Raw genomic sequence first — 72089 nt, 5'->3', positions numbered from 1 at the left:
TCAAATTAGTCAGTCCTTTTAAACGTGCTAACTCGGGTTCAAAACACAGCTGCAAGAGCAGGTGAGTAAAAAACATTTCAATTTCTCCTTAAATTAAATAGAGCACAGCTGTTTAAAATCTTAGCAACAGGGCACTAAGGTCCTGGCTAGGAGAGCTGTTTTTAAATATCTTTTCCTTTAGGGAACAACTGCCTAGATTAGGATTAAGGGAAATCTGGAGAAAGCTTTGCCCTTGTCCTGCTCCCCAAGTGGTTACTTTATAAATATGTGGCTACATGTCATAAAATTAATTAATTAATTCACAAATAAATAAATAAATGAATGTGTGGCTACGGTCAGTTCACAACTTTCTTAACAACTGGCTCATCAGCTCTATGACCAAACTTGTAAAATTCGTATTCGTTGCCTCTCTGAATTTGCTCATACCATGGAGCTTATGGCAAAGTATAATTGACACGCTACTCCCCCTTGGAATTTTGATTGTTATAGCTATAATATTGTATTTCCTTACAAAACCCACTTCTCAGTCAAACCAACCAATTGTTCCTTCTATTATTCAACAAAATGCAGAACTAAATACTCAGCTTGAGCTTATAGAGGAAAGACAGCGGGAGATCATAGCTTTTATGAGAAACATTAAAAGTGAGTTAAGAACATTATCAGAATCTTTGTCTCACCCTGCTCTGGACACTAACCCTCCTAACCAACCCACTATTCCCCCTGTCAATTCGGCCTCAGAACCCCCTACTCCTAACCAACCCACCCCTCCCCCTGCCCATGCCCCCTGCCCAACCTGCTCAGCCCCAGTTTCACACCCTGCCCATGTTTCCTATCCCACACCCTCCACTCTAAATTCATACCCCACCCATGCTGATCACCCTACCACCTTCACCCTAAGTTCACACCCCACCCATACTGACCACCCTAATGCCTCCACCCTAAGTTCAAACCCTACTCATTCCTCCAACCCTAACACCTCTGCATCTTTTCCCCAGCTACTCACCCTTCTTCCTTTGCCTCTCCTTCCCACCCCACCCAATTCAATTCCCATATCCTTCCTACCTATGATCCTTCTGGCACTATGGGACAACAAACCCTCTCCCTCAATGTGCCCAACCCTTCTCTTTCTCATACTTATCCCACTGAGAATGGATTAAGAAGCCTAGAAACAGAAACAGGAGTACCAAATAATTCAGATTGGTTATTTCCTTTAAGGGAAGTACCCACTTTTAATAAAAATGGAAATTTGGTATCTGTAAGACACCACACACCTTTTAACCCTGAAGATTTAAATAAATGTAAGGAAGATCTTCCATCATTTGAGGGAGAACCAATATTCATTATAAAAAAATTAGAGAACATATTCAGAACTTTTGACCCCACTTGGATGGATGTTGAAAATTTATGAGAAATATTTCTAACAAAGAGAGAGAAAAATAATATCATCTCTCTGGCTAATCAGAAGCGAGGTAAAAGAGGACATTATTGGCCAACTGAAGATCCACATTGGAACCCAAATGTTGAACCAGATTATACAAAACTAAACCAGGCCAGAGAAGCATTATTGACAGCTATGAGAGTATGCTTGGATAGACCTGACAAATGGTCAAAATTTGAAAGAACCCAACAAGAAATTGATGAGACCCCCTCCCAGTTTATGGACAGACTTATTGACATAGGAAATACATATATGGACCTTGATTTATCCAGAGAAATGGACATTAGGCATATATGTAGGCAATTCATTGAGAATTGTTGTTCATTGGTAAAAGACTACTCTAAAACTAGCTGTCCTAATTGGGACTCTATGAACCTCAAAGAATTGAGGAAAGTAGCAACCTATGTTAAAAGGGTAGTGTAAAAAGACCTAAGGAACACAATATGTTAGTGGAAGACTCAAAGAAAGAAATGAAAATGTTAAAGAGACAATTGAAAAATAAGAGAGAAACCATAGTCCCTTTGCAGGAATCCACAGATAAATCAGTAATCTGCCACTTCTGTGTGAAGAAGGGCCACAGAATGATAGAATATAGAACTTTTCTCAAGATTATTTGAAGGAACACGCAGTTTAATAACAACTTTAGAAATAAAAACTGTAGAAATGATGATAATGATCATAGAAACCAGAATTTGAGAAATTTTAGAAATTATAATATTGACTATAGAAACAAAAATTTTAGAAACCAAAATTATAGAAATAGGAATTGGGAAAATAATGACAGCTCTCCAAATGAAGAAAATGATAATACCCAACAACAATATATAAGAAATGGTGCTCATCCAAAAAATACTCGAGGTGCTAATGCCCCTCAGAGGGGTGCCCTTCAGGGGGGTGCCCAAGGAACATCCCAAACACAATGAAGGTGTCCGGGGGGGGGGGGCTGGGGCACAGGAATCAGAGGATACAACCTTTGATTTTCTGGACCCTGATGTCCTATTACCCATTGTCCCTATCCACTGCCCTCCCCATACTAATGAGCATCATGTTACCTTAAAGGTGGGTAACATCTATTATGATTATCTTTTAGACACTGGAGCTACCAGGTCTGTATTGAAGAATGTACCTGATTTAAATTGTTATTCCGTTGACTCACAAAGTGTAGTGGGAGTATCAGGAATGCCCCAAAGAGTTAAAAAAAAGATTCCCCCTAGAATGGTGTCTATAGGACCCCTAGAGGAATAACATTCCTTCCTTTTGATTCCTGACTCCCCTTTAAATTTGCTGGGGAGGGACCTTCTATGCAAACTCAGAGCCACAATAACTTGCTCCCCAGATGGTTCCTTATCATTGGAAATATCAGAGGAATCGTTAAATTTTTTCCCTGTACTTCTCTCAGACAGCCAGGAGGCAAAAGAGCTACATACTTTATGGTAATAGACTTGTGCTCAGCTTTCTTTTTCATTCCCATACATTAGGAAGGGCTGCAACAAAGATCAAGATTTAATTATTTGAGAATATGACCTTCAAAAGACATGTGCAAAGGGGGCAGACCTCTGGGTGGTCCTGGTTTAAGCTAGAGCCACCATTGGCACAGGGGAGACATCGACAGTGATTGGTAGATGGGAGAACTGAGGGGAGGGAACTTAGATTTTTGGCTTAAAGATAGCGGGGTCTGAGGACTGAGGGAGGTGGATGCTCTGGAGGAGGTCTGAGAGGAGAGAGGTCCTGGAGGGAGAGCTCCTGGAGAGGTCTTGAAGGAGGCTGTGGAAGGAGAACTCAGGAGGAGTCAGGAGGAGGATTCTCTGGAAACATTTCTTGAAAGGAGGCTCTCTTGAAGGTGGAGCCTGAGGTTGGCATGAGAAGCCTTACCTAGAGAGATCTTGGGTGAGTGATAAAACCAACTGACTCATTTATCTCTTAGGACTGAGGTCTAGGCCTTATTGGCTTGAGGCCCTTCATTCTTATTCCTTTCTTACTTTCTCTCTTTTTCTATTGATTAATCAGTGTATTATAAATTAAATTTCTCTATAAAACCCAGTTGGCTTGGGCATATTCATAAATTGGGAATATATTCCCTGGCGACCATCTTATATTTATATAAAACCAAGACACAGTAGAAAACATATTTCAGCAGTCATAATTGTTATATATTTCCCTTGCTCCCAAACATTTTAGTTACCACATTTTATGGCTCCCACTCTCTTATCTATAGCTATTTAACGCTCAAAACTATTTTAAATCTAACAAGTTCTCATGTATGGGAATGAAAAAGAAAGCTGAGCACAAGTCTATTACCATAAAGTATGTAGCTGTGCTAGGAATAGAGGAAATAATATGTAGGCATTGCTTTCACCTGGAAGGGCTCACATATACATGGAGTCATCTGCCCCAGGGTTATGTGGAAAGCCCGAGTTTATTTGCACAAATTTTGAGCCAAGACACAGATAATATAACATTTTAAAATAGCAAATTAATCAAATACGTAGATGATCTACTCTTGGCTTCAACAATACATGAACATAAATATGTACATATATGTAAGATTTGCAAGGTACTTTACAAACATTATTTAATTTTATCCTCAGATAAAATGCAAATATGGAAATTGAGACAGACAAATCAAATAACTTGCTATTATCCATCTAAGATTGGATTTGAATTCAGGTCTTTTTGACTAAGTCTAGCAATATGCTACCTAGTTCCCTAAGATTATTCTGGAAGTGGCATGAAGGATGACTTGGAGGAGAAAGGGGAACCTTCCTTGACTTCCCTTCTTTTCCTTGTTCAGGATACGGAAGATACATTTTGTGTCCTACTTTGGGTTCAATTTCTGCTTTTACTGGAATCTGTTATCTTCTATCATAAACATGTTATCATAAAAAAGATAGGAACTATGTAATTACTGTACTAAATGAGTCAAAGTCCCTGCCTTAAGGATAAAGAGTAAAAACAAACCCTGACATAGACAAAACAAAACAAAAAAATGACAGAGGGAACTTTGTTCTGGGGTAGTCTCTGCTCTTCTTGGGATTTGCTTCAGGGAACAAAGTGAGTTAAGAAGCTGTTGAATTTGTTATTTTTAATTCTGGTTGGCTCTACATAAAGGAACTAGTTTACTGCCTTTTACATATAAAGGCATTCTCAGAAAAGCTCAAAGTACTTTTCAGATTTTTATCTAATTAATCCTCATGATAACCCTGTAAAGGAATTAAGACAAAAGGTTTCATTATCCAAGTATATGAGTTTTTAGAAGCCACATAATAGTCACTTTGTTTGCCTGTGGTTCCTTACCTGTCTTGACTTAATTCATAAGATTACAATATTCCTTGAAATACTTTGAGTATAAAAGGTTAAACCTCAGATCTTGGCTTACTTGTAATCATCAGTCATTCTCAGATACAAATGCAATTTTTCCCTAAGAGATTTATAGAGAAGATAAAATATTAACATACAAAATGGAAGGTATAAAAATCTTTCAAAGGGCATGGTTAGGGTGAATTGCTAGATAACTATTAAATGAATAGATATTCACTAATCAACAACTATTGATTGAATGTCTACAACATAGAGGCTTCTTAAAGGTTAGTCAGTGGTCAGCTCCATGTTTGTATTGGCTCAGCAAATACTGCCATCAAGTTAAATTCAATTTAACAGATATTTATTAAATACCTGCCAGGTAAAAGACATTGCTGTAAATATTATGTGTGCAAAGCAAACTAATAACTAGAGAAACATGGAAAAGTCAGGCTAGAGGTCACTGCAGAGAAAACAGGCAAGAAAACAGAGGAAGAGGAAAGATTCTCTTCCGTGATGACTCCAACATAGTGCCAGACCAAATATTAATCAGGAAATCCAAGGAGAAAACACCCTGAGTCATTTTTCTATCCCAGGGACTAGGAACAGAAATCAGATAGCAGTTCTGTTTCTCTTACCTTAGAGCTGGATTTCAAATCTAGCTTGGATTTGAGAAGACCACTGGAACTAGTTTGGGGGGTGACTCAAGGGAAACGAATTATAATGTCATGGGCATTGTACCCTCCCCCCAAACTCAGGGAAATTCCTTTGCTCCCTTACATCCTCTGACTCCCAACACAAAACATTCTTATTTGATTGTCCCATTGATCCAAATCATGAGAACCACCCCCATGCCTTCAGGGGAAACTCCTCCCCACCCCCTTGCCCCAGAGTCATGTCTTCATTAAATATAAAAACCCCAGAGCTGAGGCATTTGCAGAGCAACCTCATCCTATCTTGCTTGCCAAAAATGCAACATTACTAATAAATTTCTCTTTACTTTTAAGTTAAGTTTGGAGTCTTACATTCTTGTAAAAGGTATCCTTCCCAAACCCCAGAGGTATGCAGCTGCACCCCACAAAAATAATAGATCTATCAAGGGCCAGGTCTGCCTATACAAATTGCAAGAATAGGAGCAAACCAACAGTTTGCTCCTAGAGCTGTGCTGTGGATGCAGTTTGGACTTAGGAAGGGATCTTCAGTTAGAAGAAAAATCTTCTATTCAGGAAATCAGGCTCAAATCTAACCAAGCAAGTAGTAGCTGGGTGACAGTGACCCAAGAATAAGTCACATATTCAGCCCCTGTTCTGATCTAAAGCCTTCAACTGAGTGAACAGGGAAAGAAGTTCAGACCAAACAGGAGCTTCTACCTTGCTGATAGAGGTTGGGGCCAGCAGCTGCCTACTGGAGCTCTAACAGGGGGAAAGTCTACAGTTGTATCACACACACACACACACACACACACACCAGCTGTTATTGTTGTTCTTCCCTTCATTTTCAAAGAGGATCAATGTATCATGAACGACATCTTGACTTTCTTGTAAAATCAGGCAGAGGTACACAAAGTCCTCAGCCTCACTGTTTCTTCCAAAGTCATCAAAGACCAGCAGCAAGACAAAATTCAATGAAGGTGGCCTGGGATACAATCAATGATGTTGACATCTTCAATGTCTCTCCATCGCACCTATTTCAGCCATTAGAACAAGTTGTTTTCATCCACCTGTTCTTTCTGAGCAAGTCTTTACTGCTTGGACGGAGATATCCACCTTACTCACTAAGGGGTTCAAGGCATGTAAAATGGTTTTACCAGGGTATGACTGCTGCACATGCTAAAGCTCCTTGGAGTCATAGGTGAGAATCGGGTGAGAGGTGGACCCCAAATGCAGCCCTGAAAAAGCCTCATCATGCTCTCACACCAGAGGTACCAATCCTCCATGAATACCTCACACACCAATAACTACTTGAATAGAACAGAGCCAAATAGGATATTCCTAAGATGATTTTACCTGTTTTTTTTTTGTTTTGTTTTTAGTTCTTAGATAGTGGCATAGAGAGGACATGAGAGTCTATGTATAGACATGGGTATGTATGTTTGGTATTTATATAATTGTATAATTGGGGTGTATGGGGTGCTCAAGGAGGGGTAGTATCTCTGGTATGGAGGGCTTGTCGTGCCCTCCTAGGGCAGCTCTCCAGCCTCTGACCCCCACCTGACCCCCAGCTCTCACTTGTGGCTCCCAGTAGCTGCTAGCATGTGGCAGTGGCCACACCCCGGGCAACAGCTTCAACAGGCCAGCCAAACCTTGTGAGGGTAGCCATCGGGTCGTCTTGGACCCCTGGTGAACCAGGGCTTTGCTCACCCAGCATGTGAAGACTGCTTCGGCCGAACAGACTGAAGAAACCAATAAGAAGGTTCAACGGCCGAGAGGGCGACACAGCAAAGCACTGTGGAGTGCTTAGGGCGTGTTGGAGCACAAAAGACAACACGGCCCCCAATGCAGCTGAGGAAGTCTCCAGGTGTAACGATTTTTCGTGCCACTGGACCCAGGCTTCCAACGCCTAGAGAGTGGGACTGTCTCTGTGCATCGACTTTTCCATTTAAATCTCCTTCACGCACAAGTGTTTTTGTGCACACTCATCTACATCACAGAAGAAAGGGCACAAAGACAATCGTCATCCTCGGTTCCTGAGAGACTACCACTATTTGTATAATTGTGGTAGGTGTGTTTGAGCAAGTGTGTGATCTCTGTATGTATATTTTTGAGAGAAAGAGGAAGAGAGAGAGAAAAAGCAAGAGAGAGAGAGGGCGGGGGGGGGGGTATCCTTTTTCTTTTCTCTAATTGTTAGAAATCCTCAAGGATTTGTTCCTGGCCTTTTCTTTTTTTTTTCTATACCTTCTCTCTTGGCAACCTCATTTGCTCTTATAGCTTCAGTGCTCTGAAAAGGACTCCCAGCTCTACAATCCTTTGTGCCAGTCTCATATCTCCAACTCTTTATTGGACACTTCTCCTTGAATGTCTTGACAGCATCTGAAACTTAAATGGACTAAAACTGAATTCATCATCTTCCTAACCACTCTTCTTTCTGACTTCTCTATCCCTGTTCCTGACAACATGATCCTTCTATCAATTACCTTAGAAGACTAAGAGTCAAAAGTCATCTTTAATTCCTTTTTATCCTCAGGTTACATATACAAATCAGTTTGGATATGTCTTAAATCTACCAAGGAGTTTGTGGAACATATTGTATCAAGGATATGAATCTTTATCATTAGGGCAGGGGTTCCTGTCATGCTTTGATTAAATTCCCTGACCATTCCTTCCTACCTCCATTACCTCTTTCACTCATTGAGAAATAACCCAGTGAAATTTGTATGACTTGGTCCAGTTGACTCTCAAGATTAAAGTCAGAAAGGCAAATGAAAAGGAGCAAAGGCTTTTCCAAACCTCAAAGACCTGAGAACGGTGATGCCCAAGTGACAGTCACATTACCTCAGTCATAGAGGATGGTGGAAATAAACTAAATTCATTTGTTCCAAGTTAGCCAAGAGGGGTGATACCAAGATGGTAGCTTAGTAGCAGCAAAAGCATGAAACCTTTCTGAATATCCTTCCAAAACAATCTTTAGAAGGCAATTCAAAAGGATAGGAGTCAAAGCAGGATGACTGAGGGTGCTCTCCCCCTGAACACAATAGGAAAGATAGGCAGAGAGAGTAGATTTCCATGACATAAGAGGGAACTAGAAGTAAAACCACATGTATAAAAGTGCAGGCTGACCACCATCCCCACACATACACACCCCACCAAACCACTCAGAACCAGGGCATAAGAAACTCTGTGATTGTAGATAGAGTTATGAGTTATACCAATAAAAGAGCACCTCAGACCCACTCCTCAAAGTCCCTGGCCTTTGCAATTGTAAAAATATACTTGAATCCAGGACTTCAATCCCCAGAAGTCCTTGCTCCACTTCCCCAAAATGCTTTGTAATCTCACTGAATTCTCACCTGGGCCAAGAGCAAAATCATTATTTAAAGGGTCTCTGCCCACGGCAGGGTTCTCTTCCTGTCTCCTCTGGCAAACAGACGTATCTCATGATGTGAGTGAAATTTGGGTGGATCTCATGGCCCACCTAGCATGTGCTTCTCTTGCTTGTATTTTCTTTAACCCTTGACCTTTAATAAACCTCATAAAAATAATACTCCTTGCAGAGAGAAACTAATTTCTACCTCTTCAGTATCCCCAAATTTTTAATCTTTACACAATGAGGTCTGGAGGTCCATAGTACTAGGCCTCAAGCCTCCATGGCAGAGTGAAGAGAGCCCCAGGGTGAAGCTCTGAAAGCCAGCAGCTAAGTCAGAAATGGCCAGCAACTTTCAGGTTTCCCAGTCCACTGGCCAGAAAATGAGTAAACAGTAGCAAAAAAAACCCTCTTTACCCTTGAAAATTTCTATGGGGGAAAAAAGAACAAAGAACAGAAGCAAAGCAGATGGTGATACAAGCAAACACATGCAAAATCAACCCCCCCCCCCCAATGGAAATTGGTTGCAAGCTCTGGAAGAACTTAAAAAGGAATTTAAAAATCAAATAAAACAGACTGAAGAAAAACGAGGGAAAATGGAAATACTGCAAAAAGAAAATAATAGCTAAAAAGCAAAATTGGTCAACTGGAAAAAGAGGCAAAAAAATCCAATGAAGAAAAGAATGGCACGAAAAGTAGAATGAACCAAAAGGAAAAGGAGAGGATCAAAAGGCCAAGTTAGCAAAGAATAGGAAACAGAGACTTAGTTGAATAGAACAAATATTCCCAGTGCCATCTAAAAAATCTTACATGTATTAGGTTGAGATGTTGGGTATATATAAATAATGGAAAGTTTCAAATGGCCTGGAAGAATTCAGGCCTGGTGAGGATAAGAAAGCTAAAACACTGTCAACTGAGGCATTAGTGCAAGCATTCCACTGGATCAAGAAAAGCAGTAATTAGCATTAACTTTCATTAGTAGAGAAAAACATAGCAATAGCATAGCAAAGAGAACCCAAGACGCTTGATGAGAATTGGAAGCATATTAAAAGAAAGATGGATACCACTGTACAAGCAAACTATTATAATTGAAAGCTTTTGTATGAATTTGAAAGAGAAATCTTACCAGTCTATTTAAAACAATGAGTTCCAAAACAATGTTTTGCTTCTCAGATAAGACCAAAAAGGACATGAGGCTCTCTTTAAATATTCAAAAGGGTGACAGTTGGTCAACAAACATTTATTGAGTGATTATTATGTGCCAGATCCTGCATACCAATAAAAGCAGGAAAAAAAGGTCCCTACCCTTAAGGAGCTTATGTTATGAAAGGAATCTGAAAATGAGGGAGAAGGATACCTACACAGAGGAGTGACAGAGAAAACCCAGACTACACCATGGAGAGGAATAAAGACACAGCTAGCCTGGGAACCCTCCTTAAAAGAAGATTCTAGAAGGAGCCATCTAGTTGGAGAGAGAAACTGTAGGAGTGAAAGCACTCTCAAATACATAAATTCTAGGGCTGGAATAAGCATCCAGAATCAACTGGGACATGGTAGAAAAAGCCCAAAGTACAACCTGGAAATTTGCTGGGCCCAAACTAGGAGCAATGGGTCAAAAGCTGCAGAGAGACAGATTTAGATTTGATATGAGGAAAACCTTGCTAAATTAGAGTTGTCCAAAGCTGGAATGGGCTGCCCTGGGAAACAGTAGATTTTCCCTCAGTAGATGAATACAACTGAAGATTAGATGACCAGTTTTCAGAGACACTATAGAGGGGACCCCATTTCAGGTAGAGGTTTGACCATATGGCTTCTAAATCCTTTATTTCAAGTCTGAAATTCTGTGATTCTGTGATTTGTGTGTCTGTGTCAGTGCCACCTTATTAGCCAGAAGTGTAAAATTTTAAATTATATCTCTAATAATAAAAATATTTTATGAGGTTTATTAAGGATTATTAGAAATCAAGGATACAAAATAATAAACCATATGTTCAGGGTTGATTAGTCCATTCAAAGTTTACTTACTATATCATTGCAATGGCCAAGCAAAGCACTGAAGAGAAAGAAGAGCAGAGGTAGGCGATACTGCCAGTTAAAATACTAATTGTGATTTCACCCAGGTGGAGACTCAGGTGAGATTATAGGGAATTCTGGGAAATACCAAGGACTTCTGGGGATTGAAGTCTAGGGTTCAAATCTCCATTTTTACAGAAGGTTAACATGTGTCCTACTTTATTGGCATCTATTAATTCTAAAAAGTACATTTTATTATTTAGAGAAACTCTACTATTAGCTATGGTTTGTTGTGTTTTGTTTTGTTTTTTCCAAAATGGTTCTAACAAAATTCTGGGCTAAAAATCATAGATTTAGAACAGAAAAGAATTTGGTGGTCATCTAGTCCAATCCCTTCACTTTATAGATGAGAAAACTGAAGCATAACAGAGGAGTTAAGTGACTTGCCCTGAGTCACACAGTGAGAAAGCATCTAAAGTGGGACATGAACCTGTGTCTTCCTGACTCCAAGTCCAGTGTCCTAATCATTATATTATACTATCTCTCACTGTTTTACAGGTAATAGCAATGCCAAAAATTGAAATCAGACCTTCTGATTCTAAACTCAGTATACTTTTGTAACCGTGAAAATGTGGTTTGCCAAGACTGTGAGTTGTCAAAACTGTAAAGGTTTAGGCCAAACTGTAAAAATAATTTTTAGTGTCTTGATTTAAAAATCTAAAATTAAGTGGTTGCCATGGGAAAATTCCCAAATATGAAAATACCCAAGTCAGCTGGGCTTTATGGAGATTTTAATTAATACAAATGAAGGAATTAAGGGAAGGAGAGAGAGACAGAGACAGAGACAGAGAGAGAGAATAGTAGAAAGGGCCTAGACCTAGGCCTGAGCCTAAGGGAGAGCAAGTCAGTCTTTATCACTCACCACAAGATCATCTTCAAGCAAGCTCCAAACCTCCGAACTCCAACTAAACTAACTTCCAATCCAAAAACCTCCAAACTCCAACTCAATAAGTCCCTTCCTTTTAAAGAAATTTTCTCTTATGTCACCTCCTCCAAATTTTTACATCTACCAATCACAGTAGACGCTTTTCCCCAAGACTGCCCATTCTTAGTTCTCATCTTCTTTTGTTCTGACCTTCTCTGGTTAGATTAAATCTACTGAGTACTTCACACCTCTTCTGTTAAGCTTGCCTTTTGTAAGTTGCTTGACCTTTTAGGTACTAATTTAACCTTTATAGGTACTGAGCACCTTTTTGTATTAGATCTAAAAATAGACCTAGCTTAAGGTTTTAGCTTCACTATAAGTATGAGTTAGAGACTTTTCATTGTTCAATCAGAAGTTTTCAACTTTATCTTCCCCTAAGGCACTGTCTGAGTAGGGTGGAGTAATTTTAAAAGTTCTTAATATATTCCTGACCAAGTACCTCCATTGTTTTTTATTTTTATTTTTATTTTATTTTTATTTTTTTAAAACCCTTACCTTCCATCTTGGAGTCAATACTATGTATTGGCTACAAGGCAGAAGAGTGGTAAGGGTAGGCAATGGGGGTCAAGTGACTTGCCCAGGGTCACACAGCTGGGAAGTGTCTGAGGCCAGATTTGAGCCTAGGACCTCCCATCTCTAGGCCTGGCTCTCAATCCACTGAGCTACCCAGCTGCCCTGCTGAGTACCTCCATTGTTAAAAATGGGGAATAGCTTAATCAAATCTTCTGAAGTAGAGTCTGAGCAGTTTTAAGATTCACACTTTCCAGTTCTATAGCCCTATGAATTAGAAAACACTATACTTGAAGTCAGAAGGGCTTAATTCTATCTAGTTCTGGCTCTGTAAGTTTGGGCAAGTTATATCACCTTTTTTTAGGTCCCAGTTTCCTCATCTTTTATTGATGGGTGTTCATTTGGACTAAATGGTTTCTAAGACATTTTCCCAGTTCTGAAATTCCTCTATCCTAAATTTTCAATATTTCTTATTTTTAAAACAAAATTAACAAAAATGTGTTCATACATTCTTTACATTTTACCACTTAGTTATGACTAGAAATTTCTGATTTGGCTCTATGTATATTGATAGGCATTTAAAATTTTATTTACTTCATCATAACTGTCTTCAAAACTGCTGGAGATAGAGAGAAGAGAGTATGTTACTAAAGGAGAGTTCAATTCATCTCAATTCAATTCAACAACAAAAAAGCACCACTGATACAAGATTTGGCCACAGTCACCAAGGCTGGCTCCAAGATTTCTACCTCTGCCTGCCAGATGTACCAGGGACCTAGAACAAGGGCACAAAATATGGCCACTAGGAGTGAACTAATCACTTTTGTATTTTAAAGGACACATGAGGGAACTATAGTAGTTTCTTTTTCATTTTTTAAAAAAGATTTAAGTTTTTAGAAAATAAACAAATAAAACCTAAGGAAAAACCAAAGTAAAATAATAAAAGTACAGGAATGGAGAAATCTCAAGCATTTCTCTTCTAAACTTGACTTTAATCACAGATTGATATGATTAACGCAGTTTATGGGGCATCTTAGTTCTAGTTCCAGTTCCTTGCCTTTATTTTAATCCTCACCAAGGAAAACCCCTTTTTCAGTTCTTGGGATCTTCCCTTTCCTTTTATAGCTATCTCTCTCCTACTTTTAAAAATTAAAATGATTATATTAGGTAAAGGAGACTAGTGATCATCAGCTCATCAGCTATGAGAATCTGATGAAGGAACTGGAAAGAACTTAGTCTGAAGAATAGACTTGGGGGTAGAGGGTAGAACAAAAGGGATTGGGAATAGACATAATAGCTGCTTTTAGGCATCTGAAGGAATTCATGTGAAATAGTGGTAAAACTTGCTCTGCTTAGTCCCAAGAGGCAAGTAATAGGAGTAATGAGTGGATTACTAAGGAAAAAACATTAATTTTGTACTTTGCACTTTAGCCACAAGTTCACCAGAAACATTTTTATGAATTTAGGATTAAATAAACATGGAAAAAATTATGTATCTGGATCTATAATTGGGGGAAATTTCATGGCCAGATAAAGATCAGAGGGGATCATAAAAGATAAAAAAGATCATTTGAATAATTACATAAAACTTTAAGTTTTGTATAAGTAAATCTAATAAAATTAAGATAAAAAGAGAAACTGAGAAAAAACTTTTGTAGCAAGTTTCTCTAGTACCTTATTCCCACGATAAGTAAGGAACTTATTCAATTTTATAAGGAAAAGATCCATTCCCAATGGATAATTGGTCTAAAGATACAAACCAGGTAGTTTTCAAGGTAAAAAACTCAGGTTCTCTATAACTACATTTTAAAAAATGTTTCAAGTCACGACTAATTAGAGAAATGTAAATAATTTCTGCCATTCCTATCTCATACCTATCAAGATTGACAAAGAAGACAAAAAAAGTTTAAATTTTAGAGAGGCTGTAGGGTAATAGGCACACTCTTGATGGGCCTGTGAATGGGTATACCCATTCTGAAAAACAATTTGAAAATATATTTTTAAAAAATTTTAAATAATGTTTGCCCTTTGACCTAGTCATATCACTGCTATACTTCTACCCAAAAGAGATCAGAGAAAGAGGAAAAGTCCTTTTTTTACAAAAATCTTTATAGCAGGACATCTGGTGATTCAGTGGAGAGTTAGGCTGAAGACAGCAGTTTCTGGGTTCAAATTTGACAATAAATACTTCCTAATTGTGTGACCCTGGGCAGGGTTCCCTCATCTCCCACTATTGCCCGGCTCTCATCATTCTTCTCCCTTGGAATAATGATACTTAATCTTGATTCTAAGATAGAAGAAAAGGGTTTAAATAGATATAGACATAGTTACATCAGTTTTTTTGTCATAGCAAAAACAATTAAGGAATGGCTGAATACATTGTGGTATATGAATCTAATGAGGCACGATTGTGCAACAAGAAATGAGGAAACTGCGGGGATGGTGGAGAAATCAAAGAAGTCCAAAATGAGTACAAGCAGGTGAGAAATGAGATGTTTGAGGAGAAGGGGCTTGCCAGGAAGCAAAAAGACATATTTATAGCCTCTCCTCTTCCTGCCCTTTTCCAAGTAAGACTGATTGGCTGGCCAATCTTTTCTTCTCAGAGAAAAGGAGTACTGAACTAAAATTCAGTATATAATATATAATATCTGCTCTTATCTATTAGGAGGAAGTAATTTTGGGGTTGAAACTGTACTTACTCATTATTCCTTAACAAGGAAGGAGTGCATCAAGCTATACAACCAAGGTTTGCTTGCTTCCCTTCCCCCAGATGCCAGTTCTACAATGAATACACAGAACAAGTAACAAACAAACCCATTTCTCCATACAGATAACAAACTAAAATAAGAGAAAATATACATAGGAGAATATTTGCCAAACAATACAGAGTCAACCGGGCCTTCCCCTGGGAGATAACTCACCCCAACCCAGAGAGAGAATCTCAGATCTCACCCTAAGAGTCATTGTCTAAGTCTCTAGTGTTACAAGCTAGATGGGACTTGATATATGGCTACTTTCTTCCTACAGACTTTCTCTCCTTTCAGCAACCTGAAGAGAGGTTGGGATGTCATAGCTCTCTTAAAATTGGATGCCAAAAAAGCCTAGATCTCCCTTTTCTCCAGCTCTTACTCAGTTTGCCCATCAGACAGGCAGGGACATTGAGCAGTCAGACTCCATCAATAAGGAGAGACTCATACAATTGGTCCTTTAAACTAAGGATTAATGTATAAAGTCATTGAGCAAAGAGGTCAGGCTGGAATGCCTAACTATATATAGCTAACTAGGGAAAGGTGATTAAGTACATGTGATAGGAAATAACTTTATATCTTATAACCTATCTATATAAGTTAATAATTGAATTTTGGGGTGTCTGGATTCATTCTATGAAGTGCTCCACTTCAATAAGAATAATGAATATAGGTACTGATACTATGAATTCTAGTATGAAATAGATATAACAAATTATAAATTGGAATAATGTTGATGGACTTAAATTAGGAATGTGGCAATGTTTTGAGCTAAAAGAAAACTAAATTGGAGCTTCTCTTCTACTTTGGACAGGTAAATGCTTGCATCTCAGTTTGGTTACACTGAAACATTGCTAAAGGACTTAATCAGAGTTATTTGAAAGTGTGGAGTTCAAACTGAAATCCACTGAGAAGGATGGACCAAGGTTGCTAAGTAATAAAATCTAAATCAAGTCAGGAAGCCTTAGGATAAATTGCATAGAAGCTATTAACCCCTTCCTTGAACACAGGAAGTAGAAAGAAGTGCTTATAATAGTTCCACACTGATATTTAGGGACTGAAATAGAGATCTAAAAAGGCTGACAATCACTGTGTGATGGAACTTAAAGATGAGTATGTTTTAATTGTATATTTTGGAGGTTTTTAAGGGGCTCCAGCAAGCAAATATTGCCAGCCCTGTCTGACCAAAAAGCTTGTTTGAAGCTGTGGAATCTTAATGCAAACATTCCAGGTCCAGAGTGATAAACTGAGTTGAGTGATATGTAATTGATAAGTTACCTCACACGAGTTTTGGGGATTTGTTGGTTGATATTTGGATTACATTTTTGATCTGCACAAATATATTTGTGGCAAACAGTAGCCAAAGAGTGGGTAGAGTGTTAAAAAAATGACAATATTGTCTGGCGAAGTGGGACCTTCCCTCAGGGGGAAACCTCTCCTGGGGTTTCTACCCTTAAACTAAATAAACTGGGAATTTCTAGATTTCCATGTTGACACCCCAGACGACATCAGTTCTGGGGATTTTATACTTTTTACAACAGAGAGTGTTAGTTACCCAGGCATTTGGTGAGGTGGGGTGATCATCTGCCTGCGGACATAAAGATTCCCTAGTTTTAGGGAACAAACAGATGTCTGATAGGATCAAGGTGTGGCCTCAAGGTGTATCCTTCTGTCCATCTTAAATCCAGAGGACAATCAAAGGAAGATAGTCATCTCAGGACCCTAGGGGGGTCACTGGGTGTTTTTCGGCTCAGAGTCACAAGGATGGAAGGGAGCAAGGGAGTTTCCCTGATAATAGTTCTCCTGGGTTTCTGGGGGTACAGTGCCCATGTCAATATCCCCCTCGACCCATGTAGTCAAGCAGTTGTTTTTCTTCCATGTTTCTACTCCCACAATTTTTCCTCTGGATGTGGATAGTGTTCTTTCTCATAGATCCCTTTGGGTTGTTCAGGAACACTGCATTGCCACTAATGGAGAAATCCATTACATTCAATTGTGCCACAGTGTATCAGTCTCTGTGTACAATGTTCTCCTGGTTCTGCTCCTTTCACTCTGCATCAATTCCTAGAGCTTGTTCCAGTTCCCATCACCACCTCATCTTCTGACAAATCTGTGATCTCATTCCAGTGGGAGCTTCTCATAGAATGGAATCCATCTTATGTTTCTCATCCATTTCCATTCTTATCCCTGTCTGCTAGATGACTTCCTCTGGTGTTTTTTCTATCATCATGGTACCAACATCCTATCTGGGCTATCCATCTGTCATCTGATTCTCAGTATGTGACTAGAGTAACTTCTTTTCTATTCATACATGTCCTTGATGATGCCTTTCGTAATACTTTTCTGGGCAAGTTATTATTGGTAATATGTGCAGTCAACTTACACCCACAAGCATCTTTCCCCTGCAATTTGAAATACTTGTCATTTTAATTTTTCTAGTTCCATGATTCATCAACTTATAGCACCAGGGGGAGAATAATGGTATTAAAAATAAAGGGCCTGCAGTGTAATAAAATATTTAAATTCTTTGATATAAGGGGGTGGCTCTCTAGGAAAGAGAAGAGAAGAATACAGGAGGAATTTAAGCAACATAAAAATAAAATAACAAAAATAATGAGTAGCTTTCATTTGGTACTTTTTAGGTTTTACAAAGCAATTTTATATGTGTTATCTAATCTGATCCTTATCATAACTCCAAGAGATGTTTTGTTACTTTCCCCATTTTACAGCTGAGAATATTCAGCCTAAAAAGGGTTAAATGACTTGCCTAGGATCATGGAGCTAAGGAAGAATCTGAGGAAGAATCTGAATTTAGATCTTAACTCCAAGTTCAGCAGTGTATCACCTAGCTGCCAGAAGATAACAATAAAAACTATTTTTAAAAGCTAAAATCCTACTTTCTGTTAGAAGCCTTTCCTGATCCTTCCTAATGCTAGGCCTTTCCCCTGAGAATATATCTAGTCTGTCCTGTATATACTTTATTTGTATATATTCTATATGTTGTCTCCTCCATTACATTGTGAATTCCTTGAGGGCAGAAACTGTTTTTTGAATTCCTTTGTAACTCCAAGGTTTAGCACAATGCCTGGCACACAAATGCATGTTGACTTGATCTGATTTTAAACTATTTAACTGATGTAAAAAAGATATAAATTATATATAGATAACTTTGTCTTATCACTTTAGAAATGGAACCAGACTTAGTATTCCATCTTGTCTGTCTTGAAAAAGCCAAGGGTATCATTCTGCCATAGAATTCTTTGAAAGTATATTCCAGGGGCAACTAGGTAGCACAGTGGATAGACAGTCATCAGGAGGACCTGGTTTCAAATTTGACTTCAAACTCTTCTTAGCTGTGTGACCCTGGGCAAGTCACTTTTACTTTAATTTCAATGAGTTTAATTTCAACAGGATAGGTAGTGTTTATCTCCAGAATGAGGATGTATCAGGATATGGGCCTGTTCTAGGTGAGAACCTCCTTGAGACAGGTTCTCTTTGGGCATATTCTTAGGAGGTGGAAGAAATATTTTTTTGGAGTTATATGTTGCTTTTCACTCTAGTCTGATAGAGAAACTAAAGGAAGGTTCCAAGTATTCCAGAAAGTTTAGCTCAGAATGTTTTTTACAGATGAGAATTCAGTATCCCGGGGCATTCCTTGTAGCTCCCTCAATGATCTGCATGTTACAATGCCTCCTAATTGGGCCAAACTGTAGAGTATCATAGGATGAGAGATTTAGAACTCCAAAAGCCCTTTAAGTCCAAACTACTTGTTTTATAGAGGAGGAAGCCAAAGCTTCCTCAGAAGTTGTGACTTATTCACCAAGGCAGGGAATGGACTTTCTGGCCCAAGAGCCTGTGGAGTACTGAACTTCTCGAAATCATCCATAAGAGCAGCCGTAGCAGCATCCTTGGGAAAAAAATAAAAAACCAGTGAGTTACTCTTTAAGCACTTTCCCACTTAGCTGTGTGCTAAGTGCTGGAGCACAAAGAAAGGCAGAGAGAGTCCCTTGTCCTCGAGGGTATTACAGTCTGATGAAGGAGACAACTATGTGAAAACAAACTATATACAGAATAAGTTGTGGGGGATCTCAGAGGGAAGGAACTAGCTCCAAGAGGAAATCAGAAGAGGCTTCCTGCATAAGGTGGGCTTTTAGCTGAGACTTGAAGGAAGCCAGAAAAGCCAGGAGGCAAAGATGAGGAGGGAAAGGATTCCAGGGATGGAGGACAGTCAGAGAAAATGCCCAAAGAAAGAGGATGTGATGTTTGAAGGATAGTAAGGAGGCTGGTGTCACTAGATCATCGAATATGTGTCTGGGAACCTTCAAGAAGCCCAGAATGGTAGCAGATTTTATAGTTGATCTTAGAAGCAATAGGGAGCCAGTTGTTCAGTCGTGACTGATTCTTTACGACCTCATTTGGGGTTTTCTTAGCAAAGATACTGGAGTGGTTTGCCATTTCCTTCTCCAGCTCATTTTACAGATGAGGAAACTGAGGCAAACAGGGTTGAGTGGCTTGCCCAGGATCACATAGCTAATAAGTGTCTGAGGCCAGATTTGAACTTACAAAGATGAATCTTCCTGACTACAAGTCCAGCACTTTATCCACTGTACCACCTAGCTGGGTTTACAAATAGGAGTGATGCGACCAGATCTTTGCTTTAGAGAGATCACTTTGAGGGCTGAGTGGAGGATGTTCTATAGCAGAGAGAAGACCCAAGCAAGGAACCAACCAGAAATTAATTATAAACAGTCCAGGTATGAAATGATGAGGGCCTGTATCAGGCCCACATTATTGTCAGTCATTGTTATTTCAAATGAGGGATTATTTATGTCATATGTTTGTGGGAAGCTAGACCTGAGTTCAAGTTTGACCTCAGACACTTTGCTGATTGGTTGCTGTCCTTTATACTCAAAGAGGATCAAAATGATACATCACTAGTGATGTCTTTTGACTCTTACCTGAACTGGATTTAAGTGAGGCAGGCTTAAAGAGAGTCTTTAGCCTCATTATCTCTTCCAAAGTCATCCAAATTCAGTAGCAAGACAAAAGTCAAGACAACTTGTTAGATAATGGATGACCCTGGCTTCTCCATGTCTAACCGAGCTCTAAGCATTCCGCAGTGCCCACTTTGGCCACCTTCATGGCTGTCACAACAAACTGTTCTCATCTACCCTTTTCACTAGGGGAAGTCTTACCATGCCTGAGATAGACACCCCTCTAACTCATGGACCAGTGGCTCATCTTCAGCCTGGTTTAGCCCACCTCCTGAGGGAGTTTGAACAAGGTATGGCTGCCCAGAATGCTTTGCTGTGTATAAATGGAGATTTTGAACCCCAGACTTCAATCCCCAGAAGTCCATGGTGTTTCCCAGAATTCCCTATAATCTCACCTGAGTCCACAGGTTGGCAAGATCACAATTGGTATTTAATTGGCAGTAACACCTCCCTCTCCGTCTTCTCTTCCATTGCAATGATGTAGTAAGTAAGCTAAGCATGGGGATTTTGAATGGGCTAATCAGTCATGGGCATGTGGTTATTTTCTATCCTTGATTTTCTAATAATCCTTAATAAACCTCATAAAATATAATATTTTATTAGTAGAGACATAATTTAATTTTTACAGCTGTCCCCTTGCACCTACCTCTCACCCTCAGACATTATCAGCTGTGTGACCCTGGGCAAGTCACTTAACCCTGCTTGTCCCAGTTTCTCATCTGTAACATGAGCTAGAGGAGGAAACGGCAAATCACTCCTGGATCTCTGCCAAGAAAACCCGAAATGTGATCACAGAATCTGACACAACCGAAAAGCGACTGAAAAACATCACATGTTCAGTGATAACTGATGCTCATCGGGATAATCTGACTTACAGTCTCAAAGTGGAAGTTCAGGAGCCTCAGATAGCATCTACTCCAAACCGAACAATAATCCTGTCCATAAGCCAACAAGTGGTCATCTCAGCCTTGTCTTGACGATATCCAGTAAGAGAAACCTCCAACCTCCAGAGACAACACATACCACTTCCAAGAAGCACCAGTCCTTACATTTGCCTTCTTGGAACTTAGACCCATCATTCCTAGCTCTGTCTTTTAGAGACAAACAGAATAAGTTTATTCTCTCTGTCTCTCTATCTCCCTCTCCAACTGCTTCTGTCTGTTCATCTGTCTGTCTGTCTCCCTCCCTCTTTCTTTCTCTCTTTCCCCCCTCCCTCCCTCCCTCTCTCTCTCTACCCCCTTTCTCCCTCTCTCTACCCTCTATCTTTCTGTCTGCCACTTCCTCCCTCCCTCTTTCTCTTTGTCTCCTGTCTCTCTCCCTCCTTCTCTCCTTCTCTTTCCTCTCTCTCCCTCCCTCTTCTCTCCTCTCTCCTTCCCTCCCTCAGTCAGTGATCCTTCCAATGTTCCAGATTAAAAGCTGTGCAACTGTTATCTATACCCTGTGAATTCTCTATGGGGGTAGATTCATCCAGCAAGCTGGGAGCCTTATATTGATGAGATCATGGCAGCAGTGGACCACCAAAGCTTTCCATCAGTTAATACTTGCTGAGTAGATTGAGAACCAGACCTAGAGATGGGAGATCCTGGATTCAAATCTAGTCTCAGACACTTCCTAGCTCTGTGACCCTGGGCAAGTCACATAACCCCCACTACCTCGCCCCATGGTGGCAAATATATGGCATGCATGCTAGAGTGGGCTGCTACCCTCTCCCTTTCCATGCACCTGAGGACATTTCTCTCATGACCCATCAATGGGAGTGCTTCCTCCCTCCCCTGTCTGTGGTAAGGCAGGGGGCTCACACATAGCATGAGGGTTGTAGTTTGGGCATTCAGTCTCTAAAAGGTTTGCCATTACTGGCCCAATCCTTACCATTCTTCTGCCTTAGAACCAATACTTAGTATATATTCTAAGATAGAACATAAGGGGTTTTTAAAAATTATTTTTTCATTTAAAAATAAATGAATAAAAGATGGACCTTTTTGTTATTGCTTAAATGTGATGTTCAGAACAGATCATAGCATTCTACAAAATGACCAGAATAGAGTTCAGTGGGACCATCTCCTTACTAGTCTTCAAAACTATACCTCCCAATATACCTCATATTGTTTTTGCTTTCTTGGCAGTCAGATCACACTATTCACTCATAATGATCTTGTAGTCTGCCAAAAACCCCAAATTTTTCTTCAACTGCTATAAAACTATATTTCTCCCACATTGTATTTTTGAAGTTGATTTTTAAAATCCTCCTTCAAAACTTTATATTTATTTCTACTAAATTTCATTTTATTTGATTTGACTCAATCTTCTAGCCTGTCTTGGTATTTGTTTCATCCTGACTCTGAAGTCAAGTATGCTAATTATTCCTCCAAGCTTAAGGTCTAAACAAAATATAAGCCTGCCATGTATCTGAGAAGGTTGATTTCTAATATATTGAATTATTTCTAGGTTTTGAATTAGAAGTTCGGATCAGTTCCTTGGACATTGCTTCTCATTTCTTTGTATCTAATTTCTTCCATCATAGGACAGAGAGAAAAGTAAGATTGTCAGTTCTGTTTTTATCAGTAAATACAATCCAGCCTGAGTCAAGTATGTCTACTAGCTGCACAACCAAATCCTTCAGTGTCCCATTTGGAAACATTGGATAAAGTTGCTCCTAACCAGGCAGAATTTGATTTCTTCTACTAGGTACTGGGGATATAGCATGTGATAGTCAAACATTACTCAAGGATTGGGAAAGGATTGAGAGTTTGATGGACCACCTCTTCATTGATTATTCACCACTAAGAAATGTCTTGGGATGTCCAGGGGAGATCTGAATAATGGGCTTCCAAAATTATATTTGTGTATCCACAAGGCAGTATTTCAGGGTCTTTGATCACAGAGAGATCACTGACCAGTCAACTTACTAGTTATTGCTAGCCTAATCAATAAATTTATTTTTTTACCTGGAAACCAGTCTCTCAGAATTTTTTACTGTCACAAATCCCTTTGACCAAGTCATTGATAAAAATGTTAAACATCACAAAAGGAAGCAGAGATTTCTAAGAAGCTCCACTAAAGTCATCCTTTCAAGCTGACTTTAATAAGTACTTTTTTGGTGCAACTATTGAAGAGTTTTAAGTCTAAGTAACTGGCCTGTTGTCTAGCACACAACTTTCCACAAGAATAACATGAGAGAATTGTCAAAGAATATGAACAAGCAATTTTCAGATGAAGAAACCAAAGCTATCAATAACCATATGAAAAAATGCTCTAAATCCCTCATGATTAGAGAAATGCAAATTAAAACAATGCTGAGGTACCACCTCACACCCATCAGGGGCTTTGGCTTCATATGAATCTGTTCTTACAACAATGACCAAATGTTGGAGGGGATGTGGCAAAATTGGGACACTAATGCATTGTTGGTGGAGTTATGAAATGATGCAACCACTCTGGGGAGCAATTTGGAACTATACCCAAAGGACTTTAAAACTGTTCATACCCTTTGATCCTGCCACTATTGGGTCTATGTCCCAAAGAGATTATTTAAAAAGGGGGGGGGGAACCAACTTGTAAAAAAAAATTTTATAGCAGTTCTTTTAAAAAAAATTTTTATTGCCACACAAAACACACATTCATATTGGCCATTGTTGTAAGAGTACACTTGTACAAAACCAAAATCCCAAAATAAAATCAAAGATTTACTGATATGAAAGATAACCCCAACAGTCTTTCTCTAGAGGTGGATAGCATTTGCTGTCATAAGTCTTTCAGGATTGTCCCAGATCATTGTTCTGCTGAGAATATATAGGAGCTATTTTTTGTGATGGCAAAGAATTGGAAATTGAGAGGATATCCACCAATTGGGGAATGATTTAACCAATTGTGCTACATGTTGGTGATATAATACTATTCTGCTATAAGAAATGATAAGCAAGATGATTCCAGAAAAAGCTGGAAAGATCTACATGAACTTGTGCAAAATGAAATAAGCAGAATTGGGAGAACACTGTCCAAAGTAACAGCAATATTTTATGATCATCAACTGTGAAAACTTGGGTACTCTCAGCAATTAAATGATCTGAGACAATCCTGAAAGACTTATGAAATTGAGTATTATCCACCTGCAAAGAAAGAACTGTTGGAGTCAGATGCAGATCGAAGCATACTTTTTTTCTCACCAGTGTATTTACAGTTTTGGGGGGCTTTGGCTTTGTATGAGTGTGTTCTTACAACAATGACCAATATGGAAATGTTTTTTACATGATAATAAAATTAAATTAAGTAAAATTTAAAAAAATAATAATAACATGAGAGACATGAGATCAAATGTTTTGCTAATATCTAGTAAAATAGATCTAAAGCATTCCTCCTGATTGACCAAATCTAGTAAATTGAATGTTTATTGATTGAATTTCAAAAAAAGGACTTAAGACTAATCTGGCATAACTTGTTCTTATGCCTCTTGGGTCTTCGTGATCACTGCTTCCTTTTCTTAGATATTCACTAACCATTGCTTTAACAAGGCATTCTAGACAAAACTGACCAAAAATGAAAATGTAGGAAGAACAGCACACTACTGTTGAAGCTGTGAATTGGTTCATACATTCTGGAAAGCAACATAGAACTATGCCTCTCCAAAGTTATTAAACTCTCTGACAAAGGTTTAATCTCCCAAATATATAAGGAACTAAATAAATTGTGCCAAAAAATCAATCTATTCCCCAATTGATAAATGGGCAAGGGACATGAATAGGCAGTTTCAGATAAAGAAATCAAAACTATCAATAAGCACATGAAAAAGTGTTCTAAATCTCTCATAATAGGGAGATGCAAATTGAAACAACTCTGAGGTACCACCTCACACCTAGAAGATTGGCCAATATGACAGCAAATGAAAGTAATAAATATTGGAGGGGATGTGGCAAAATTGGGACACAAATATACTGCTAGTGGAGTTGGGTATTGGTCCAATCATTCTGGAGGGAAATTTGGAATTATGCGCAAAGGGCTTCAAAAGACTGCCTGTCCTTTGATCAGGGCACACCACTGCTGGGTTTGTACCCCAAAGAAATAATAAGGAAAAATACTTGTACAAAAATATTCATAGCCTCATTCTTTGTGGTGGCAAAAAATGGAAAATGAGGGGATGTCCATTGATTGGGAAATGGCTAAACAAATTGTGGTATCTGATGGTGATGGAATAGTATTGTGCTGAAAGAAATGATGAACTGGAGGAATTCCATGTGAACTGGAAAGAACTTCAGTGATTGATGCAGAGTGAAAGGAACAGAACCAGGAGAACATTGTACACTATAAGGATGTTATTAGAAATTAGATCTTGTTATATTATTTTAGAGATAAGAAGTAGAGAAGCTGGCTTGAGAAATAATTAGAGTTTGAAACAGATCTGAGACAGTGTCAATTTCAAATGTTGACAATGTGTGTGCGTGTATGTGAGGTTTTAATGTTTTTTTTTTGTGGCAGTTGGTCTCTGGGAGCGGCAGTTACTCTGAGGGAGTAGCAGTTTCTCTCTGAGTGCTGAGAGGAGGTGACATCTTTTCTCTCTCTCCTCACTGTCTGAGGTAGAAGGAAAGAAGGGAAAAAGCTGAAGGAGCTAAGTGATTTTCCTTTTCCAACTTGGGAAACACTAGCGACTGTCTATTGCTGTTACATAAATTATTTTAATATCTGAGAAGGTCAAAGAAATACCTGGTCTTGGTTTGACTCTGAATCTGTTAAAGTTCAGAATCCTAACTTGGCTCTTGCTGAGGCTCAGCCAGCTAGTCTTTGTTATTTTTATAGCCTGGAGACAAAGTTAAGAAGTATAAGAATAATAGTGTTTAGTTTATTGTAGAATAGTGAAAATTTGGGTTAGTCAGATCAGGAAAAAATCAGTGTAGCCTGTGGAAACAGTAGAAGTGGTTGCTTGTGGAACCAGGGGGTTGTATTTGGGTGGAGTTAGAATCCCTTAGAGTCAGACAATTTTTTATCCTTATATTTTCAATAGTTTATTTTTATATAATAAGAGTCTCCTTAGCATCCTTGCACCTGGCACTGAAGAGAAAGAAGTTCACTTATGAGCTTCATTCACTTCACTGATATAAACTGAAGATACTTTGTAAACACAGCAAGCAGTGTATCTAATCACTTTATAATCAATAATCAATTCATTGCTTATTATTTTTACAATACAGAGACTGATGCATTGTGACACAATCGAATGTAATAGACTTTTCCACTAGCAGCAATGCAATGACGCAGGACAATCCAGAGGAACTTATGAGAAAGAACACTATCCACATCCAGAGAAAAAACTGTGGAAACAGAAATTCAAAAGAAAAACATATGATAGATCATGTAGTTTGATAGGAATATGAATGGGGTTTTGGTGTTTAAAAAATCACTCTACTGCAAATATGAATAATATGGATATAGGTTTTGAACAATGATACATGTATAACCCAGTGGAATTGCTTGTCAGCTCCAGGTGAGGGGAAGGAAGGGGGTGGGGAATCATGAATCATGTAACCATGGAAAAATATTCTAAATTAAAAAATAAAGAAACAAAAGTTATTCAACTGTGCATACCTTTTGACCCAGAAATACCACTACTAAGCCTACTCCCCAAAGAGATCAAAGAAAGAGGAAAAGGCCCCACATGCAGAAAAATATTTATATCAGTTCTTTTTGTAGAGGCAAAAAAAAAAATGAATTCTAGGAGTTGTTCATTAATTGAGAAGTGATTGAACAAAGTAGGGCATATAAATGTAATTGAGTGCTATTGTGCAATAATGAATTATAAAGAAACAAATTTCAGAGAAACATGGAAAGAGTTGTATAAACCAATGTACAGCGAAGTGAGTAGAAACAGGAGAACAAATTACACTACAACATTGTAAAGACAAACAACTTTAAAAGATTTAAAGACTGACCACTGCAGCAATACCAGGCTATGATGAAGCACACTCTTCACCTCCAGACACAAACGTATTGGGCAATGGTGAAGAGCTGGAGATGGGTAATGGAAGAATTTGTTTTGCGTAACTACATATTTGTTATAAGGGTTTTGTTTTTCTTTTGTGTGTGTATGGGGAAGGGTGTGAGGATAGGACAGAATGAAAATAAATCTTTGTACATAGAAAAAAATCAAACTTTAAATATAGCAGTACATTCTAGAATTTTCTTTTGAGGGAAGAGGGGGAAGGGACTGAACCTGTGTTTTCATTGACATAGGGAACTTCTAGTAAGGAATCTTCCAAAACTAGTATAGAGCAAGACCTGCTTAGAGAATTGCCTGGGAGTAAAGAGAGGTTGAATGACTCAGTTGGTTAAGTGGCAGTTAGATGCTAACAGTGGGAATTGGATATTGGTCTTCCAAGGATGGTTTTCTTGCAATGTACCTCCAGGACTCTCTAGAATTTTCTCACTTATTTAATCAAGATCAGTGGCCTGAAGCATAAAGATTACATTCACTTTTAGAACTTTTCAACTATTTCCCACAACCTTGCAAAAAGTGGCTCAGTACTCATACCTAGCAATCTTTTCAACATTCTAGGATGTAATCCATCTGGGCTAGACAACTAAAATATTCCTGAAGCACTGCAACATTTCTAGCTGCTTCTAAATGATCCTGAATGGGTAAGGCTATAAACTATTGGGGTTCCCACTGCAAGCACTAAAACATCTCTTGGCCAATAGTCAATAAATGTTTTAAGTGCTTGCTGTATACCAGACACTGAAATACTTCACAGCCAGTGGGGTAGTAACCTGGAGGACTATCTACACTTTTATGTATGGGAGTTCTTTCTTGTCATTTATTTTACAATGTTGGTTAATTAAACATCTTTTGTTTTAGCTAATTTACCCTCTGGTTGGTCTAGTAAAGGAAACATATCATTGTGGGCTGATGAGTTATAGCTTTTAAAATTTTTATTATCATGCAAAACACTTCCATATTAGTCATTGTTGTAAGAGTACACTCATAAATAACCCATACTCCAGAATAAAACCATAAACTCACCAATGTGAAAGATGACTCCAACAGTTCTCTCTCTGAAGGTGGATATTATTCCATGTCAAAAGTCTTTCAGGATTGGCCCAAATCTCCTTGTTGAGAGTAGCCAAGTTTTCACAGATAATCATTATACAATATTGCTGTTATTGTGTACAATGTTCTCCCAGTTCTACTGATAAGCTAGTTTGTGTGTGTGTGTGTATTTGCCTCCACTTCCCTCCCCCCCTTTTTTTTTAAATAAACCCTTGCCTTCCATATTAGAATCATTACTGTGTTTTGGTTCCAACGCAGAAGAGTGGTAAGGGCTAGGCAATGGGGGTTAAGTTATTGGCCCAGGTATATCTAGCAATGTCTGAGGTCCAGTTTGAACCTAGGACCTCCTGTCTCTGGCTCTCAATCCACTGAGCCACCCAGCAGTCCCCTGACCTAGAGAGAGGAAGGGAAGGAAGTGAGGGAGAGAGCGCAAGTGCATTGTCTTGCTTTGTTTCATTTCATTTGATTGATTGATTTAGAATATTTTTCCACGGTTACACGATTCATGTTGTCCCGCCCCACTCCCAGAGCTGACAAGCACTTTTCACTGGGTTATACATATATTATTGCTGAGCTACAGTTTTAAGAGGTTATTGACTCACAAAGTTTCTCAAATAGGAGGTGGTTTTCTGGAAGGTTTTTCCTATAACTAGGGAACATTCCTTGAGCATTGTTGTTCTTAGGTCACTGGCCTTTATTCTATTAGAAGAGGGTGGGGGAGTTGAACAGAACTCTCCTTCAATTTGATGAGTTTCCTGAAAAGCATCTCCAATGGAGGTAGGCTTTTCCACTTGTACTATCCTCCTGGCCATTCTCAACATTACTCTCTAAATCAATAAATTTCTCTTTTTATTTTTAAGCTAAATTTTGGAGTCCTGCATTCTTGCAAAAGGTATCCTTCCCGAACCCCAGGGTGCACCTCTTCACCCCCACAACAAAAGGATCTGACTGGGACTCCAGAGCCTTTTTTGAGCTTACACTTTTATCTCCTAGCTATAGAAAAGGGATGCATATGAACCCAACCTACTTTTTTTGGTGTCTGTTCTGTGAGGTTGGTATAAACTTCAAGATGTAAATATTTGGGGGGTAATAACCTGCATTTCTGTAGCATTTCTTGCAAGTATTATTCTGCCCTCGTTTTACACACCGAGAAAATAGGGCCTGGGAAAGTTGACTGACTTACCCAGGGTAACATGTTTGAACTGAGAGGCTGCTCTGGAGGCTGGCGGTGGCCTTTTGCTTTAAATTTTAAAATCGACTGTTAAAGTGTGTTTCCAGGGCGCTGTGCAAAAGAAGACAAAACTAAACCAGTAGATAAGCACTGCTGACTCCCTAAAGCCATGCTCCCCCTCAGTTTGACTAGGCAACATTTTGCCAATTCGCCAGGTCTATTTTGTTACTGGCCTCCGGGTAGAGAAATGCTGTTTAAATCTTCTGTCTATGCAGGCAGTTTGTATATTGCGTTACACAGGAATCCGAACCGTGATAGCCCAGATCTCCTCCCCCCCCCCCCCCCCCCCCCCCGGCTCCTGGCAGCTCCGGGGTTGGCCCAGACGTTGCACGAAGAGAGACTGCACGAGAGGCCGCTATCTTTGGCTGCCACGGAGTTGGCCGCGGGGACCCAGCAGACACCGACCGTTCTCCTTCCTTTTGGGAGCAGGCGGCCCGGCTGGTCTGACCGGTTGGCTGGTGCTGCTTCATTTCCAGTGGGCGCAGGAGCTTGGAAAAGGCCTCGCTTCGCGGTCGTAGCGATGGAGTTACAAGGAACTGGGACACAGAGGGTTGGACTTCCGAGACCCTAGAGCTAGTGACCCTGAGAGCAGTCAGGCAGGCGCTCGGTAATGCGCTCTCGCCCCCACCGGGAGCGCGCGTTCCTCGGGTGACGTAGGAAGAGGGCTCCCTCTCTTTCTCCTACTCCCCCTCCCTCCGCCTCCGCCCCGCCGTCCCCTGACCTATTCCCGTGCAGACCCCTCCCTTTCTCGTGCGGCTTTACCTCGGCGGCTCTAGCGCACGCGCGCTGCCCCGCGCAGAGGAGTAGGGGGTGGGGACGCCTGGGAGCGCAGGGGCACGAGAGGCTCTGGAGGCGCCCGAGATTTGGGAGGCTGCGCTAGAGCAAAAACTGACAGTCCTGGGTAGCCGGCGCCCAGAACGGCGCGATACGACCCGAAGGGAAACGACGTGCAACTCGCCCACTGCCCCTTCCTCCGCCCTGTTCTTCCCAGATCTGCCTTCCGCGCTTCGCCGGCCCAGAGCCGGATAAAGGAATCCGGGACCGCCAGGCTGACCTTGCTGCAGTGGGGCGGAGCGCAGCAGCGGCGGAGGAGCGGGCCGAGGCGGGCCGGGGAGATGTGTTCTCCCCTGTGCGGTGGCTCCCCAGCAGGCGTCGGGCAGGAGGGCTTGCCGCGCCAGCGCCCCAGGTATCTGGCACTGACTTCGCTGGTGCTGGGACACGGGACTCCCTGGGGAAGGTGGACCCACGGGGGTAATGGGGGCTCGAGCCGTCGTTGTAGCCTTTGGGCTCGGCCCCTTGAGCTGGGGTGAGGGAGACGCTCCAGCCTCAGCACTCTAGGTTCCCTTCCGGAGAGCGGGCGAGCGAGGTACAGGTGAGTGGATGGCACTGACGTCCTGGCGCGCTATAGTGAAGCCCTTCTTCGGGGCCAGCGCCTTCTGTTCGGGCTCTGATCCCAAGCGAGGGGGTCCCACGCCCTGACCCGTCTCGGGCCAGTGCCCTATACTTGATGTCCAGGCTCTAGTTCTGTCAGGAACCCCTCGCTTTTGGCCGCATCTGGGGGCCTGTGTCCTCCGCCTGCTCTCCAAACTCTGGTCCCATTAAGGGCGGGTGTCCTATGCCTGCTGTCTGGGCTCTGGTCCCGTCTCTACCCACCCTCCCCCAGCCCTCCGCGCGTCCTAGCTCTGTTGAGTTTCCAAGCCCCACGCGCTGCTGAGCAAAGAGCAGGGCTGGCTTAAGCTCTGGTTAACTCAGAACTTGAGTCCCGGCTGGTGTATTTAAACTAAAGCTAAAGGGAGTCGAGATTTAGTTTTTATTTTACTTCTTTTTTTAATAGGATGGGAAGAAACAAACGCTTGTGCTCTACCTAGAAATCCGTTTCCAGGGAAAGGAAGTTGACGATTTATAGTTTCTCCAAGCAGTGTGTGGTCTAGAGCCGTCAGGTTCCCAGGTCTCAGCCATTGCTTCAGCCATGGCCCGAGCCAATGTATGGAACCGTCTCAAATCCTGGTGGAAAAAAGATGATACGCCTCCGTTTCTAAATGACACCAGCGCCTTTGATTTCTCCGACGAAGTAGGGGATGAGGATTTCCCCAGGTTTAATAAACTTCGAGTTGTAGTTGCTGATGATGGCCTGGAGACCCCAGAAACTATTAATGGAACCCACTTGGCCTTCCAGGCAGATGATGATTCCTTACTGGATCAGGACTTACCTTTGCCCAATAGCCAGCTGGGTTTCAAAGTAGACCCTTGTGACAGCTGCCGGAAACAGAGAGAGTTGCTCAAACTGAAGAAGGTGAAAACCAGGCTCACTATAGCTGGTGTTCTTTACCTGCTCTTCATGATTGGGGAGCTTGTGGGTGAGTTGCCTTCTTGGATTTTTCTCCTAATGTCTAGCCCAGACAGACAGTATAGAATGTTAGATTCTCTTGACTGGAAGTTTAATCATTTTTTTCCCCAGGGGAGATAGTTTGCAAATTACCAAAGATACCAGTGTGACCCCAGGTGCAAACCAATTTAAGAGCCTAAAAAATGAGGAACATAAATTTCCAGAGGACATTTTCCTTAGAGCACATCTACTAAATGAAAAAGATTGGAAGTTTTAAAAACTGAATTGTATTCTTCACTTCTCTTTTTTTGGTTTAAAGATGAAATTAAAAGTTTATTTCTGTATTCTGATCAATATTTAGACCAGTAAATAGTTCTCAAACCCTCATCTTTGTGACTAAATTGCAAGACTCTTGTCAAATAAACAATCTGCAGAAGGATTAGTGTCACAGAAAGTCTTCATTTTTAACTTCCAATGTTTGACTTATTAATGGTAGAGTTCTAGTCTAGAGCTTAGAAATTATCTAATCCATTCCCACAGCTAGGAAGAAGCAGAGCCGGAATTTGAACTCATATTTCCACTATACCTTGATTTATAGTAGTATCTTCAAATTCTTACTATTTGAGTCCAGGAGACCACCAGAACTGCATGGACTGATGAATTCATCCAAGAGATTGATATTCTTAGAATCATAATAATAGCTATCTATGTAGTCTTATATAGCTTTTTTTTTTTACAAATATCCATTTTACAGATGAAGAAACTGAGGCAGGCAGACTTGCCTATGGTCACACTGCTAGTGTCTGAACCTGAGTTTGAACTCGAGTCTTCTTGCCTCCACTATGCCACCTAGCTACCCTAGGAAATCAATTACAATTACATGAAGGGACTCTTAAGGATTTTTTGAAAAATCATTATTTTGATGAACTTTCTGTTTTAAAAACCTCACATTGTTTTAGGAGAAAGACCAAGAAGATAATGTTAGGTAACACAGTGTATTTGTTCATTCAGTTCATTTTTATGCATTTTGTTCTCCTGTTTTATACAACCACTCGGTGTAGCTGCTGCCAATTCAGTTAATAAGCATTTATTAAGTGCCTTTGTGCCAGGTAGTGTGTCAAGTCCTGTCCCTTCAATACAGTTTTTGCTAAATGGTATTAAGGGGGAAAGATACTTCATTTTTACACTCATGAACCATGATGTGTATGATAAACGCCTAATAATACTGTATTTTTTTTTCAATTTATTTAATTCCCATGACTCCCCTTCTAAAACACTTGACTATAAGTTAATTAGAAGCTTGGAGGCGAGTTTTGTTCATAGTCCAAGGAATGGCTACCAACTCATTTTTTAACAACTTTTTTTTTGGTGAGGCACTACTTTACCAAAAGAATTCATAACAGTTTCTCAAACATTTTATTTTGACATAGGAGTAGAGCTTTCTAAGAGAATTTTAGAATCTTCCTGATCTAAGGCAAGGCATGAATTTGGATGACTTCCCAACTGTCTTTTAGTTCTGTGATGAGGCTACCTTGTTTCAAAATGTGAGTTGACCAGTAGTTTACTTTTGAAAATTCCCACGTATATCCTGTTAGCTCCCAGTTGTCTTTATTTTTTCTTGTTTATTTTTAAACCCTTACCTTCCATCTTGGAATCAATGCTGTGGATTGGTTCCAAGGTTAGGGCTAGGCAATGGGTGTTACGTGACTTGTCCAGTATCACACAGATAGAAAGTGTCTGAGGCCAGCTTTGAACCCAAGACCTCCTGTTTCTACTCCTGGTTTTCAATTCACTGAGTTACCCAGGTGCCACCCCTAGTTTGTCTTTATAAAGATAACCTATACAATATTTTGTATTCATAGTTTCTCACCTACAAAGAATACCATTATGCCATTTCTCAATCCTTCTCTGATGTCTGTGTTTCTTTGCATTTTATTATTCTTTCTGTTTACATTTCAGTCACTGTGTGGATCTGGTTCTCTCCTACATCAGGTTCTAGAAGTCTAACTATATTTCTCTACATTTATCTTATCCATTTTAATTATGCATCAAATCATGTTTTCCCCTAGTTGAGATTGATCTCAGAAGGCATTATTTCTTGGAAAACTTCTTTCACCAATTTTCTTTGAATTATGAGAAGAAATATAAATGATATATATATATACATATATATACACTTCTTATATTTTCTAATTTTTTTCTCTTATGATCATGGATCATTTCTTTGAATTCTTCCCATCTATGTTCTCATTGCACAGTAACATCCCACAGTGTCGATGTAGTCACTTGTCAGTCAATGGACAACTACCCTATTTCTAGTTCTTTGCTACCACAAAAATGCTGAAATGATTATCTTGTGATATCTAGGTACTTTCCTTGTGACTTTAATCTCCTTGGAGTATATGCATAGCTGGGGGACCTCTGGGTCAAAGGTTATAGACATTTTAGTAGGGTTTTTTTTTTTTAAAGCATAATTCCAAATTACTTTCCAGGATGGTTAGATCAGTTTATAGTTCCAACAACAACATATCATCTGTGTCTTTCTTCCCAGACCCTATAGCACTAACTATTGCTATAGGTTAAAATCTTTGCCAGTTTGGCAGATGTAGAGTAAACCTCAAGATTTATTTATATCTCATTTTTACTATTTGTATTGATTTGGAGCAGTCTTTCTTATGGTTTTTGATAGTTCACAATTCTTATGAGAATTATTTGTTTAGATCTTTTGACCTTTGGGGAATGATCCATTTTTTTGTTGTTTCCCTATATATTTTGGATATCTGACCTTTATCAGTGATACATAATACAGAATATTTTCAGAGGTACTTTGGGTAGGGATAGCTAGGTGGCTCAGCTGATAGAGAGTCAAGCCTGGGATGTGGGAGGTCCTGGGTTCAAATGTAACCTTAGGCATTTCCTCACTGTGTGACTTTGGGCAAATTACTTAACTTTCATTGCTTAGCCCTTACCTCTCTTCTGCCTTGGAAACACAGTTGACATTGATCCTAAGACCAAAGTTAAGGGGTTAAAAAAAATACTCTGAGTAGAAAAAAGGAACTTTACCTTGCAAACTCTTAGACACTCAAACTTTGAATGAAAATAGCTGTCGATCTACAGTGTCTCTTCTTTCCCACTCAGACCAGCCCCCAAAAAATAATAGCCCAGATCCCTAGCCGTGGAGCTAAACTGATTGTTGGGATTGAGCTCAGAAGGGAATATCTCTTTGAATCCTTCTCTCACCAATTTTCTATGTATATTCAAATTATGAGAACTAATAGAAATTATTTTTTGCATTGTCTTTTGTATTATCTGAGTTTTCTTCCTTTATCATGGATGATAAAGTGAATAAAGAAAGGGCCCAGAAATTATCTTCTCAAGTTCAAATCTGGCCCAGACACTTAACTTTCCATTGACCTTTAATAGTGTCAGAGATCTCTTTCTCTAGGATTCTTTTGGATCCTGATTTAAAATAAGATCAAATGGTTCTACTTTATTTACCAACTTTAGAAGCTTTTCTGATCAGTAGAATCAACTAGAGGGCTGCTTAGTACACTGGCTTAATATTAATGTCAGGTTAAAAAAAAATTAAAATAACTTTCCTGAGAAGCTTTCCCTTTGCACCTCTTCCTTTGTGACCCAGGCAACCACAATGGCAGGGGGAAGGAATCTTTGCATTGGTTATCTCTGAAAAGGGCCTGACATCCTAGGGCACTGCAACCTTAATGTTGTTTTCTGTATACAATTGGACCAATTATATTACTTCAAAAATAAGACCAAGAGCCAAGAAGAAATCTGAATTATGAAGTTAACATTCATGTGGAAGACTGCTCCAATTCAATAATGATATAAAATGTAAGCAAAAACAACTTAAGTCTGCATAGTGTGCCTCCCCTCACCACTCTTGAGTCAGACCCTTATGGAAGTGAAGTGGATGGTGGCTCTGAATTCAGGAAGATCTGATTTCAAATTTAAATCTCATACTATCTGTGTGACCCTGGCTTAGTTCCTAAACTCCATTTGCCTCAGTTTCCTGATCTGTAAAATGAATTAGAGAAGTAAATGGCAAACCACTCCAGTACCCTTGCCAAGAAAACCCCACACAGGGTCACCAAGAGTTGGACACTACAGAAAAATGACTGAACAACATCTCTAAGTAAGTCACTTGAGTTTTGTCCAGTTCAGTTTCTTCATCTGTAAAACAAAGATAATTAACAGCACCTACCTTCCAGGGCTGTTGTGAGGATAGGATGAGGTCATATTTGTAAGGGGCTCCACAAAATGTAAAGCATTGTATAAATAAATATATGAAAAGTCTAAATATAACCAACACCAAGTGGTTAAAATATCTATACCAAAAAGCATCCCAGATTAAAAAATTAATTTTGTATTATATTAGTTATACATGCTATATATAGTTACCATATATTTGTTATTTATGTTATATGTTGTTTCTATATAGTTCATATATGCATATATATAGTTTATGTATACATATAATAGTTATATGTTATATAGAGTTTATATAGAGTTCATATTTACAAATAGTGGTTACATTTGTTATATATAGTCAGTATATACATATAATAGTTATATGTTATATAGCTTACATATATAGTTCATATATACATATAGTGGTTACATGTGTTAGATGTAGTTTTTATATCATTTATGTATATAGTAATTATATATGTTATATATACAGTTAATGTATACATATAGTGGTTACATGTGTTAGATGTAGTTTTATATAGTTTATGTATAGATGTAGTAGTTATGTATAGTTTTTATATAGTTTATATGTACATATAGTAGTTATATATAGTTATTCTATTATAATATGACATCACATTATAACTGCATTCCAAGTATTGCTTCTGACCTACACTGTCTCTTATACTTGACAATTCACTTACCTTCTCAGTGAAGGAAGTGACTCTCAGTCTGGTTGCAGAACAAATACTTATTGTATATTGATAGTTTCTTCATCAGATGTTCTCTGCATTAATAAAATCACATAAAAGGACCCAAAAACTGTTTCATCTTGCCCCTCTGCAAAACAGCTGTGAGCATTGTTATCAAGTTGGAGTAGCTATGGGAAAGCTGGCACACTAACACAATGCTGGCAGAGGCGCAAGTGTGTCTAAACATTTTGGAAACTAATTTGGAATTTCATTAAGAAAGTGACTGCAGAGTCCGAACCCTTTGACTCCAGACATCCCAAAGCTGTATATCTCTCCCTTGAGGAAGCCAAAGACAAAAAGAAGGTTCCCAGGTGTTGTGAAGGATTCTCTATAGCACTTTTTGAATTAGCCAATAAGTGGAAACTAAAATGTGTGTGTGTGTGTGTGGAGGGGGGAGCCAAACAATTGTGAGACATGGATATAATAGGGTGTTACTGTGCTATCAAGAAATAAAGGATAAGAATGTTGAGAAAGATGGGAAAATATGTATAAACTGACCAAGAAGGTTTATATACACAATCATGACAACCAGGAAAATGGAAAAAACAATAAACTGAAACTGAAGCAGTGTATTTTTAATCACTTATGCTATCATTAGAGAAAAGTCAGTCAAGCATTAATTAATGCTTACAATGTGCAGGTTTTCTTCCCTTCATTCCAGAGCTAAGGGACAATGGGTATAGAGTATCAAATATTATACTCTGAGCCCTTATTGTTTTGCTGAACTATTTTAATCTTTGTTTCAAGGGAAAATTCACTAGTTTGGGGAAAGGGATACATTCCTAAATGAATAGGATAGAAACAAGGCATCAATTAAAAAAAATTAAAAACTAAAATCCAACTTTAACCAAACTGAAGGGGGCTGAAAATTCTGTAAAGTTAATCCCTGGTTATTATACATGGAATTAGGCCCCCTAGTTAGTCATTTTTATAGAATAAATTTCAAAATATTGTAGGTACCAATTGTCAGCATAATATCATATAGCATTTTTTCCTTTTCTCTCTTTTAAAAAAAAATGTCTTGCCTTCTGTCTTAGACTTAATATTAAGTATGTTTTTAAACCCTTACCTTCCATCTTAGAATCAATATTCTGTATTGGTTCCAAGACAGAAGAGGGGTAAGGGCTAGACAATGGGGGTTAAGTGATTTGCCCAGGGTCACACAGCTGGGAAGTGTCTGAGGTCAGATTTGAACCCAGGATCTCCTATCTCCAGGCCTGACACTCTAACCCTAGAGTTACCTAGCTGCTCCAATATAGTATTAAATAGTTTATAATTTTCCATATGATGTTGAAAGGCATTGCTATACAGCATAACATCCTTTCACTTGTTAGATGTCATGTGTAGACAGTTCATTTGAACTTTGTGGTTTAAGGAATTTGTATTTTATAGATGAGGAAGAGAAAAGAGACTCTCACCTAAAAGGGACATTTATCTTCAGTAGAACAAGCATTTATAAATGCATACTAAATCCAAGGCAGCTAGGTGGCACGGTGGAGAGAATGCCAGGCCTGAAATCAGGAAGACCAAGAGTTTTGTTTTGTTTTGGGCTTCAAGACACTTATTCCTAGCTGTGTGACCCTGAGCAGTCACTAAACTCTGCTTCCATTTCCTCAACTGTAAAATAAACCAGAGAAGGAAATGGCAACCACTTTAGTATCTTTGCCAAGAAAACCCCAAAAAGGGGTCCTGAAGCATCGGACAGGCCTGAAAAACAACTGAACAAGAAACCTGTATGAGGCACCATGTTGGAGTGACAAAGAGATGAGTCAGTCCTTGCCCTGGAGCCTTAAGGAGAACATCAGAAAACCTTAGCAAAGTTTAGGCTTAGCAAAGTTTAGACTTTCTAGTTTGCTGACTTATTCAATTTATTTTGTTTCCCCTTCATCTTAAGGTGGCTATATCGCAAATAGTCTAGCAATCATGACGGATGCACTCCACATGTTAACCGACCTCAGTGCGATCATACTTACCCTGCTGGCATTGTGGCTCTCTGCAAAATCTCCGACCAAAAGATTCACCTTCGGATTTCATCGTTTAGGTAGGTGAATTTGGGGGCTGCTCTCCATTTATATGTGTCTTCAGCATAATTTGATTAACTGGAATCTGATGAACCCAAACTCTCCAATGAAATTTTGCAGAACTGTTCTTATGAGAGGCATATATTAACAGTCAGATAAAAAGTATTCCATTGTTGTTATAAAAGTGGCTTCCTTGAATTTGTCATGAAGCTTATCTTGACTAAATCTTTTGTGTCTTCTCTATATAATCCTGCAGAGATTATTATTCTTTGTAGTGATCCTAGAACATGATGAAATGTTTGATTATCAAAGAAAGTCTTGGTTGTCTTTAGTATACTCTTCTTAATAAGGCTAGAAAATACACTAATTTAATATTTCAGTGATGGGTAGAAATAGATTTTTTTTTCAGCTAAAACCCAAGTGCATCAAAACACACTATTTCCTAACACTTTGGATTCTCTGAGTTATTAAGAGATTTTAATAACTCACAGAGAAACCCATTTTAGAAGTCTAATCTCTAAACAGGAAGCACTTTGTAAACCTTAAAGAAACGTATAATATTAGTATAAAAGTATTTCCTGCAAGTACATACTGCAAATATGGCACTTTTGGCCACTGATTTGTTTCGAAAATGAAAATCATATTTTTATTTTGTACTGTAGATTTACTGTCTGGCTTTTGTGACAGAAGTCCCAGGGCCAGAGGTCTGCAGGGTTCCCCCCAGTGACAAGCCCAAGAAGATGACCATGGACATGGGCAGGTTTTTAAAGGCAGAAGGAGGAACTTGGGAAGTTGGGGTGAAGACGAATAATGACGTTTGGGCTGTGGACAGGGCAGAGCACTTTTGACCTGGCCTTCTTTATAGGTCACTGTGACATGGAACATCCTGACCCCCCACAAACCGTCTGAGACCTCTGAGCCTCCATCACCTTTGGGGGGGATCTCCTGGCCCCTGCAGCTCCTTACATGAATTAATTTGATATAAAGGACTGTCAATAATTTTAGGGCTGTGACTTAAAATTTAAATTAATTGGTTACCAGGGGAAAAATCCCAAATAAAATACCTAAGTCAGTCTGGAAATTTATGCTAATTTTAATTAATATAGGGGAAAGAATTTAAGGAGAAAGAGGGAAGATAGTATAGGATTTCTTCCGCCTGGCCTGTGCCAGGGGAGTTCAAGATCTCTGCCACTAGGTCTCTTAAGAAGACTAGAGACTTCTAAGAGGATAAAGTTGGAAAGTAAAGGAGAAAAATTCAGCCAGAAACTCACCACCAAACCAGACAATAGCTGTAGCCACACCAAGATTCCTAAAGGCCCAGCATGCTGCCACCAGCCACCTCTCCCCTGCCAAAAGTACCGGAGAGAGGAAGTGACACAAAATATATAGACCTTTTACTCTTGTTTCTCCTCCTCTAAATTTTCACATCTACTAATCATATCAGAGGCTTTTTCTCCAGGACTGCCCATTCTTTAGTTCTCATCTTTTTTCATTAGATTATATCTTTTTGAGTTACTTAACACTTCTTTGTTAAGTTCACCTTTTGTTAGTGTGAATTTTAAAACTAATCCACCCTACTCAGACCGTAATTTAGAAGACTTGATTTAGCTACTTCCTGATTTGTAACAATGAAGATTCTTGGTCTAACAGAATCAAGTCTTGGGAACTCTACATTGCTCCACCCTACTTAGTTTAACAAGGTCAGGAATGTCTGTACCATACTCAAAGATTTAATTATCTGAGAAAATGGCCTTCAACAGACATGTGCAGAAACAGTGGACCCCTGGGCTGTCCTAAGTCAAGCTAAGCTAACATTGGTTCAGATGAGATGCAGGAAAGTAACATAAAACCATCTATATAGGGCACGTCACTTGCTCTCTTCGCCCTCTTTTCCAGGAGAGGTGTCTCTGGCTGGCAGCATGCTAAGCATTCTAACATCTTGGCATGGTGGCAGCTATTTGTGTGGGTTAGGGTGGTGAGTTTTCCCTTGAGCTAATTCAGGTTCAGGCATCTTCGCTGAGCCCTCTTGGAGCTCAGGCTGATTCCTTCCTCTTTCACACTCCAAACCCTTACTTTCTAGATCCCCTAATCTTCCCACCCGGTACAAGCCTGGCGGCAGAAAATCCTACACCCTTTCCTTCTCCCTTCTTTTTAATTTCTTTCCACTATATTAATTAAATCACCATAAAATTTCAGACTGACTTGGGTATTTTTATTTTATTATTTGGTATATCCATGGCGACCAACAATTAATATAATTTAGGTCACAACGCTAAAATTATCCTTTACATTAGTTAACTTACCCTTTATAGTTACTTAACACCTTTTTGTATTAAGATCTTAAAATAGACTTAGCTTAAAGTTCTAGCTTCACTATAAAGTAAGAACTAAGTACCTTCATTGTTCAATCAGGAGATTACAATTTCATTTTATCCATAAAACAAGATCTAAGTAGGAGTAATCTAAATTTCACAGTACATTATAAAATAGATTTACACACTTAGGATTCATGTAGTAACACACTGAAGGGAAGAATTTATGACCAAACAAGAGATAGAGAGCATTTTAAAATGAATACTTTTGACTATACTAAATTTAAATGTTTTTGTACAAAGAAAACCAATGTAACCAGGATTAGAAAGGAAATGACAAAGGGGGGTGGGGAAGGAGAGGATTTTTTATAAATTCCTCTGTTAAAGGTCTCATTTCTCAAATATATAGAGAATTATGTCAAATTTATAAGAATATAAGCCATTCCCCAATTGACAAATGGTCAGAGGATATGAATGAGCAGTTTTCAGGTGAAGAAAGCAAAGTTATAATTAATAATATATGTAACATAAATGTTATAATCATATATGATAAAATATAATCAATAACATCTAATAAATGTAAAGGATAATTTTTAGCATTGTGACCTAAACTATATTAATTATTTGGTCACCATGGATATCCCAAATAAAAAAAAATGCCCAAGTCAGCTGGAAATTTATGGTGATTTAATTATAATATAGTGGAAATTAAGAAGGGAGAAGGAAAGGGTGTAGGATTTCTCCTGCCTGGCTAGTGCCAAAGGGAATATTAGAGGCTCTAGGAAAGTAAGGGTTTGGAGAATAAAGGAGGAAGGAATCAGCCTGAGCTCCAAGAGGGCTCAGCGAAGATGCCTGAACCTGAATTAGCTCAAGGGAAAACTCACCACCCTAACCCACATAAATAGCTGCCACCATGCCAAGATGTTAGAATGCTTAGCATGCTGCCAGCCAGAGAAGCCTCTCCTGGAAAAGAGGGCGAAGAGAGCAAGTGGCGTGCCCTATATAGATGGTTTTATGTTACTTTCCTGCATCTCATCTGAACCAATGTTAGCTTAGCTTGACTTAGGACAGCCCAGGGGTCCGCTGTTTCTGCACATATCTGTTGAAGGCCATCTTCTTAGATACTTAATCCTTGAGTATGGGTGCAGACATTCCTGACCTTGTTAAACTAAGTAGGGTGGAGCAATGTAGAGTTCCCAAGACCTGATTCTGTTAGACCAAGAATCTTCATTGTTACAAATCAGGAAGTAGCTAAATCAAGTCTTCTAAATTACGGTCTGAGTAGGGTGGATTAGTTTTAAAATTCACATAAATCAATAATCATATGAAAATATTTTAAAACATAGTAACTCACTAATGATAAATATGATAAAACTCTTAAAATTACTATAACAACATACATATTTGAGATTATTACTCGGGTATTATCCTTGGACTATATTCTTAATAATCAGATTACATACATAGACTCTTGTCAGAGACTATATTCTTACTACAAATCACAGTTATAAGACATGAAACTAAAGGGATTCTTAAGATAATACAATTGAAAGGCAGCTTAATTAAGTTTCCTTCTTAAAAAAGAATGTACAGTGTAGAGACAGAGGCTTTGAGAACTCCACAAACTTTTTTTTTTAATTAATAGAATTTATCCTAGCCTTTCCCACATCTGACAGATATCTTCATACAAATTATGTCTTTCATGTTTTCACCTTTCAGTTCACTTGCTGGAAGTAACATTCACAATTTATTCTTCAAGTATTAAATCTATAGCCATGTATGGTTTTGTTGTTGTTGTTGTTGTTTTTGCTTTTTTTGTTGTTCTAGTCATTTCACTCTTCATTTTCCTCTGTAGTTCTTCCCAGGTTTTTTTTTTATTATTAGCCTGCTCATCCTTTCTAATGGCACAGTCAATATTCTTTCTTTTAACCCATTAACAACTTTGCATTTTCCTCAGGAGCAGGTTTATAGGGCATGTACACAAAAGAAAAAAAAATTACATCTCAAAAACAAGCTAATCCTTCCACCAAATAATATTAGATTTATCCTTTCCTCATTATCCAGAATTGTGCTGGAAATAGACTCAGCTCTGCCCCAAGCTAGTTTATGTGGTCTGGCAAATCACTTTTTAGATCTCTTTTCTCATTTAAAAAAGAAGGTTGCTTTGGCTCAACAGAGAGCACTTCACAACCTTGCAAATGTCCTACTGTTAACCTGGGGACAGAGTTCCCTAAACTGATGTTCCCCCAGGCATGATTACCCCAAGAAATTCTTGGCTCCTTGAATGCCTGGCAAGTCCCAGCAGACTATGGACTCCATAAGGAAAGATCTCAATCTCAAATGGTTTCTCAAAGTTTCTGCATAAATTTGAAAAGATAAAGAGTCCCACATCTCTTGTTTGGAGACTTTCATCAGCCCCTAATATCCTTTTTTTTTTAACCCTTACTTTCTTTGATATCAAGGATCATTTCATAAGTCAGAAGAGTGGCAAGAGCCAAGCAATTGGGGTAAAGTGACTTGCCCAGGTTCACACTGCTAGAAAGCGTTTGAGAACAAATCTGAACCTGGGTCCTCTTTTTTTTCTTTCTTTTATTTGAATAACCAATTTCCATATGAGTTTTCCAAAGTTATATGTTTCATGTTGTCTTCCTTCCTTCTTCCTTCCTCTCTCCCAGAGTTGACACAATTCATTTTGGGTTATACATGTATTATCAATATCAAGCAAAACATTTTCATATTATTCATTTTTGTAAGTGAATAATTTTATAAAACTAAAACCACAAAGCATATACCCAAACATAAACAAGTGATAAATCATGTTTTCATCTGCATTTTTACTCCAACAGCTCTTTATCTAGAGATGGATAACATTCTTTTCCTAAATCCCTCAGGATTGTCCTAGATCTTTCTATTGCTGTTAGGAGCAAAGTCTGGCACATTTGACCATCTGACAATATTGCAGTTACCCTTGTATAATGTTCTACTTATTTCATTCTGCATCAGTTCATGTAGGTCTTTCCAGCTTTTTCTAAAATTATCTTGCGTATCATTTCAAAGGGCACAACCATCATACACCACAATTTATTCAGCCATTCCCCATTTGAAGGACATCCTTTAATTTCCAACCCTTTGTCACCACAAAAAGGGCAGCTATAAATATTTTTATACAAAACAGGTCCTTTCCCTTTTTTTTGTTGTTATCTCTTTGGGATAAAGTTCCAGCAATGGTATGCCCTTTGGGCATAATTCCAAATTGCCCTCCAGAATGGTTGGATTAGTTTAAAACTCCACCAGCAATCCATTGATGTCCCAATTTTGCCACATTCCCTCCAACATTTATTATTTTCCTTTACACCCATATCGGTCAATCTGCTCAGTGTGAGGTGATATCTCAGAGTTGTTTTAATTCACATTTCTCTAATCAGAAAGGATTTGCAATATTTTTTTCATGTGATTATGGATAGCATTGAGTTCTTCATCTGAAAACTGCCTATTCATATCCTTTGACCATTTATCAGTTGGGGAATGACTTGTATTCTCTTATAAATTTGGTTTATTTCCTTATATATTTGAGAAATTAGGCCTTTTTCAGAAAAATTTGTTATAAAACTTTCCCCCAGTTTGTTGCTTCCCTTCTAATCTTGGTTGCTTTGGTTTTGTTTGAACAAAAGCTTTTTAATTTAATATAATCAAAATGATTCATTTTATATCTTGTAATGTTCTTTATCTCATTTGGTCATAATTCTTCCATTCTCCATAGATCTGACAGGTAGACTATTTCAAGATCCTCTAATTTACTTATAATATCATTCTTTATGTTTAAATCATATGCCCATTTTGACCTTATCTTGGTCTGGGTGTGAGATTTTGATCTAAACCTAATTTTTGTCATATCCTTTTCCAATTTTCCCAATAGTTTTTGCCAAATTGTGAGTTCTTATCTCCAAAGCTGGGATCTTTAGGTTTATCCAACTTGCTGAGATCATTAACCCCTCATCTTTTCCACTGATCTCCCCTCTGTCTCTTAACCAATACCATATTGTTTTGATGACCACTGTTTATAGTACATTTTAAGATCTGGTACTGATAAGCCCCCATCCTTCACTTTTTTCTCATTGGTTCCCTTGATAGTCTTGATCTTTTGTTCTTCCAGATGAATTTTGTTCTTTTTTTCCCAATTCTGTAAAACCTAGGTCCTCCTGCTAGAAAGGCTCCACCTTGCTGCCTCAGAACATCCTGTTTTTAAGTATCCAAGAAATATTTAGTTTGCTCCCACACAGTAGATTTCTCCTTCCAGACAACATTTTTATTCATAGTACATACAACCCTGATGAAACCGATTATTGTGTTGGCTAGTTTCTCTAGAGTCAAGTGCCTCCTTTTCTTTAAAAAGTGAAAAGTTAAAAGAACGTAATCGAATAGAAGATTATTGGGGGGGGGGGGAATAGAGAGAAGCAAAGGAAGAAAGAAATTCCATTTAAACAGAACATTCCAAATACAGATTGATGGTGTAACCTACATAGATTTATCATTTCTTATGAGAAAATGGCATGAAAGAAAGCCAATTAAAGTAAGAGAACCACATACATTGGGAGTATGGATAAATTAAAGTAGGGACAAAGCAAAGATTTTCTTTTTATTAATAAAATTCTGGGCTTCAAATGAGCTTTCCTTTAGGGATTCCTTCCCGGAGAGATAAGGCTATGATCCTATAGACCATACTTATTTGGTCCCTGCTTTGTGATTGATAACATTTAGGTCATGTAGAATTATGTTAAAAAAGGTCCTTAAAAAGAAGCCTTGGGGGCAGCTGGGTAGCTCAGTGGATTAAGAGCCAGGCCTAGAGATGGGAAGTCCTAGGTTCAAATATGGCCTCAGACACTTCCCAGTCGTGTGACCTTGGGCAAGTCATTTGACCCCCCTTGCCTAGCCCTTACCACTCTTCTGCCTTGGAGCCAATACACAGTATTGACTCCAAGACAGAAGGTAAGGGTTCAAAAAAAAAAAGAAGCCTTTTAAGTGAAAAATATTCAGAGTTTTTGAAAAGGGAGAGGTAGGGGCAGCTTAGCAGTACAGTGGTTAGAGAGCCAGGAGGATCTGGGTTCAAATTTGGCCTCAGGTACTTAATAGTTGCAAACCTGGTCAAGTCACTTAATCCCAATTTCCTAGACCTTAATAACAATTCTTTTTTTTTTTTTAACCCTTACCTTCTGTCTTAGAAGCAATACTTTGTATTGGTTCCAAAGCAGAAGAGAGGTAAGGGCTAGGCTGTGGGGGTTAAGTGACTTGCCCAAGGTCACACAGCTAAGAATATCAATTCTAAGACAGAAGTTAAGGGTTTTTAAAAAAATAAAATTAAAAGGGGCAGGTGGTTTAAGGGACATCATAATAATAAGTATAATAAGTCTTTAGGATAAAATAGCACTCCATTATGTTGGAATATATTGCAACAAGTAGATATTATGAGACTAAAAATCAAGACGACAGTTCAGTTTCACCTTGGACTCTTACACATAACCTCTGCCAGTCAAGTTATTTCTTTTTTTTAAACCCTTATATATATACTGTATATTATATATATGTATATGTATATGTATATATACGTATATGTATATGTATATATATGTATATATATATATACTGTGTATTGGCTCCAAGGCAGAAGAGTGGTAAGGGCTAGGCAATGGGGGTCAAGTGACTTGCCCAGGTTCACACAGCTGGGAAGTGGCTGAAGCCGGATTCGAACCTAGGACCTCCCACCTCTAGGCTTGGCTTTTCTCATCTGTAAAATGGGCACCTGCTTCTTGAAAGAAAGGATCAGATGAAATGATCTAAAGGACTTTGGAGATGAGGGATAAATGGTAACATAAAGTTATATGTTGAGTGAAATGGTAAATGCTATTAGCAGTATGGCATTATGGATAAAGAGCTGATCTTGGAGCCAAGAAGACTGGGATTCAAGCCTCACCCCCAGTATTAGCTGTGTACCTTTCCCTGTAAGCCTCACCTCATTCCAAGCTTTAATACTTTTGATAGTATTTAATAGATTATGCTGAAATTTTGCATTCAGCCTCTGTTACTTGACCTTGCTTCCATCTCAGTAACACCTTTCTTTTGGTTTGTTTTTTAATATCCAAATTGTCAGTGAGTTCTTTGGGCATCTGCATTTGTCTCTTTGGTCCAGAGGTCCAACTGCTTTTTTCCAAAGGGAGTGTGGTCTGACCCCAAGTGGTGCCAGACCTCTCAGGGAACCGAAAGATGTAAAACTCACCCTGTTGTAACTTCCAACAAGATCATCTTTTTAGAATGTCAATTTTGTAATGTTTTATAATGTACATAATTATTAAAATCATTGTGCATGTGTATAATTTACAAATAAGTAAATATGTCCTGGAGGGGGATGCAAGCTAAAAATCTGTTAGGGATGGGGGGGGAGGTACCTGGTCAGAAAAACTTGGATGCTCCTGCTTTAGATTCCTTCACTCTGAAATTGTTCCTCTTTTTGACTTCAGAATTTTATTCTTGAGAGCTTTCCAACTCTTTTTGGCTGACTTCCTCTGTAGAGTTTCATTCTGTGCCATCCTACCTCTCCTTTCACTGTATAACTTGAAATCTGTTCCTTTAACATCTAGGGGGTGGATCAGATGGTGCCTGGCTCTCTTCTTCCTTCCCAGGGATGGACTCTCAGAGAGAGGGGTCGCTTCTCTCTCAGCTTCTCTTCCTGCCCATCCCAGGTCCCAGTTCCTAGTTCCTGTTCATTGCTGAAAATCAGATTAGGAACAGAAATTTGTTTTCTCTTGCTTCTCTTTTCTTTGGAAGCAGGAAGTTATCTTTAAAGCAAATAAGAACCAGGAGAACATTGTACACAGTGACAGGAATACTGTCCAATGGGCAATTGTGAATGACTTAACTATTTTCAGCAATACAGTGACCCAAAACAATCCCAAAGGACTCCTGATAAAAAATACCATTAGCTTCCAAGAAAGGAACTGTTGGAGTCTGAATCCAGACCAAAGCAACATTTTTTTCACTTTCTTTCTTAATTTTTTTTTTCATGTCTCCTACCACAAAAGGACTTGATAAGGAAAAATATTTTACATAATTACACATGTAAAATCTGTATAAGCCTGTTTACTATCTCAGGGGTGAGAGGAAGGAGAGAGAGAAATTGAGACTCAAAATTCTTTTTAGAATATTGAAAACTGTTTTTACATTTATTGTTGGGGGGAGATAAAATAAAATTTAAAAAATAAAGCAAATCAGATAATTATTAGCCTATCTGCCTTTTGCAGAGTGTTTCATCAGGATTTGTATATCTAGCATCTTTGTATGCTTGGCACATAGTAATTGAAGTCAGCCTCATGCCAGGCTTGTGATCTACTCCTCAAACTCACTTATCTCTTATATTTTGTCAATTTTGGCAAATTTGGTATATTGTACCCCAATGACAGGATTCAGAGTATGGTGCAGGGGGAAGAAGGCTGGATTTGGAGTTGGAGGACCTCAGTTGGATTCCTGAGTCTCCTATTTACTACCTGTATAGCCTTCCCAGAGAACCATCCCATATGACATATTGTATTTTTTATAGAGAGAAAAAAACAGCACAACGGATGCATACATAAGAAAAGGCCAAAAATATGTGTGATGTGTAACACCTGTGGACCTGCCACCTCCAAGGTTTAGATTGTGAGGGTGCCTTTTCATGTCTTCATTCAAGTCTTGCTTGATCTTTATAATTTTCTTACATTTGCTGCTCTTCGTCTTTGCCCAGATTTTCTCCATTATTTCCCCCCATCTGGTTTCTGCATTTCCTTACATAAATCTATCTTTTAAAAATATAGGGTTTGATCTTGAATAACTTAAAACTTTACTAAAACTTTTGGGATATCTTGTATTCAACCCTTCTTTAAGTTCCTAAATCAGTTTTTTTGTTGTTTTGATTCTGTGGGTGATAAGTAATTTTGCTTGTTTGTTTTTAAGTATGTTTTCCAATGATATTTAAAACATTTGTAGTGGGAATAAAAAAGAAATTAAAGAGTAAACACTGCTTGATGACAATACAGTGATTACAAGTGTGGACTTTCAGAATATGGAGAATATATATCCCTCCTAAGAGTCTTCTCAACAGTCAGGCACAGGTGCTATCCTTTTTTATTTTTTTAAATATATTTTTATTTTGTTAAACATTTTCTAATTACAAGTAAAAAAAAAAAGTTTAACATACATTTAAAAAAATTTTGAGTCCAGGTTCCCTCCTTTACCCCTTGAGAAAACAAGCAATTATATCAGTTATGCATGTGAAATCATGCAAAACCTATTTCCATATTTGCCTTGTTGCAAAAGAAAGCACACCCAAAAAAAAAAACCCCAAAATTTTTTTGGGTTTAAAGTATGCTTCAGTCTTCAATCACATTCACCATCTCTCTCTGGAGGTAAATAGGGATTTTTTTGTCACAGGTCCTTTGGAATGGTCTTAGATCTCTTGTCTTGATAAGAATAAGTCTTGCATGTTGATTATCTTTACAGTAGTGTTATTCCTGTGCACAGTGTTCTGGTTCTGCTCACTTCTCTCTGCATAAGTTCCTATAGGTACCCTTAACTGAAATAGGGATGCTTTTAAAAGACACATAAGCTTCAGAGGGAAGATGATTTCTCCTTTGAGTGTCCTGAGTTGAGATGTCAGTGATACATCCAAAGGGAAATGATTAGCTTGCAGTTTTGGCTTGGAAGAGAAATTAGGTCTAGATTCATCTACTTGACAGTAATTTGACTTCATGCAAGTTGTGTCCAATTCTTCATGGCCAAAATTGGGCTGTTCTTGGCAAAGAAATCAGAGCGGTGTGCCATTTCCTTCTCCAGCTTTTGCAAATAGGAGATTGCCTAGAATCACATACCTAGCTAGTGTCTGAGGCCAGATTTGAACTCGGGAATCCAAGTCTTCCTGATTCCAGATCCAGCATTCTACCCACAACGCCTAGAGTAGATAAGAGAGAATCTGGAGCATGGGTTCTTGATCTTTTGGGGGTCACTGATCATTTTAGCAGTTTTGGAATATCCATTTACAGATGCACAGAACAAAATGCATAGGATTGCGAAGGAAACCAATTGTATCAAAATATATGGAGCAGAAATATTGTATGAGGATCAACTGTGAAAGACTAAACTATTATCAGCAAAACAAGGTTCCAAGATAACCCTAAGGGATTCATGATAAAAAGTGCTTAACAGGCAAAGAATTCAGAATTGTTAAGAGTGTAATTGCAGAGCAGAGCATGCCACCTTCCCCTTTATTTCATTCTTGAGTTTTTATTGTGTGTGAGATATGTATCTTTTGTCCTGTCATGGGGAATATGGAAACATCTATTGCATGAAAGCACTGATATAACCTATACCAGACTATTTTTGCAGCCTTGAGGAGGGGGATAAAGAGAGTCAGAGAAGGAATCTGAGTTACAGAATATCAGACAACAATTATCAGAAATTATTTTTAGATGTAATTGAAAAAAAATGTTGAAAGTTAAAAAGAGCAAGGAAAAAAGAAATATAGTTACAGGAGGAATGTTAAATTGCCCAGTCCAGAGCACCAGGCTTGGAAACAAGAGGTCCTGGGTTCAAATATAGCCTCAGACAATTTCTAGCTGTCTGACCCTGGGCAAATCACTTAACCCAAATCATCTCCTACCACTCTTGTGTCTTGGAAGCAATACTTAGTATCTATTCTAAGAAGGAAGGTAAAAGTTGAATAAAAGAATAAATTTTAATAATTTAACAATATGCATAACTCAATGATAGAATAAAATAGAAAATTAATATAAAGTTTAAATATATTAAATGTAAAATAACATAAATATATGTTATATATGTGCTTTATATGATATGTAATATTTCTATTACTATAATAAATAAATTATAAACTATATAAAGATCATATATATTATATGAATGTAAATACATAATGTTATATACATACATAATATACAATTACAGGTAATATCTGTATAGCATGTAGTACAGTGCCTGGCACATAGCAGGTACAATATGAATAATTAAAAATAAAATAATTTAACCATTAATGACAAATATATAATATGAAATAAATATAACAAAATAGAAATAATTAAAACTAAAATAATTGAACAATGAATAATAAAAAAAGGTTTGATAAAATAATAAAAAGAAATACAGTTACAAAATATTTTTAAAAATACATTCATGGACCTCAGGTTAAAAAAATTTGAGGAAAGAGGAAGAAAGAGAACAGCATAGCCTTTAAAGAGACCCAAGTGAATAGGCTGACGGGTAGATTCAAAAAGGAGAATGGTGAGCATATATAAGGGGGAACAGGGGGCAGCTGGGTAGCTCAGTGGATTGAGAGTCAGACCTAGAGACAGGAGGTCCTGGGTTCAAATTTGGCCTCAGACACTTCCCAGCTGTGTGACCCTGGGCAAATCACTTAACCCCCATTGCCTATCCCTTACCACTCTTCTGCCTTGGAACCAATATACAGTATTGATTCCAAGATGGAAGGTAAGGGTTTAAAAAAAGTGGTGGTAGTAGTGGTGGTGGTGGTGGTGGGAACAGTAGCCAGCAATATCAGAAATTGCAGGTGTTAAAATACAATAAGAACCAAGAAAAGACCATCCAGATTAGAGATCACTGGTTACCCCCAGAATGAGCAGTTTCAGTCAAATGAGGGAGTCAGAGGCTAAATCCAAGGGACTGAGAAACAAATGGAGCACATGAGATTGGACATTTCTTTCTGGGATTTTTTCGTGACAAGGAAAAGCATTTAGAAGAATAGGTTGAGGATATGGTGGGCTTTCTTAAGAAAGAAAGAAAATTAATCACATTTTTCAGGAAGCAGAGACAGGGCCAATAGATAGGCAGAGACTGAAAGGGAAAATGGCAGAGGGGAGTTCGTGAGGAGGTATGGAGCAAATTCCCAGAGGAAATAAGGATCGAGGGCATAGGAAGGTGGGTGGGCCGTGTCAAGAAGAGTCATTTCTTTCTGGACTAATGTCCTGAAGGAATATGGAAAATGAGGGAAATTAGAAGAGATGCCTTTGATTTTTTTTGCCCTAAAGTCCTAAATCTAAAAGATAGCTATTAGGTGCTTGAGGTAAGAAAAAATTTAGAGAATTGCTAGAGGAATGTGATGATGAGACATCATTTGAGATTAGATAATGAGAATTTATAATGATGTTGCCAAGCAACGTGGTATTAGGAACCTAGAAGACTGATGTTTACAGATAATCTCAACTGAATTTGTTTATAAAGCTCCGTTTGGTGAATATACATCTGATGCCTGTTGTGTGGAGTAAAGAGATGAATAAGACGGAGTCCCTGCTCTCAAAGATCTTACAGTCCTGTAGGAAAAAAAAAAAGACTTGTGTGATAAATACTAAAATACATTTCAGAAAGAGGCAAGGTCCTTGAGAGAGATGGGCCAGCAGAAAAAGGTTTCAGAGTAGATTGGGGCCAACAGAGAAGAGGACCTGCTGATTTCTAGCATACAGCCAGCCCACCCCTTAATTGTTGCCCACTGAATCCAAAGTGAGACTTGGTCCAAAGACTTTTAGCAAAAACAAAACAAAACAAAAAAACCCTAATTATGAAGCTCAGGATATAGAGACTGTTTTAATAAAATTAGGACTCTGATCCTTAGATTTTAATAGTTTATTACAATTAGAATTATTAGAATTCGAATTTAATAAAGTTTATTAGAATTATTTATTAGAATTAGAAGAGACAGAGATAGAGGGAAAAAAGAAGCCTAATCTAGCTTCTCATGTGGCTTTTCCAGAGGCACTCCCAGCATGGAAGTTCCTTGGCAGAACACCAGAGACTGAGAGTGAAAACTTCCTGCTTAAGGACCAGAGTCCTAATTTTATTAAAACAAGGCCCAGGCCTAGAGTTGGAGAACCTCAGTTCAAATCCACCCTCAGACACTTCTAGCTGTGTGCCCTGTGCAAACCACTGAACCCCAATTGCCTAGGCCTTCCTGCTCTTCTGTCTTGGAACAGATGCTTGTATTAATTCCAAAGCAGAAGGTAAGGATTTAAAAACCCTAATTAGTTAACACGCATGAACTCCTAGATCATTAGTACCTAACTACCCACAGGATTGCCAATACTTTCCTGTGTTGTGGCTGTAGTTTTTTTTAGAGCAGTTAATAATTGTAATTAATTGAATAATTCAGCTTGGCCAAAAAAAAAAAAGTGGGGGGAGATGTCTCACCCTGTGGTCACTACTCAAAAATTGTTTTTAGTTTCCCTTCACTAAGAAGTTTGAACTTTATTTGGTGGGTAGGTGGGCGGAAAGTCTTTGGTCTAGGGAGAGATAAAATCAGAGCCTTCCCCAGACAGGGACTGAGCAGGCCAGGGCTGGTAGTTCTGCTAGCCAAGGGCTGTTTGGTAAGCCCTCCCTCTCAGCCTGTGCATTTCAGCACAGAGGGAGAAAGGGGGAAATAAAAATCGTTAGGTACCTGCTATGTGCCAGGCACTGTGCTATGTGTCATGCAGATATTTTAGTGGATACTCTCAGCAATCTTTTCAAATGGCTACTGTGGGAGTGTGTGTGTTCTCGTTAATCTTTTTTTAGTGTACATGAAAAGCTTTTCATCTGTCAAATCTTATTTTTGAACTCTGAATTCTCTGAACATCTACAATTCTTCCACATTTGATATTTCTTGCTGCTTATGTTGTTGTTGTTTGGAAGGTGGGTAGGGAGAAGAACATACCTTAGCTCTATCTTTAATTATGAAGATCTGTTTATATTTCAAGTATTTGTGTGTGAAAACACCCTAGATTTAATTTATTTTAATCCTCCCTTCACTCTGTAGTTTTGCCATGGATAAGTAATTTAATGACTACCAAATAATGCATAGAGCATGGTAGCAAAGCTTTATAGGATTACTGTGATAAGAGGCTTGCCAACATTTCCATTAAAAACTTCTCTTTCAAGAGTTTTTAATTTTGTAGTAAAATTTCCCTTCAGATTGAAACATGACCTTTCAAGGCTTATTTAAGAACTAATGGAGGTAATATTAAATTGCACAGATCTCCTAAGTTTCACATTATGAAACTCACTTGTGTCCCCTCTAGAAAATGAAAAATGTTACTTTTCATTCCGGCTTTCTGTGTTCCCTTTATCTTAGTAACCCTAATTGTAGATTATGTGACCTGGGACCAACCCAGAGCTGGAATGAAAGTTCTGAGCAGGTCATAATTTGACTGTTGATTGAAAACATTTTTCCTCTTAAACTTCAAACTACATTTTCACTGGAATTTATCCATTCTGAAGAGATGAACTCAATTACCTTGCTATATTTGTGGTTCTTTCAAATTAAACTTAGTATTAAAATATTAGGAAACAAATCATCTGTTCTGGCAAAAACTGAATTTCTTTTTACGACTTAAACCCCTTTATTTATGTAGGAAGTGTCTAATCTTGAATGGGAGTCTTGTTTTCTAGAACATAGTATTCTTGTTATCTTTTAAAGAATTTCTTTGGAATCTCTCAGTACAGTGTTTGGAAGTTTCAAAAGATAATATATTTTAGAATAAAAATGCCAGAGCAGCAACATCTCTCCATTCTTATTCCAGGTCATGAGATTGTGGGGCACACAAGGCTTTCTTAATAATCCATGCAAACGGAATGTGGTTGCTCTGTTAGCACCCCCTGAATTACCAAATGATAAAACTAGGACTCCTTAGAAATTTGGCATAGGTTGGTTGAAAAAGACTTTGGACTTGCCAGTCCACCACCACCATTTTCTATTTCATCATGTGATTAAGTCACTTTACCTCATCCGTAAAATGAGGATATTTTCAGTTCCTACTTCAAGTATTAACTGATATCCCCTGGGTCACACAACTTGGAGAGTATCTGAGGCTGGATTTGAACTTGGGTCTTCCTTACTCTAGCTTGAATGCTCTTTCCTTTGTATACTAGCTGCTTAAAAGTAAGCTCCTGATGAGCAGGAACTGTTTTCTTTCTTTTTCTTTTTAACTTTTTTTTCCTTTTTTTAAATTTTCTAGCCCCTAGTGCTTAGCACAGTACCTTGAAAAAGATTGCTCACAGTATCCTGGGGAGTATCTTTGATGACAAAGCAGCATTTCTTGAGCCCTCAACAACAAAAGAATAGTCTTCCATCCATCCAAAGATCTCCAGAACAATAATTTCAAAACAACTGAAGTTTAACTATGAGGAGAAACATTTTGATAGTTGGAGAAATCAAATGGAAGAAGAGTCTTTCAGGAATGAGAAGAATTTAATAGAGTAGAACCTCAAAGATCACTTTCAGTGTCAAACTCGAGGAAAAATGGGGACCACTGATCTCTACATAAAATTCCCCACAGGCCATATATTGACTTAATTTTAAAATGTGATATTATGTACATTATTATATTTTAAATATAGTTTATATATATTTCCCATTTACATTTTAGCCTGGTTTAGGCTTCATGTTTGACACTTCTGATCTAGACCTTTCATTTGAAAATAAGGAATCTGAGCCCCAGAGAGGTAATAAGAAGCAAAGCTGATTATAATAACCCAAAAGGGCACCTCCCCATCACCTCCCAATTCTTTGCAGAGGTGCGGACTATCTATGATTGTGGAGCATTGAACTTTTTTCTCTATGTATGTGTTTTGCTAAACTGTTCTCTTGTTGTTGTGGCTTTATTCATTGTTATAATGGATACATTGAAAAATGAGGTCATGTAAATACAAAAATACCTGCCCCTCATTTTTTTTAAAGAAAAAAAGCCAAGATTCTAACTCAGCCCTTTTACTTCCGGTCTATTGCTCTCCCTATTGAAACATGCAACTATATGTCTTTGAAGCAAGGGACTGTGTATAAAATTTTGTAGGATATTGTAAGTTTTTACTAATTTAATAAATTATAAATGTTCCTGTATATCTTTTGTTTTTCTGTACAGAAGTCTTATCAGCTATTATTAGTGTCCTCTTGGTCTATATACTTATGGGATTCCTCTTATATGAAGCAGTGCAAAGAACCATCCATATGAACTATGAAATTAATGGAGATATAATGCTCATAACTGCAGCCATTGGAGTTGCAGTTAATGTAATGTAAGTTATATTTACCTTTTTTCCTGTTAAATATTTTAATACTATACATCTTAAAATTTAGAAATGCACAGTATCTGCTTGAATATTTAATTTTAAAATTTGCTTATCACATATTAACATGCTAAAGAAATGATAATAAAAATATTACAGAATCTCAGTTCTTCTCTAGTGTTGATTCAGGTGTAAACATGTTTGACTAAACCAAAAGAATCAAGAGAGAGTTAAAATGTTCACACTGAAGGTGAAATAATCAGCAAAGTCAGAATAAAAGTGACTGTATAAAAACAATTTTGAATAGATCCCACCTTCTGAAAGCTTATTTTTAATCAGTTTCTGTCATTATATGTTTTTTCAACCCAATCTATAACATGAAATAACCTATGAAAGTTTATAAATCCCAAAGTGTCTAATATTGGAAGACTCATAGATGAGTTAAACAAGAAATTGAATTTGCTTACTTCCTTGCTGTCCCCTTGTATCCTTCTACCCTTTCTCCTCCTTACTTTTCTCCTTCATCTACCATCTGGAAAAGTACTTTTTTTTTCTTTAAAAGAAAAAGGTGTCTACATTTTAAAATAAACATTGATGTTCTCTTTTGACCAGAATAAAAGATTGCTGGTCCCATCTTTACTCCTTACTACCCTGTCTTTTTGGTTTGTCATCCATATTCCATATGTTTTGCAGAATGTCTCATCACAGGCAGGGACAGGAGTGAGTGGAGAGGCCATAGAATGTGCCAGGTAGAATGTTTCTTTAAGAAACAAACAAATTCTTAGTTGGAATATGTTAAACTCACCAGTTTTGAATCATTGTATAAAAATACTGAAGGTGTTCATGTGACATTGATGTTTTTTGTGTCCCCTTAATGGAGACTAGTAATAAAAGTTTGCCTTTTTTTTTTCCTCTTTGACTGGGAAAATAATGATATTTTCTTTTTTTAAAAAAACAGAATGGGATTTCTGTTGAATCAGTCTGGTCACCATCACTCCCATTCCCACTCCCCTCCGCCAAACTCTCCTACCACAGGTCCTGGGCATGGACACGGGCACAACCAAGGAAATGATAGCCTTGCAGTGAGGGCAGCCTTTGTTCATGCCCTGGGAGATTTGGTGCAAAGTATCGGGGTGCTGGTAGCTGCTTACATCATTCGATTCAAGGTAACCTGGTGGGCTTATTTTTATATTTAAATGTTTACATAATAAATAAAATTAAAATAAATTATTTTTACATTAAAAATTTTCACATCATTGTTAAACTGTATGCTGTTTTGCCATTGAATATGGTATTAAGTTCCCCAGATTTGAATAAAGATAAACATTTTCACCCCACAGGGGTACACATTTTTCAGTGGTGCCAAATGAGATTTGGAAAATTAGGTGTAAGTCATTAAAAGACTTTTAAGCTTAGAAAAAAAATTAAAATGAACAGGATCATTCAGTTGGGGAAAGAAAAGCAATGTGGGGGATTGGCACCAAAAGCCAGTAATTTTCTTCAAGTGAGATATAGAACACACGAGCCCCGATGCCCAAGTCTAATCATAACACTCCCAGCCACCTTCAGTGGCTTCCCCTGTTGCTCCCATCTAAAACACAGTTTTCTTAGCCCAGCACTTAAGATTTTTACTGTTTGCTCAAACTACTTTATTGGCCTCTTTTCTGAGTGTAGACATCCCCTACATAAGGTTTTCTTTCTCAAGCAATGTAATTCCCAAAGAATGTCCACAGCATATTATTACCAAACCCTCAGGGTAGAGTTGTTTAACTTTTATGTACTATAGTTTGACAGATTATCCCCTAAAATATTGTTTTGGTGGAATTAACCACCGGCTAGTTTTGTTTTTGTTTTTTTTTTGTCCTTTTTGTCTTAGTATCAGTTCTAAGGCAGAAGAGCAGGAGTAGGTTAAGAAGGAGTAGGCAGTTGGGGTTAAGTGATTTGTCCAAAATCCCCTAGCTAGGAGATGTCTGAGTCCAGTTTGCACCCAGGTCCTCCTGCTCTATCCACTGCGCTGCCTGGCTGCCCATGAAATATTGTTTTGTTCAACATTTTCTAGAAACCAGTTAACACTGCTAAATGGATTATGCCTGTATTCTCTTTTATACACTCTACTCCCTGAGCTGTTGGCCATTCACACCTTGGTGTCTTTACCCATAAAGCAATGGCTAAAAGAATTCAGATTCAGTTTATCATGATTCCTCTGTGATGTCTGAAAGAGAATGAAGAAATTATTGCAGAATTTGAGTTTGTTTGGGAAAGGGGAATAGGAGTTGGGAGGATCTGGACCATGATTTCATTGGAATTGAGGCCTCCAAGTGAAAAAATTCCTTCTACCAACACAGATTGACAGCTGTTCTTTTAATGTATGATCTTAGAGAATTTTTTGCCCAAGGCACTGAGTCATTAAGTGAATTAATTGCCCAGGATCACATAAAGAAGCAGGACTTGAACTTAGGGCTTGCTGTTCATGACACCATCCTGCCTCTTAGTATTTCATTTGATAAAAGTAAAGTATATGGCTAATGGTGAACAACTGTTCTCCGATACCATCATGAGAAGTAAAAGAAAATGAACTTAAATATCATCTGAGGAAGCTTTTAATTTGATTTGTTGTTAGATTCTGAAACTTGTTACTAAGGGTAGAGCAGACAATGTCCTTATTTGGAAATCTATCTTAAGTAGATTTTATTATTACTCTGTAAACACCTGTGATTTTTTTTTCCTGGAGTATTTTAAATGCTGCATTGCTCAAGGTATCAGCACTGAGTGACCTCAAATTTCTTCTCAACTTGTATATTTTTATATTTTCTCATAGCCTCATGTTTGTGTACAAAGTGGGAAAACATTTTCCTTTTAAAAAAAGGTGTCTCTACATTTTAAAATAGATTTTGATATTTTCTTGCAGCCAGAATACAAGATCGCTGATCCCATCTGCACTTACATATTCTCCCTCCTTGTGGCTTTCACAACATTTCGAATCATTTGGGACACAATAGTAATTATACTGGAAGGTAAGATCTGTGTCGAGCTCCTTCTTTCATGTGTTTGTCATTTGTTATTCTGGGGCCCTTCTCAAGGACAGGGAGGGACCCCAACATTCTTTCTTTGATAATGATAGGAAGATCTGTTTGGGAACCTTTTGCACATCTAGGGAGAATGCTATTCTTCAGATGCCAGGAGAACCAAATCTAAGTTACCTAACAGTTGTCGTTTTTCAGTTGTGTCTGACTCTTCATGACCCAATTTGGGATTTTATTGGCAGAAATACTGGAATAGTTTGTTATTTCCTTCTCCAGCCCGTTTGACAGATGAGGAAACTGAGGCAAACAGGGTGAAGTGACTTGCCCAGGTTCACACAGCTAGGAAGTGTTTTGAGGCCAGTTCATAACTCAGCAAGAGTCTTCCTGCCTCCAGGTTTGGTACTGTATTCACTGCATCACCTAGCTGCCCCTCTGTACATTGGAGACTGTAGGATTTGAAGATAAATCCTGCCTCTGACGAACAGTGGGTACCTCCGTGACCTGGGACAAGTCAGGTAACCACTGTCATCCTCAAGTTTCCTCATCTCTAATCAACTAGCTTCAGAGGTCACTTCCACCTCGAGATGCAGGCTCTGACAAGCTCTGACAATTATAGGTGTGAGAAGACAGTATAAACACCAATAAATTCCCAGATTATCATATGGTCAGCCATGGTAACTCCATTCTAAGAGGCCTGAGGCAAGAAGTTATTTCTGAATAATTCAAGGACTATGGGTGACATCCATGCTTTAGACCCAAAGTAAATATTGGGTCTTTGAATCCAGAAACTTTGGCAGAGGACCTCCATTTCATTTCTGAATGAAATAATTGTACCTATAACATCAGCCAGAGGAATATAAACAACGAACATCTTAGCAAATTTAATTCACTTCTCAAAAATTTTGAGAATCTGTGGCAAATGCCAAGATATTTCCAACCCACTCATAACCCTTCAAGGTTAAAAAGAAATAATTAAAGGCATTTATTGAGAGATCATTTAGGAACCCCCCTCTGGCAAGAGAGGGGGAGAAAGCTTATGGAACTCCATTTATCAAGGCTTAAGCAGAAGCTAAAAATCTGAAACTGCCACTAGAGAAAGATGCACCCAGAACAAAACTTGGTTGTAGCAGATCAGCTCAAATGCGCTAACAGCATTCCCAAAGAAAACAAAAGATGATGTTAGCTGTGATGATTGTGGTGATAATGATGATGATGATGATGATGATGATGATGATGATGATGATGATGATGATGATGATGATGATGATGATAATAAAGAGCTAGAATTTATATTACACTTTTAAGATTTGCAATGTCCTGTGCAGATCTCATCTCATTTGGTCTCCACAGCAACTCTAGTTGCTATTATTATCCCCATTTTACATGTCAGGAAACTGAATCTTTAAAAAGTTAAGTAATTTTCCCAGGGTCACACAGCTAGGAAGCATCTGAGGCTAAATTTGAACCCAGGACTTCCCCTCTAGGTCTGACTTTTTTCTACTGAGCCACCCAGCTGCTGGAAGGAGCTTACTACATTCTAATGGAGACAACATTAACATTTGGAGGCAAATCTGGAATACACAGAAAGTAGATACCAAGTAGGCTTAGAAGAGGATCCTCAAGGCAGAGACAATAGGTGGCATGTGCCAGACAGGTCCAACCACCACTACCAACTCGATGGCCATAGTCTGATGAGGAGGATGGTCCAGAACCTGAGCCCAAGAGCCCTGGGAAGAGGGACATTCAAGAAGAGCCATTTCTACCCGCCTTGCTGCTATATCGCCATGAGACCTTTCCCTGTGATTTACAGCCGAAACCTTCCCTCTCTGGTTGTCCCCCCACTAGAATGTGAGCTCCCTGAGGACAGGGAGGGACTTTTCTGTTTGTGTTCCCAGCTCTTAGTGCAGTGCCTTGGTGCAAGGGATTAATAAACAGCTTTGTTTGTTCTGGGAGGCGCCCCTGGAACAAGGGGGGACCTGGGGAGCTAGTCCTGATGCTAGTCTTGAAGATCAGGGATTCCAAGAAGAGAGAAAGGAGAGAGAACAGCTAAGGCGCAGGGGACAGCTGAGGAAACCTGCAAGACTCCAGAACTTCACTTAAAAGTAAAAAGAGAAATGTATTCATTTAGGAGGCCATGTTGAATCTGGCCAGGAGGATAGCATAGATGGAAGGCCGCCTCCCAGAGGACGTCACCTCTGGGGTCTCCAGAGGATGTGCACTTAGGCACCAGGCCGGGTTGTCAGCCTGAAGACATAGGGTTGCCCCTCCCAGTTTAGGGACGGATGGATATCTTACAAGCCCACGGGATCAAGGCGTCACCTGGATGTGTATCTCTATGTCCATCTCAAATCTAAAGGAATTTTCCTGCTTACAGTTTGGCTCTGTTTGGGACCCTCTGAGTTTGGGCGTGGGTGGCTCTTTGGAGTTGGAGTGGTGCAAAAGGGGGGGGGGGTTGGGAGAGAGGGAGGGACCGGCCCCAGGCAGACTCACTGAAGAAGCCCTCCTTCCAGACAGAAAGGCTGCAGAGCCTGTAGGTAGCACATGTGAGGCAGGGGATAAACTGGCGGAGGAGAAAACCCAGAACCATCCGGAAGACAATGGCCAGGATCGCCAAGTGCCGCAGCGATGGTCCTGGAGCTCATGAAAGAGGCCGAAGCTCTGCTGCGGAGGCTGGCCAAGAACCAGTGTAGAGACCTGGGATCTGGCTGCCCCGATACCACCTCCTCTCATGGAGGGGAAGCCATAGCTGGAGTGAATGAGAACTTCTGGCTGCACCCACCTCAAGGGTTCTCCATGAAATGTCACCACCAGCCATCTCCAAAAGGCCCTTCTGTCTGGTAACCCAAACTCAGCACTTCCAAAACTGCACCGTTCCCTCTTCTCCAGAGCATTCTTGCCCTCTTCCGATCTCTGTCACTCAGGTGCACCGCCATCTTGCCCATCCCCCAGGTGTGGACCTTGGCATTGTCTTGGACTCTTCTAAGCAGCAGATCCCAGAGAAGCTGCCAAACCATATCCATTTCTCTCCACCATGTTTCTCCAATACACCGTCTTTCATCTCCTCCCTGCTCCTCTTGCCTGGACTCCTGCTGGCATGGGCCATGTACCCCCCAAACAATAAAAGTGTTTTAGGCCGGGCTGTAAGCAGGAAAATTCTATAAGTATTGATTCTAAATTGGAAAGAAAGGGTTTTAAAGAAACTTAACTTTTTAAATTAAAAAATAAATGCTACCCACATTTTCTGAAAGCCGGTGTCTGTCCATTTTCATTCTTATATCTGTGGTTTTTTCTTCCTAATCTTTCTTGGTCTTTTAGTAGTTTCTGTTTGGGGAACTTTTTGTTTTAAGACATATTTGTAGCTTTGCTGTTTTACATCCTTGCTTTACAGTTAGAAAAATTAAGCATTCTTGCAAGCATTTATTTGAGAGACTGTGTGTGTGTGATCTACTAGGACCATTTTTTTCCCCTCATAAACTAACTGCTTATAAAACATTCTGAATTTGTAGGGGTGCCAAGTCATTTGAATGTAGACTTTATCAAAGAAGCTTTGATGAAAATAGAAGATGTTCATTCAGTAGAAGATATAAATCTTTGGTCTCTCACTTCAGGAAAAACTACTGCCATTGTTCACTTACAGCTAGGTAAGTTGCTCCCCCAATGTCAGGAGGCATTTGTAATCCTTTGTCTCTAATTGGATAACATATGACTTTGTCAGTGAATGAATTTTTTTAAAAACCTTATCTTCTGTTTTAGAGTGGACACTAAGCATTTGTTCCAAGTTCCAAGAAATTCCAAGGTAGAAGAGCAGTAAGAGCTAGGCAACTGGGGCTAAGTGACTTGCCCAGGGTCACACAGCTAGGAAGTGTCTGAGACCAGGTTTGAACACAGAATCTCCCATCTCCAGGCCTGGCTCTCCGTCCACTGAGCCACCCAGCTGCCCCTCAACTAGCATGCATTCGTTCATTTATTGATTGATTGATTGATTGATTGATTAATTTATTTATTTGCACCTGCTGTGTACCAGGTACTGTACTGAGCTCCTAGTTTAACAGGGGAGATGACATAAGCAACTGGGGACAGCTCAGTAGGGATAAGGATGGGGGTGGAGCAAGGCTTTTGGTAGATGGAGTGAAGTATTTCATTTTTAAAGAACACTTGGTGCAGGCCAAGGTAACAAGAAACATTACTGTTTTTAATCTGAAGTTGAAAATAAATATATAATAATATAAAATAAACATATCTTAGATACTTTGCCCTGGTTTTCTATATCATCGAAGCTAATCTTCTCAGTTTTAGATTTTCAAATAATGGTTATACATTAAAACTAGATATAGGTTAGAAAAGGAGGAGAAAACTAATGAGGAAATGTGCTTCCTGCCTCCTGACAATGAGGTGAAGAGGTCCAGATTGAGACAAATTTTCAGTTATAGTTATAATTTCTGTTATTTCTTTTCCTCCCTCTCTTCCTTTCTTCCTTTTTTTTTTTGACTTAACTGCATATTTGATGCAAGGATTTTGTTTTTTAGTCTCAGGATGGGGATAGTGATAGAGGTCACCACAATGAAGAAGAGAGGGCTGGGTTTTTTTAAGGGTCATGGAGGCACTTATTTAAATGCACAAAAGAAAACAGAAGGAATGTCATTAAGAAACAGGTCCAGGGCAGCTGGGTAGCTCAGTGGATTGAGAGCTAGGCCTAGAGATGGGAGGTCCTGTGTTAAAAATTGGCCTCAGACACTTCCTAGCTGTATGATCCTGGGCAAGTCACTTAATCCCCATGGCCTAGGCCTTACCACTCTTCTGCCTTGGAGCCAATACACAGCATTGATTCCAAGACAGAAAGTAAAGGTTTAAAAGAAAAAAAAAAGGGTCAACTTTCAGAGCATTGGAATTTGTTGTATATTAGAAGGGCAGAAGCCAGATATAAGTGGTACAGGTTTTTAGCTTCACATATCATCCTTTTTTTGGTCCTGTTTTGTATCTGGAAATGCTTGTCTTATTTAGCATTAGATTCAGAATATAAATACATTTATTAATTGGGGGGGAACCTCAAGATTCTCAAATTTAAATTATTTCTATGGTGGAATTTTGCAATTTCAGCATATTATCTACTGGCAGGAAAAGTACTCCTATCTGTGAGATCTGAGATTTTATATCTTATATGAAATGAAGTTTGAAAGATGAAGTGATTCTAGATCTCTGCTTATTTGAATATAGTCTCTCCTGCCTAGATTAATTTAAAAACTATTTGATCTTCACAACAACCCTAGGAGGTAGGTGCAGCCTTTATTCCCATTTTGCTGATGAGAAAACTTGAGGCAGACAGATGAAGTGACTTGCCCAGAGTTCCCCAGATGGTGTCTGAGGCATCATTCAAAACAGGGGGCTTCCTCCCTCTGAGTCCAGCCCCTCTTATCTGCTATGACATACAATTCTAAAACACAATGGTAAGGATGGAAAACAAAGAACGTAAATCAAATGTCTTTGTAGATGTGGCTCAAAATAGGAGTAAGAGGACTAATAATGATATAAACACACAAATCATGTATATGTGTATAAGATACCTAGATATACACATATAGGATGCTGTTACTAAGTATATAGTATAAATATTTTAATATAGTATGTTATATAACAATATATTATGTGGGATATACTATATAACCATAATATATAGGATATATTTATATAGGTTATATTATATAATCATAATATATAGGCTATAATATTTATATAGAATATTGCTGTAATATATAACATATGTGATATTTATATATATGATGTGTAATATACATTAGACTATATTATACAGTGATAATCTATTTAAATACTAAATATTTTAATATGTTCAATAAACTGTATATGCCATACTAGTTTTACTATTATTACTATTTTTATTGGTTTTGCTATTATCCTGTTTACAAAGCGCTTTCCTCCCAGAAAGCAAGGGTGTACCATGTTCGTCTAATGTGTGATGCTTGTTCATTCCTTCATGTGTAGCTGATGGTCTCTGAGCGATGCCAACAATGTTTTCCTTTCTTGCTATTGTAGCACCTGGCAGTTCATCCGAATGGGAGGAAGTGCAGTCCAAAGCGAGGCACTTACTGATAAACACTTTTGGGATCTATAAATGCTCTGTCCAGCTTCAGAGTTACCGGCGAGCAGCGAATAAAACCTGCGGGGGTTGCCGTAGTGCCAGTGCCTAATACCACGCTTTGGAAAGTACAGCCTTATTTATCGTGCAAACACTAGAGAAGAGCAATAAGTGACCGTATGAATGAGTGACTGGGATCCCTGACCGCTCAGCCCGTATCCAGAAGGAACCCCCCAACCACAAGGACTCCATCGAAGGCCTTTAGGAGAGCTTTGACTGTGTGTAGCCTGGGAGAAGTCAACGTTAAATGATCGTTTTACTATGATTTACAGACGAGGATGTTACCAAAATATTGTTTACAGAATGAGATGTGACTCTGCAGATACCTCATAGACAAAGCTTAACGATTCCCTTTGTTAACTGTATTGTGTAGGTTGTGTAGGTTTTAAAAGAAGAATCCAGAATTTGGTACTTGTATTTTTTTTAAAAGAATCTTTTAAAAGCCAAACCATATTGAGCATCAAATAAGGTTAAAGCACTGAATTGTTAAAATTATGTTGGCTCAGTGGGATGAGTTGGGGTCACTTAAAAAAAATCCTTAAGTTTTTAGGAAGTTCTGGAAAATATCAAGAAATAGAAGCAAATGTGTATTCCCAAGTGTTTCATAAATGTTTTTCTTTATAAATAATTCATAATGTCATTGGTCTGTTTCTGCCTTATAACTTTATTTTTTCCAGATGTTACCAATAGGACTTTGAGTCTCTAGGCATACTACATAATTATTTGTCATCCTTTAAAGCAGAACCAAACACACTCTTAATATGATTTGTTGATCATTATTATTATTAAGATCATTTAGGAAACATTTCCACTGTTATCTTGCATTAGGGAAACTATAATTTTAAACCATGATCATTTAATTTAAAGTAAAGGACAGGAGGAAATTTTCAGCACCTAGACTAACTAGACTATTTCGTTATTAAAGTTCATTAAATTTGACCGAAGGTAAAAACTGAGCCAGCAATTCACTGCCCCCTTTTAAGACCCTTTCATTCTATACGTCCCCATTTGTTTTGTTCTACCTACTTTAAATGTGGGTTAAGCATATAACGGGTTTAATGGCCTTTTCAAAATAACACAATGAGGCTATGCTTTGCACATCTACCTACACGCATTAATAACCACATTCTCCCAGAAGCGGAGTCTACCTTTTGTGATATGGGCCAGTAAGTTAAAAATCAGGAATTCTCCATGGTACATAAATGCCTTGAAAATGTGTTCTGGTATAGCCACGGCAAAAGTGCCAAAATGAATGCTGTGGAGAGATTCTTTGTGAAGAAAGATCACGGCCAAGTTGCAAGTTCTTGGAAGCACTTGGGCGATAGTGGCACTCAGACTTGAGTGAGCAAAAAAAAAAAGAGCATTTGAAGAATATGAAACTAAAGGCAATTCCACCTAGGGATTGGGGACCACAATCTTAAGGGGGGAAAATGAAAGAGAAAAAGGTTATTGTTTGCTAAGAACTCACGAGGAAATTTGGCTCATCTATGAAGTGTGTTAGGATTTGGTGTAGGAACAATTGAGGATGACCAAGCTTCTAGCTCCAGGAAGGAAACAAGAAAGGAAATAATCCTATTTTGAGTGCCTGCTCTGGTCCAGGTAGAGTGTGCTCAGCAGCTAGCTTTCTGAGATTCCACATCAGAAAATTCCAGTTTCATTTAGAAGCAGTGCTGTGTTCTCCTCTCAGGGTACTTGGTTCTAATGTAATCAACTCCTAGAAAAGTTACAAAGATTAGATTAGAAAAGTCATTGTATCTTCCTAACTAGTACCTCATTTTCAAACTCCAGATTCCAAAATGAGCTTCAAGGGATGAGCATTTCAGAATGGGAAGCCTTTTAACAGAAATGAACCAGACGGCACAAAGGGAAGGTATCCCCGCATGTAGGAGGCAGATGGTGGTAGCCAGAATGTATTTGAATGGATGGTCATACGCTACAGGGGCTAAGGTGTACCCTGCTGTGTGGTGGAAAGAATGCACTGACTTTTTTGGTAAAATGTGGTGGCATCCTCTGTCCCACCTAAGTTGCTTGTACTGTTTTTAGTCTTCCTTTTAACCTAATTTAGGAGTATCTGTCTTTTTATAATAAATTTGCTCCTGAAAGAGGTGTATATATATAAATGGACTTAGAAAATACATGAAGGGTCTTGCTATATAAAAGAATCCTATTGTGAATCTTTTTTGTAAAATTGACTTCATTTTGTAAATCTGAATCTTGATATTGCCTAAATCAGAGCACACCTAAACCCTTCCGTAACCAGTTTTTGCCTACGAAGACAATTCATTTTATTATTAATTCATGCCATAGGACTTGGAAGTTGGTGAGATGACTTTCTGTAATCTAGAAAAGCTTGCTTTAAAAAAGTAAATTAATGACTTTATCTAAGGTACGCAATGCCAACTGACATCTGATAGAATAGTGGGTTAAATCAGACCGGTTCTTATTGCTTTGGAAAAGTGTCTTAAGGTGGATCCACACAGTGTTGATAAAATTGCCCTAGAGAGGGGCAGCTGGGTGGCTCAGTGGATAGAGAGCCAGACCTGGGGATGGAAGGATGTAGGTTCAAATCTGGCCTCAGATACTTCCCAGCTGTGTGACTGGGCAATTCACTGAATCCACACTATCTAATCCTTAACTTCTTTTATGCCTTGGAACCAGTACTTAGTATTGATTCTAAGATGGAAGGTAAGATTAAAAAAAAAAAAGATGGCCCTAGATATTACATACCCTAGGGTTTGGAGGTGTTAATGAACTTAATTTGTAGTTCAGAGAAGGCCTAGTGTTTTGAGTAAGATATTCCTGGTTTTGCTAATGACATGGCCATAAGATGGAGATATGTTTGAAGCATCTTTCATTTTGTCTTCAGAACTACATATTCTTTGTAGAATTGCATATAGGATTGTTTCTTTGCCACATCATTGAATTGACTTTTCCATTCTTACTTTTCTTTGGACCTTCCACAGCCAAGTCTCACCTTTAAGCTTTCCTGAAGGCTCTTACCTTCCACCAGGTCTAAAGTCTTCCATGATTTTTCCCCCCACGGGATAAACTTGGGAAAGATCGACGTTCTGTCCTGAGACAGTAGAGAATTGGAGAATTCTTGTCTTCCAGCCTTTCTTGTCTTCCAGCCTTACCACCACAATTAGAAACATTTCCAGGATAAGCAGACCCAGGTTCTGTCTAATATGTAGTTGGGATGGATGTGTGAAGAACATCATTTCATTCAGGGTTAACAAGATCTTTAGAGACAACCAGCTAACATGTTTATTTGGAAGACAAAACTGTCCCAATCTTTGTTATAATGTTATAATGATTTTCTAAACTATCCCCCCAATAATAAGCAGCAACATGGTATAATGGATAAGAGGCTGTTCTTAGAACCGAGAAAACCCTTAGTTCAAATCCCTCTTCTGACACATCTTAGTTACACAACTGTGGCAAATCAAACTTCCCCTCTTCCCAGGCAGTTCTCTAAAACAACAATCTACCGCCGAGTCCATAAATAAGTTTTCCACCATAGGAGGTCTTTAGTGTCATGAAATAGGTATGGATTTAAAAATTATTATGGAGAAAGTCCTTCCTGAAAAGCTTGAGCACTAGATGTGTTTGAGATATTAATGTTTTGAATTCAGCTTTTTGTTTTTAAAAGCCCTTTCCTTCTGTCTTAGAATCAATGTTGAGTGTTAATTCCTAGACAGAAGAGTGGCAAGGGTGAGGTCATTGGAACGAAGTGACTCACCTCGCCTCAAGTGAGTCAGTTTTGAACCCTGGACCTCCCATCTCTGGGCCTGGCTCTCTCTCCACCAAGCCATCCAGCTACCCCCTCAGCTCATTTTTGACATGCAAGACAATCAGACTGAGGGATGTGTGCCAATGATTAGCTATTGAATTGCATCCGACTGCCATTTTTAGTTATACCTGGCCAGAGGAAGCCCTTTGTATGGTAGCTGTGGGCTTTATCATGAGATCTTGCTTTTGGATTAATTAGGTCACAGAATTATAGAAAGAAGCAAAATCTGTGGTTTTCAGATTATATATCCGGCCCACTTCCTCTTAGACAAAATACCCCTCATTCCTATTGAAGATCTGCCTGGTGACGCCAGCCAGCCAACCTCTTACAGATCCCATTCTGTAAATATTTGTTGCCCTTTGCAAGAACTGGACATGTGAGCTCAAGAAAGGGTCATGGGTGTTTCTTCGTTAGAGTGCCTGTGTGGCAGGTATGTGGCAGGCCTTTAACCTGGCCAGTCTGAATTAGACGACTTTATTAAGTCAAGTTTTCCATAAGCTGCTCCAGATGTACAGTTAGGACCAATAAATCTGAGCTGTCTAGTTTTGATAAGATTGGTAATCATTCAAGAGAATTTCTCAGTTTCTGTAACAGTGTTAAGTTATTATATTTTAGTACATTTGGAATTTGTTGCAACACAAAATTAAAATATTTGTGTGGGGACCTTTGCAGGCAAGAGAGGTAAAGTTCATGCTTCAGTATATCATTAAATAAGCCATATCACAGTTTGGTGGAACTGTGTTTATACTTTTCCATGGACCCTTTCTGAAACTGGATATTTTGCACATAATAAATTATAGAAGGATTTATTCAAAACAGGGGTTTGTCCATGTAATTGGAGATCAAAGTATGGCATATATTTACTGTATTTGAAATTTTTAAACTGTAATTTCCTAGACATTTATTAAAAATAAACCATGTGGCAAAACAATTTTTCCTTTATTAAACAGAGCTTACAATCTCTTATAAAAACTAGAATTCTCTTGTCTTTATTCGTTAAAGCATTTTCATTCACATTAGATTTAATCATATTTTGGCAGCCTTTAAAGCCCTTTTTTATTAACATTTTTTTATTTGGTCAATTTAAAGCTCTTTTTAAGAAAAATCTGTCAACAGTATAACATATCAACTACAGTAATCTATGAATTTTGGGTGCCTTCTTGGGTATTTAGTAAGTAAGATTTATGTAAGATCCAAGATAGCTCTAATTTCATGTTACCACTGATTATGAATGAGTATGATTGCTCTGGACTTGTTTCTTCCTCTGTAGATCTAGAAACAGGCGATAACAGTGAGGGAAAAGCAGAGTATTCCCTTCCTGGCATGATTCAGAACTGGGTTCTAATAAATTTTTTTTAACCCTTTCCTTCTGACTTAGAATCAACACTACAGATTTGTTCCAATGCAGAAGAGCAGTAAGGATTAGGCCATGGGGTTTGAGTGACTTACCCAAGGTCACACAGCTAGAAAATGTCCACAGTCAGATTTGAACCTAGGACTTCCCTGTCTCCATTCCTGACTGAGCCACCTAGCTGCTCCTGGGGTTCTAATCATTTTAAGCACATATATGAAGCAAGTGTCAAAGAGTAGATTTAAATATTTGAGGGTTTTTTGAGCAAATTTAAGTACTGAGACTAAATCTGAGGGACAATTCTTTTCCCTTCTCTGAACTTGTAATGAGGTGGAAACATGATTTGAAGTTTGAGTACTACTGTTTATTGTTTATCAAAAGTCTGTTAGCCAAGCCAATATTTTGAATATTCATACTGAATGATTACTGAATTGTCGGGGAATTGTATGCATTTTAAAGTTTTCATTTATTATTTAATATGTTTCTCATTTTTTCCATTCTTTTTTAGTTCCAAATTTTCTTCTCACCTCTCCCTCCTCCCTGAGACAGCAAACAATCTGATAAAGATTTTACATGTGTAATCAGGTAAAATGTTTTTTTCCACATTAGTCATTTTGTAGAAGAGATCTTTAAAAAAGAAAAAAAGTAAAAAATAGTTATAGTTTAGTCTGCAGTCAAACTCCTTCAGTTCTGAGTCTTTGGGACTGTCTTGGATCATTGCATTGTCAAGAATAGCTCCGTCATTCGCAGTTCATCATACGATACCACTGTTACTCTGTACGTTGCTCTGCTTGTGCTCACTTTGCTTTGCATCAGTTCATGTAGATCTTTCCAGGTTTTTCAGGAATCATCCTCATCATTTCTTAGAGCAGAGGTTTATTCCATTGCAATCACATACCACACTTGTTCAGCCATTCCTCAACTGATGGACAATTTCCAATTCTTGGCCACCACAAAAAGAGTTGCTTTTCTATGCATTTTTTAAATGTCTACATTGGACAGGTTTCTGAGGAGGAAAAACTTGCTTTTTTTGACTGCTTAGTAAATGTTACTTTCCCTTTCTGACTTGCATTTTAAATATGGCAAAAATAAATTACAACAGTGACCCTTTATACAGTTGGTTTAGGACCAAATTCAGTTCTAATAAACAGGGAATTGTAATTTTTTTTTTAAAGACTATGAGCCTGTTTTTCATCTTATGTAACATGACTTTTGTTATTTCCATGGATACCCAAGATAAGCATCTTTCCTTTGATGCTATCTCTGGGTGAAGATTTCTCACCATATGTGTACTTAACACATTCTTAACCAGGGTAGAATGCCTTCAATTCTGGGGATCTACAGCTTCTCTGTATGCAGTTTCAAGCCATAACAAAAAAAGTTCCAATTGGGACCTTTATTCTTATGTGTTGTGGCTTTTTTTCTAAAGTTCAGCTGAAGTTTAATTTAGTACACCTGTACAGTTTCCAAGGGTTTTATTTCCACTGTCCTGTAACGGGAATTTCCACAGCTGTTTATCATGCCTTTTAGTTGCCTACTTCAATGGTTATAAAGATAGATTAAAAGTGAAGCCTGAATGTTTCAAACTGTGTTTACACTCCTCCCTTTCTATAGAGGGCTTGGGCAAGGTAGTGAGGTTGTTGGGTCACTACATTTCAACAAGGTTGCCTGCCCTGAAGTTTATCCATTTACCATCTTGCCTCCTTATCACATTATCCTTTTCCAGCGAAATAAATTCCTTTTTAGAGAAAAAAAAAGGCATTGTCCTATAACCTCAAGGCTAATAAATAATATTTCTAA

At 38.5% G+C, this 72089-nt stretch overlaps 1 protein-coding gene across 3 annotated transcripts; it reads left to right on the top strand.

Moving 5' to 3' along the window:
- The first annotated feature begins 29572 nt into the window (after positions 1-29572).
- On the top strand, positions 29573-69910 carry SLC30A4 (solute carrier family 30 member 4). Of its 3 annotated transcripts, none has more exons than XM_007472499.2 (8): positions 29573-29874; positions 31102-31624; positions 38449-38595; positions 55830-55983; positions 56933-57140; positions 58883-58988; positions 62504-62638; positions 65046-69910. In XM_007472499.2, the coding sequence occupies exons 2-8, from the start codon at positions 31237-31239 to the stop codon at positions 65198-65200; spliced, it is 1293 nt and encodes a 430-aa protein (XP_007472561.2). In that variant the 5' UTR covers positions 29573-29874; positions 31102-31236; the 3' UTR covers positions 65201-69910. The 3 variants fall into 3 exon arrangements, with proteins under 3 accessions (XP_007472561.2, XP_001367792.2, XP_056666371.1); XM_001367755.4 differs by having other exon boundaries at positions 29593-30453; XM_056810393.1 differs by lacking the exon at positions 29573-29874 and adding an exon at positions 30081-30639.
- The last annotated feature ends 2179 nt before the right edge of the window (positions 69911-72089 follow it).

The sequence above is a fragment of the Monodelphis domestica genome, chromosome 1 (genome assembly GCF_027887165.1).
Source record: "Monodelphis domestica isolate mMonDom1 chromosome 1, mMonDom1.pri, whole genome shotgun sequence".
NCBI lineage: Eukaryota > Metazoa > Chordata > Mammalia > Didelphimorphia > Didelphidae > Monodelphis > Monodelphis domestica.
The sequence above is the reverse complement of the archived record's forward strand: the minus strand, read 5'-3'. Positions and strand labels throughout refer to the sequence as shown.

Excerpts from the sequence above, each read along its gene's own strand:
- SLC30A4 (XM_007472499.2), top strand. The coding sequence starts at position 31,237 with ATGGCCCGAGCCAATGTATGGAACCGTCTCAAATCCTGGTGGAAAAAA. Across the intron at positions 31,625-38,448 it reads CATGATTGGGGAGCTTGTGG|GTGGCTATATCGCAAATAGT; the intron begins GTGAGTTGCCTT and ends CTTCATCTTAAG. Across the intron at positions 58,989-62,503 it reads AATAGTAATTATACTGGAAG|GGGTGCCAAGTCATTTGAAT; the intron begins GTAAGATCTGTG and ends CTGAATTTGTAG.